Source organism: Lactuca saligna, chromosome 8 (genome assembly GCF_052625555.1).
Source record: "Lactuca saligna cultivar CGN05327 chromosome 8, ASM5262555v1, whole genome shotgun sequence".
NCBI lineage: Eukaryota > Viridiplantae > Streptophyta > Magnoliopsida > Asterales > Asteraceae > Lactuca > Lactuca saligna.
Window position 1 is genome coordinate 84,275,074 of NC_136424.1, and position 72,089 is coordinate 84,347,162.

The window sequence follows — 72,089 nt, forward strand, 5'->3', positions numbered from 1 at the left end:
GTCCATAAGGTCGAATGACTCTAACACTCCATCCTTTTGGAGTTTTTCTATGCGTTTCTTGTTGACGTGTCCAATATGACAATTACACAAGCATGTTTTATCCAAACCATTGGAAGAATCGATACACAATTCATCATTTCCTAAATTATCTACAATCATCACAGTTTCATATATTTCATTACAAGGGAATGCTTCAAAATAGAAAACACAATTAAGATAAGCATTAATAGAACCCTTTTCATTATCAAATGAATATCTAAATCCTTGTCTATATAAACCATGAAAATAAATGATGTTTCTTGCCATATCTGGCGAATATCAATAATTATTTAAATCTAGTCCTAATCCATTACTAAACACTAAAGACTAAACTCCATTCTTGGTGACAATTGATGATCTTTTGTTCTCCATGATCAAGTTTATCTTCCCATGCTCCACATTCCTATTTCTTATTAGGCCCTGTAAATCAGAACAAATCTGAAAACCACATACTGTATCAAGAACCCAAGAAATATGATGCGATTAATCATTAGATTTGATAGTGTAAATACCTGCGAAGGACAGCTTGATCTTTCCATCCTTGATATCTTGCGGGATACTTCGGGCAGCTTCATTTCCAATGCCCTATTTCATTACAGTAGTGGCACTCTGCCTGCTTGGGGTTGGAGTTGGGTTTAGCAGAACCAACCTTGGTTCCACTAGAAGAGGTACAATCATGGGACTTTCCCTCGCGGTTGCTCTTTGAGGGATCCTTCCTCTGCTTACCCTTTCCTTGCTCAATTGCCAAGACTAGGGTAACAGCAGGAGTAGGAGTTGATGCAATAGATTTATCTTTGAGGTTGCTCTCAGCAATCCTCATCAAGCCTTGAAGCTTGCTCAAAGTGACCTCCTCCTTGTTCATGTGGTAGGTCATGTAGAACAGGTTGTAGGAGGGAGGCAAGGAGTGAAGGATGATGTCAATTGTTAGCTCTTTATCAAAGTTAACATTTAACTTTAGCATGCGCTCAACATATCTCTGCATCTTTTGCAGATGAGCAGTAAGGGACTCTCCATTACCCATTTTGGTAGTGATCATCGAAGTGATGATCTCGTACCTTTATTGCCTAGCACTTTGGTGGTACTGGTACAGTAGATCTTGATGCATCTCATAGGGATACATGTCCTCATAGGACTTCTGGAGTTCTGCAGTCATAGTCGCCAGCATGATGCAATGGACTTTCTGCGCGGGCAAAGTTTCAAACCAAAAAGACTCTTTTCCCGGGGACTTCGGGTGCTCTGGGGCTTTCTTCTAGTGTTAGGGAGATTCCTTAAGCTTCGGGGAGGGGGGGAGAGTGGCTTTGAGAGAGTTTATATGGAGAAAGAAGTAGTAAAGTAGCAACCAAAACCGGGCAACCTCACATGTTATTTATAGGAGGGGTCTAGTCTTCGGTACGTTGGGCGTACGTGTGAGGGATGTTGCGTGTTTCGATACACAGGGTGTTCGGAGGAACGTGACGTTTGTTCGGTTTCGGGATTCGGACGTATCTGCTTATGCGATAATGGAGCGACATTGCCGACTCCGGACCAAGTTTCTGAGTACGCGGGGCGTACCCCTTCGGACATCCTCGAAATTTGTGCCTCGAACTTCAAAAATTCATAACTTTTGCATACGAGCTCTTTTTTTTTTGACAATGTTTATCTTCATGTGTCGGTGAGACCATACTCTACGACTTTCGTTTAGACTCTGTTAGCAAATTTTGAATTTATTTTTAAAGTTATATTTTTACGAGCCAACACAGGAAAAGTCCGTTAAAAATTCATAACTTCTTCGTCCGACGTCCGTTTTTGTCTATCTTTTTACCTTTGAACTACTATTGACAATATCTTCAATTCTCGTTTAGGTTGTGTCGGCTAAAAATCGCTCGATCTAAAATTCGAATTCCGGGTTGCACACTATTATGCCAAATCTTAGAAAATTCATAACTTCGTCATACGAAGTCAGATTTGGATGTTATTTTTATGCACGTTCTCGGTTTAACATATACTACGACTTTCATTTAGATCGTTAAGGTTAAAAAGTATTTTATTGTAAACTCACTTTTTACGACACATAGCGTCGTGCCGGTTATGTCGCGAAACTTTGATAGGCCATAACTTCTTTGTTATAGCTTAGATTTTGGCGTTATTTATATTTCCAGAATCCTTGTCATGACCACTATGACTTTCTTCTTAGATATTAGGTTTATCTAACATTTTATTTTAATTTTTTATATCTTTATTACTTTAAAATGAGTTACAAGTTGACTTGGACTATTACATTGATTTGAAATAACGGGTTGTTACATTATCTGTATTTGTTTATCTGATCTTCCTATTCCCAAGTAAATTCAGCTCCTCGCTTGGTGTTCTTGTGGACCTTCACTATTAGTATGCGACGTTGTTTTGTTTAATCTAATTATTTATGTAGGGATGGTAGGTTGTACTTAAGACGGGGAAAGGTGCGGGTTTTGTTTACTCGTCTACGTGTACTTGAATATTAGCATGTCCACTCGTAGTCTTGGGCAGCTTTGTCGTGAAGTTCATGGTAAAACTCATACCTGGTTCATCTATTATCACCTTGTGTATACAAGTCGTATATAATTAAGATTGAAAAGACTGACGGATGGGTGCCTCTGCCCCATTTTCAAAGCCAGACAAGGAACAGGAGGTAGGGCAGAATCACACATCCTAAGCCCGTAGAATCTTAATTATATACCACCCTCACATATACCCCTAGTAGTGATAGGTTTTCCGCATGGGTCCTTAGTCTCTATCTTTGAACTTGACTTGTTGTACGAGCGATATTCACGTAAGGTCTGCGGGGAATACTTCGGGAAGATTCCGTACTTCCGGAACATCCTGTGTGTTTTTCGCTTCAAGTTTCTTGTCTATGGAGTGAGCTAGGAAGGCGTGGTACCCCTCGCATGGGTACTTCTAATTTTTTAAGCGAAAGACAATAAGAAGGTTTGTGTCGGGTTTGTCGTTATAGATTTGAAAAGATTTCGTTAGACGGTCGGTTAAGGCAAATGGTCTTTCCGTAGCATAGGAAATTCGTATAGTGAGGACTAAGCCAATCCACGTCGAATAACGAATTCATAAGTACTTATGGTAACAGGTGTTAAGTTGATTTGGAAGGAGTGATTGTTTGGAGCGATGGTGTATTCTATGTATATGTCTTTAGTGATTTCTGTTTTATCCTTGTTATTACTACTGTGAATATTTGTACCGTACTTAGAGAGTATAGGCAGCAAGGGTGCTCTGATAATTAGTGATGAAATCTCATAATATGATCCCTACCAAGTCTCTCTATAATCGCTTAATGTATACAAATCGTATATAATTAAGATTGAAAAGACAGTCGACTGAGTAACTCCGCCCTAAATCCACAATCAAACAAGAAACAGAAATTAAAGCGGAATCACTCATTCTAAGCATGCTGAATCTTAACTATATATGACCTAATGTTTACACTAAGCCATCATAGATCACCTGTAAGGAGGCTTACTTTTTATATGAATGATGCGTTTTATTCGGATGAGGGAGCAATTTATAATTTGGATTTAATCGTCAAAGATTTTAGTGAAAATTCGATGCTTAATTAGTGTTATTTGGAAACATACCAAAAATCCCTCTAGGGTTCCTCGTTGCTCTTTATGTCTTGTCGTTAACTCCTCCCTCTCCTCCGTTATTCCTATCTGTTGCATAATTTCTCTTGAAATGTCTCGTTGCACTGCATGCATGGTATACTGGTCTTTCTCCGATATTGGTCATTAAAGTGATGTGTTGGGCTGGAGTCCTACAGAAGTGAACAGTGTGCCCATTCTTGTTGTAGTTTTTACAGTGTATCACCCGGAAAATTCCTTTGTGATGGAAGTTACACTTGTTACACTTCGGAAGTGTTCCAGAATATCGATTGGCCGGTATCGACATGGTAGATGTTGTGGCTGCAAGGGCTGCCACTGGTTGTTGTCTCTTGGTAGGACCTTGAGATAAATTGTGCTCCTTTTTGTTCCAGAACTTTCATTTCTTGCTCTTAGGTTTGTGATCTAGGGTGCCCTTGACGGCCGACACTCGTTGGTTTCCTTGGTTGTTACTACGGTTTGAATTGTCGACGTCGTTTCCTTGTCCGCTTGTGTTGTTAGCGCTGAGTTGTGCCATGATGACAGTTACTGCAGTTGTTACTGCGACTTGGAATGTAGCGAGATCTATTTGCAGAACCGGTGTTGCGCCGATATGCCAATTATTTCCATGTGAAGGCATGATTCGGTTACATGGTATGAAATGAGTTTGTAAGTAATTACAGTCATTGTTAATTGTATTCTATCTATTTATATATACACATATAAGTTTCGTGTTTTGCTGTACGATTTTCAATGTTTCGATTAACACTCCTATGATGTATTTTATGGTAGCAAATAGGAGTAGGTATTGTGTCAATGTTAAGTTTAACAAAATAGAACAAAGATGTCAAAATTTTAAGTTGATCTGATTTCATGGGTTTTGGAAAGGTGTATCTCTTTTGATTTTACGATTACTAGTTGTGACGAAAAGTGTGGTAAACCTAACACATAGTGCGAGTAGTGTAGACATTAACTCATTAGGTTATATTAGTTTATTAAAATGACACGTAGGGTGCTCCACCATCTCACACATCTCGTGAGTGTCCCCCTTCTGTTTCTCTTATTTGTTATGACTACTCTAGTTTTAGCTGCAATATTTGTTGTCTCACGGTGGGTATCTCTCCCTTAAAAGAGTGTAGGTAGTCTGTATTGTTTCCCTGATCTACTTGTAGGAATGGAATTCACATGGTGCTCTTTATTCTTCGTGGGTGGGTTATACTTGCATCGTCATGTTCCGTGCTTTGCTACTGATCTCCCTTATTTCATGTAACGCTCGTGTTTCTAGGCTAAGCATTAATATGACGATGTAATCGTTAGGGTCAACAATTATAACCTATTTGACATAATAAAGAAGGATTATATGAATATTATGTGTTTCATGATTATTATAATATAATAAAATAGGAAAAATCAGCCCAATCGTCCGTAAATCGTAAAAATAAGTGTGATAAAAACATATATATATATATATATATATATATATATATTAAATATTTAGAAAGTACACGTATTCTCGATCCCAAAAATATAAATTTAATAGAAATCTGACTCCGTATGAACTATATATAATTTTTATAACATATAAAAGTCAACCGCGCACAAAGATTGTGTGATGTAAAAAGTTACGAAGAGAACGGTTGACTTTTAGCTAATGCGACCAAAATGAAAATCGTAGTACTCCTTAAAATAGGACTTTTCAGAAAAAGAATGCCAAAAACGGAGTCCTTATGAGAGAGGTATGATTTTAGCAAAATCATTTAATTTTATAAAAATAGGGACAAAAATATAAATTCAAAAGTAGCCGACGGAGTCTAAACAAAGGTTGTAGATCTTGTCGAGAGCTACGCGTGGATATAAATATCGTCAAAAAAGGAGTTCGTATGAAAGAGTTATAATTTTTAATAGCATATTTACGTATTAAAATAAAGTATTAACTATATATACGTATATATATATATATATATATATATATATATATATATATATATATATATACATGTGTATATATCATTAGAAATGAATTGACGATGCGACCGTTATAAGACTAGTGTTGAGTAGTTTCAACATTAGTTTAGTACAAATATCATTAGATCTATTTAAAATAGTATTATAAAGGGGTGTTTAGTCATTTAAGTAAATATAGAGGGTAGTTTTTGAAAATTCAATTACTATAAATAATAGCCTCTAACCTCTCATCTTTCTTGCACCATTCTCTTGATTCAAGAGTCTTTCTCTTCTTATCCCTCGAGCATTTCGGTCCCTCGTGATTCGACTTCTATTTCTGTAGTTTTTAGTATAGTAAGGTGAGCACTGAAGCGTTGCAAGCATCTTTCTTAGAAAGACTTAGCGACGAAGCTCTGCCTCTGCAGAGTCCGACACCTAGCTAAAATTCCCTTGTAAGTAAGTTATGCTTACCCTATTTTAAATATAACTTATATTTAAAATTAGTATTGTTATTATGAACTTTTAATCAATATTTGGGCTATAATTATGACTTGTATAAGTGTCTTTATAATATCTTTTTATCCGATTACAAGTTCAAAGAAGGTAAGAAAAACTTTATCCGAGGTCCTATTCTATATCAAAATTGTTGGAGTTGGGCAAGTCCTACTTGCTGTCTGTCGTGCCTTTGGAGCTAGACTCTGCATCCGATTGTTTGACTCCCATTAAACGCCTCTCAAGAACCGTTTGTTGTTCCTTCATCTCTTTTATTTCCGCAAGTGCTGCCTCATTTGGCTTTGAAGTGTCCCTGTGTGGAGTTGGGAATCTTCGTGTAGTCCGTCCAGACGACGGATGTCTGCGGTGTTACCCTATGCAGCATCATTGATCTCACGATTTTGGCCGCTTGAATGTCCGACTGGTAGGTCTGGGTGGCTATTTTGCCAATAAGAACGGGAAGCCCTCGATCCGCTGATCCTCCCCCACTGACATTGTAGAACTCCCGGCACATACCAAAGGGAGGGCGTACACCTAGTTGACGGCTCCAATGGTAGAGATGGCTTCCCCAAATGGGAATGGGACCTTGGTAGCCCATTCTAACTTCGGGAGAACGAGGAGCGAGAGGGTTGATTACTTCCAGTTTAGAGTCTATTCCATCCGTACTTTCCTCTTCCGCCTCTATAGGCTCTTCTTCCTCTTCGACTTCCTCGTCGACTTCGAATTCCTTTTCGACTTCCTCTTCAATTTCCTCTGGGTCTTCTTCCAGATCTTCTTCTATCCATCCACCATTACCTTGGTTTGGGTAGTAGGGATCTCCCGATATATGGAATCCGGCCATTTTGTCTGTACTAGGATAGAGGTATAAGAATTTTATGAGAAAATATATTTCTATTTGACGGCATCCTAAGTTTAACCAAATCTTGAGGTGTGCATGATTTTTATTGTCCATATATTTTATAAAATACTCCTATAGTATTTCGAATTTGCAAGTTTAGTAATTTTATTTGGTAAGTTATTGACTTGTTGTCCACTACGACCATTCCTCGACGTACGTTGGTCAAATCAATGATAAATATAGTTGATGAGGCTATATTTATTCTCGATTTGATTACATACCCCGAGGCCCAGTCGTGGTGTCGCAACTTGCCTTAATACTTTTTAGAAAACTTTGTAATGATACGAACCAATGCATGCATGTAAAAATGTATATTTTAAAAAAATATATATATTGTTTATGAAAACGTTTCGTCAGAGGATTTTTGGTCCCTTTTGCATTTATAGTTTGTATATCTTATGTGGTTCGATATACTTAGTTCACTATAAACAATGCTCTGATACCAATCTGTCACACCCCAAATTAGAATGGCGGAAACATTCAGGGGTGGATGACTTCACGTAATACCATAACAATTGAATATCGTAAAGAAAGTAACACAACCATCATATATATAACAAAAACGTACATTGTTGCGTAATACATGTTTCCAAAGGAATATTACAAATATGATGATTTAAAATGTTTGAATATAGACGCCTTAGCGTTCCTTCTTCAAAAGCTGGTAGTTACCTGTACAACTGATTCCCTGAGAAATACAAGTAGTTTCGAAAAAGTGTCAACAATAAAGTTGGTGAGTTCAGAAGTGTTTTTGTGCTCAAAAAGTATGTATTTTTAGAAGAAAACAGATGAATGTGATTTCCAGAAAATCCAATATTTTCCATATATAGTTTGAAAAAGCTCCTGAAAGTTGGAGGGCGTTAGTATCTTTCGTACCTAAATGATAAAAATGAATGTATATTCAAAATAATGTAAATACTGAATGCATTCACGAGTCTCGTAAATCAAGCTTGTTTTTATACTTCTGTGTGAGTCTTATAACCATGCTATTGACACAGACTGCCTGTAACAACATTCTTCAGGTGTTGTAGTGTTATGACATTTGTCACCCCAAACCTGCTGGTCTAACTGTAGCTAACAGTTTAGGTGCGGGATCATCAATCCCGTATAGATCTATACACAAGTATCACGCTTTCCATCTAATAGATTATGGTTTATAATACAGGACTTGAAATGCATACTTGAGAGTACGTTGAAGTTGAATATCTCACAACACTTAGTATAAATAGATTTACGATAAGAAAGTCTTTATTTCACTTCAGATGAAAGTATTTCGTTTTTCAATATGTTTACGTAAGAATAACTCACAAACTATACCCATTATAGTTTTTCAGAAAGTGTGTTCCATTTGGTGAAAATAACTCGGTGAAATACTAACTTCATACGTAAAGTAAAATGTTGACACTAGTAGAAAAAAGGCCTTTTACAACGTGCAATACACGACACTTAGTGATCTATGTTACGCAAATGGAAGTGACCTTAAAATGGTGTCTACTCTTCAAAAATTTTAAGCATTTATATCACGCATTATCGCGCGCCCTTAGATTAGTTGTCTTAGAGAAAAAAAATCAAAAACACGGAGGATGCTTCTCATTAAACGTGTGTCGACTACAACCATCGCCTTTTAATTTTTATGAGGCGCGCTCTTGTTTCAAAAATCGAGGTATCTGCAAAAAATATCTAGGGTTTTTAAACAAAATCAAAACACTTTGATCATCACTCAATACTCTCTCTCTCTCTCTCTCTCTCTCTCTACAATCGATCGTCGACTCGCCTTGCAAACATCGACCCCTCCGACAACGTTAGGTTCCTTCTCTTCCGGCGACTTCCCCTCCGACAAAGTTAGGTTCCTTCTCTTCCGGATGACTTCGCATCGCTGACGAGCTTGGGCTCTCCTGCCATCGTTGGAGACTATTCAATCTTACATCTGTAATGCTAGGTAGTCTTTTGACACACATGTACATGTTTTTGCTAACTTTTAGTAATGTTACTTAAGGTAACTTGAAATGTAAGTAAGTTGTTTTACGTTTAGATGAAAATGAATGTTTGTGTATATTTGTCTTTTATTATGTGTATTCACAATGTAAATATGTGTCGTAAATGCACGTTGTAAAGGTGTATAGTCACCGAGTGCAACTGGAATTTATGACATGCAAATGCGAGTCATCTTTGTTTATGACAGTAGATTAAATGATACGCAATGCAAGTCGTAAAGGCACGTCGTAAAGTTACGACACGCAATGGCGAGTCGTGTTCCTTTATGACATGGGCTTTCTTGATACGCATTGCGTGTCATAAACAAGCGCGTCATAAGGTTACGACACGAAAATGCGTGTCGTCTTCTTTTATGACAGGGTCTTCCTTGATATGCATTACGTATCATATATGAGCGTCGTAAATGCGCGTCGTCTATAGACGACACGCAAAAGCGCATTGTCTTTCTTTATGACATGGCCTTCCTTGACACGCATTTGCGCGTCGTCTGAGCGTTTTACGACGCGCAATGAGCGTCGTAAAAGGCCTTTTTTCTAATGTCATGACATCGAATAAAAACAGGATATTAGTTGTATTTATATCTATATAAAACGATACGTTTTCTTGTATTTAACTTGTATTCCCCCCCCTAAATCATGAAAAGACGTGAAAAGTAGGGGTATGAACTCATTTGTTCGGTTTGAAGAGAGTGAGACTAGAATCGAGCAGAACTTCAACTGCGGAAAGCTGCGTCTTCGAGCTTCTCAGGGATCTCGGTAGCGTAGAAACTTCGTCGGGGGCTCGGGTATGGAACCAAGGGTGTCGGGATGGCCTCTGGAGTTCACAAGTGAGTGAAAGTGAGAAAGAGTTTGAGAAATGTGTGCCAAAACCCGGAGCTCATGCCCTCTATCAATAGGGTTGAAAGTGAGAGTACGTTGGGCGTACTACCGGAGTACGTTGGGCGTACTTCGGTTACGCTGGGCATAACTTTGTGTCATGGCTTACGACTCGAGTCTAGCCAAGCGTAGAGCCTACAGCTGATGGGACTCGACACTGCACCTGAGTACGCTGGGCGTACTCTTAAATTACATTGGGCGTAATTAAGGCTTCAATCTTCTAAATTCCGTAACTTTCACGTACGGGCTCTGTTTTTTGTGTTCTTTATATCCACACGTAGGGGAGACTATGCTCTACAATTTTAAATTAGACTTCGTCGGCTAGTTTTGACTTTATTTTTAATGTTATGTTATTAGTAGGTCGGGACTGCTAAAGTCCGTTAAAAATTCATAACGTCTTTATCCGACGCCTGATTTCGTCTGTCTTTTCACCATCTTACTCCTGTTGTGGAGACCTTCGATTCTCATTTTGGTTGTGTTAGCTAAGAATCGTTCGATCTTTCATTCGAGTTTTTAGCTCTCTACTGCTGTTACGAAACTTAGAAAATTTGTAACTTCTTCATACGAGGTCCAATTTGGGCGATCTTTTTATGCGCGTTCACTGTTTAACGTAATCTACGACTTTTGTTTAGATACCTAAGGCTAAAATGCATTTTATTGTAATTTCACTTTTAACGTTTAATAATGTTTTACCGGGTGTGTCGTGAATATTTGAGTGGTCATAATTTCTTCATTATAACCCGGTTTTGAACGTTCTTTATGTTTTTGGAAACCTTTGCACGATATCTAACATTTGATGCATCCCAAATTTAGATTTTTGAACACTTTATTTTTGAGGTTAATTTTGTTGATTCCAAATAGTTTCGTTGTATTTGACTTTTGAGTGTTACATTGCTTTGGAAAAATATAGGGTTGCCACATACTTGATGTGTGTGAAACTAACTAGTTTCATCCTACTTTTTTAATATAAATTGGACACACAATAGGCAGAATACCTATCAATTGATGGTATAGTTTAAGCAAGAAGGGTATCGAACACAGGGAACGACAATTATAAGACTAACTACTAGGGTTATCTAAATAAAAACAAGTAATAAAATGGGGGTTTTCTCTAGTTTTGCAAGACTAGAAACTTAAATACTTAACTAACACTTAAAGAAAACAATTAACAGCTAACCAAATAAAATGCAACTAAATTCAATGACAAAGAGGACTTCTGTTTAGGTTCGAATCATTTGATCCTATGGTTGATTTTATGGTAAATGCATTGGATTAATTTTTCTTTGGCTACCGATTAAGGTGATTAGGTTCACGTTCGATATTACTAATCCTTAGAAAACAGATTAATTCAAGCAGTGGCTAGTTGTCTAAATTAATGAATTTGTTTATTGGTTCGTGTTAAGTAATTCTTGTAATGGTTAATTAAATTGGTCGTTCAATTAACCTCTTGTTGATGGTTCGTTACACAAGCTCACACGTTAATTTATCTATTTTCTAGTTAACCCTAGTTTCACATTCGCTATTCCTAGGCATATAACAATGTTCTCACATAAATCATACGAAATTAGCAATTAAGAGATGTTCATGCAACTTAATATGTTGGTTAATTAACTGGAAATATTTGTAATTAACACATTAGGTTCTTTAACAAGCTTAACAAAACAATATCACCAAATTAAATTAATCCTAACCATAAAATCAATCCATATTCACAAAATCATCTACACTAAACAGAAGACAATGATTTTAGTTCATAATTACAGTAAAAATAAACTCAAAAACGAAATTCGTTGGTTTAAACATGATTCAATCAAAGGTTAAAGTAAGAATACACTTGAATTGCCTTCAATCTTCCCAAAATCGGATTCTTAGACTTGATCTTCGAGTTCCTAGGGTTCCAGCAACAACTTCATTCGCAGCTTAACCTCTAAGGATTTCCAAAGAGAGCCTCAATTCGGGGGTTTGACTTTTATTTATTGATTTCAGAAAACAGGGTTGACTCGCCGAGTCCTTCATTAAAAATTCGTGTACAGTAAGGACTTATATTGCTTCACGAATGTTCGACTCAACTCGTCGAGTAAGGGTGTTGACTCGTCGAGTGCATCAAAGTTTTTGACTTTTTCCTCTGTATTTACTTCCCGAGCTCCCGGTTGTTATTTCTGCTTCCTTTTGCTTCCAAGCACTTCTTCTAGGCTGAAAATACAATTTAAACGTGATTAAGCACCTTTTGTTCCATATTTGCAATAAAATAGTCAAAAAGTATTAACATTCTATACAAAATATATAACTAAATATGCACATATTAAAATACCCCACACTTGACTTTTATTTGCCCCCAAGCAAAACTGAATTTTAAAATATTAACATCACATAAGACAATCTCAATCAAACCCAACCATTATGCCAAGACCGCAATGCATGCATTTGTGTCTAAAATTTTTCCTAAGGCCCCCCTCAATTTTTAATACTAACAATCCTCATAAATACTCGCCCACTTTTTTTGAGCAATGCTCATTTTATGCATCCCTCCGATTCCATCCGCAAAAAACTTCCTAACCTCAAGGTATTTTTGGTTGAGCAACCAAGCATACGTAATCTAGAAAATTATAACTTTTTGATACCACTATGGAGCTTTTGGAATTCTTCATTTCTTTGATAGTTTGATCTTGATTTCTTTGATTTCAAAACCTTTTTAATTTTTGGTATCTTCAACTTTTGATTTTTTTTTAGAACTTAATCTTTTGATCTTCACTTGATTGCCTTAAAATTCTTTAAAACTTTTTCTTGTAATTCTCTCTCTCTTTTTTTCACATGTAACTCACTTTTTTCCCTTAAAACCCTACATGCTTAAGCAAAGGCACTCAACTTCAACCTTTACTGGTTAAAGATAAAAAATTTCCTGGATACATTTCTGTTACACGATGCTAAACATATTGCATCCCTTAAACTAAGCGAGGTTGTGTTTTTGTCGCATGATTTCACTAGAATAAAGGAGGCCACAAATGCATTATAACGTATATTGGCTCAACTAAACATTGGGTCCTCAAAAAATCATCAAACACAATACTAGCATGAAATCCTAATAGCTTTTACCATGATTTTCTAAACTAACCCTAGCAATTTTAATGCAAAAATTTCAAAATTTAACTAAAATTTCAACTAATGTAACCAACCCCTACCCCACACTTAATTCATGCAATGTCCCCCATTGCATGTTACACATTATAAAGAGAAATAAAGTAAAGAGGGAATTGGAACAAACTCCCCTGGATAGAAGTGGCGAGCTTGATTGTCTTTATTCAAAGCTCCATCTTTGATTGACTTTACAAATGGGAACAACTCATCCATGCCTCAGGCATCAAATCTATTGTGTGGTTGATAGCTCTAAAAATGCAGCAAAAAACTCTTGGAAAGCTTCATAAATTAATCTTCGAAAATGCAGTCAATTGTCGTGTGAAATGTCATCAAATCATGAGCTTGAGAGGTGAAATAAGGAGCAACTCATCGAGTTATTATGGTGACTCGCCGAGTTGTAGCGCGAAAATGACAGAAATCATGAAATTGTACTACGACTCGTCGAGTTCTTATGTGCACTTGGCGAGTCCATCGTTGTGTGAAAAAAAACATAATCTACTTAAAATCCTTTTTTTATTTGTGTGCTGAAGTAGCATTAAAATGAAACTCATTCCCTTCTTTTATTCAGTATTTACGTACTCTTTAATGTAACGCCCGTAGATCAGGTCTAGTCAATTTAGAGATAATGAGCATCAAAAATGACTTTTTGATGGAAGATTATTTAGAAAGATTAATCTTAACTAAGTTGTAGTATATGTCATGAGGTTTCCGAATATATAAAGAACGCCGAAATCAGAGTTATAACGAATAAGTTATAACCTGTCAAAGTTTCACGACAGAACCGACACGATGTTGAATGACGTAAAATATGAATTTAAGATAGAGCGATATCTAGCCTTAGTGATCTAAAAAAAGTTGTAGAATATGTTAAACCGAGAGCGTGCATAAAAAAACGCCCAAATCTGACTTTGTATGAGGAAGTTATGATTTTCCGAAGTTTCGACTTAGCAATATGCAGCCCGAATACTCGAATATGAGATTGAGTGATTTTTAGCCGAAACAATCTAAACGCGAAAGTACAATGGCAAAAATATGAAAAAGTTATGAATTTCTAATGGAGTTTTCCTGTCCCGGCCCACTAAAAATAATATAAAAGTAATATATTAATAATATATTAAAAATAAAATCAAAATTAGCCAACGGAGTCTAAACAAGAGTTGTAGAGAAATTCTCACCTACGCGTCGATATAAAGAACGTCAAAAACAGGGTTCGTATGCGAAAGTTATGACTTTCTGAAGTTCGGGGGGCGAACCCCAAAGCTGTGTCAGTGGCCACGACGTAGCATGTTTTCTGACGCCTTCTTGAGTCTGCCATACCCAACTTGCGGTGACGCATGCAGTGACAACCAAGCCCACGACGTGGAAAATGAGAAATTTGCCCTATAAATATATTTGAAGGGGCACCCGGCCAAGGTTGCTAGTTCACCCTTCTCTCACCCATATTACCTCGATTTATGTGCAAAGAAGTACCCCCGAAGCCCCGGTATCATCCCGAGACCCGAAGCAAGTCTCGAAGCCCGAAGATCTCGAGAAGAAAAGAGTTTTCGAGCTGAAGCTCTGCCTGCAAGAAGCCCGGTGTGTGAAGATAACCCAGTTTCACCGAAGAATACTACTCTTAGAGCTGTAGTGTTGTCCGATCATCTTATAATCAAGTGAGTGTGTAGTTACTTTCTTCTAACACATAGATATTAAGTATTTGCCATGAAATACGTGTTATGTGTTTATATATTGTTTGTTTATTTGCGTTGGATGTTGGATGAATGTTTTATACAGGTTTGTATATGATTTAAAATATATATGTAATTTATATCTACAAATATGTTGGGTAGAACACGGGTAGATAAAATAGTTAGTGTGTGGTGAAATAATGTGATAAGAAATAGGTTAGGATATAATGGTGATCATAGATAGGTAATGAATTACGAGTCCAGGCGATGTTGTAGCTGCATATTCATGCGATGATAGTCTAACCCTTATTATGAATTACGAGTTCAGGTGATGTTGTGGTTGCATATTCATGCGATGATAGTCTAACCCTTATTATGATTTACGAGTCCCGGCGATGTTGTGACTGCGTAATCATGTGATGATACCCTAACCCTTACTAGACACATATTGAGGGAGTGATCCCTAAATTAGTATTTTCTATGCAATGTAGGCAATGATCCTTAGGAAAAGTTCTTAGGAACAAACATATAAGGAAATAAGATGTAAGGAGATGAGAGGTAAATATGATATAGGAGATGACCCTGAGGATAATATCTTTAGGGAAGATTAAACGAAGATAATGAGGATGGGTAATTTGGTTGATTGTTTAATGATTAAATATAATAATTATATTATTGTGGGTTGAAAACCCTATATGCTCACCAGGCTCCCAAGCCTGACCCACTCAGTTTTCTTTGCATTACAGGTAATGACACAAGGGTATAAGTTGGTCGACTTGACGAGAGATTTCAGATTATAGATAAGTAGTAATAAATAACTGTTGTAAGGTCTATTTTATACTGTTTATGCTTTTGGTCTGTATCGGAACATGACATCCTGGATCTATGGTTTGTTGCCTAAAATGCTTTTATGTGCTAAATGTTTTGTGTTATAGCAAATAATGATGCTATTACTTGTTCGGATCTATGGTCTGTTGCCGACCGGATCTGGAAACCTTATGTGTATAGGGTTCTAAGCGTATGACTATGATATTAGATCTAGCATGTAAAAGTTTCGGAGTGATAAGGAGATTTATACGTCTATCGTACATAAAGCTTTCTTATCTTAAATTCTCGATCGGTACACCGAATGTATGCTTGGATGTACAAAACGTTATGCATAAGAATCTTAGAGAATTAAGTAAAAGGATGAAATGAATGGCTTGTGATAGTGAATGAAACCTATCAGAAGATATCTTAGGAGTGGTATCTTGCCTTTAGAATATGTCTGATAAAATAATGGAATGTTTAGAGGAGTACGGTACGTATGAAGTATACCTTCGATTGGCAGGATGATGGAACGATTGGTGCAATTCTTGAAGTTGTCCCATCGTCTGGAATTTTCATCACCGAACGAGTTGAAGTAGAATTGATGATTGAAGATATGCATGGAAGAAGTCCTAGTAGAGTCTTGGAAATTTTCTATGATTATTTGGACACATTCGTATCTGTTAAATTGTTTTGTGATTTTAGGACTTGGAGACTACGTGACAATACTTGGGACGAGTATAAGTAGGTGTGAATAGTAGTAGAGATCTATACTATTGGAAGCACAGGACTCACACTTGGATCAGGGAAAGTCGCAATGTTACCAAGAAGCTAGTGATTGGTCTCATTTATTCAAGTAAGTCACTACCATTGTTTCGGTAATGACTAGTGAGATGGTTGTTATTCCGACCCTAACGGTCATATCAAATTTAGTCTGACTACGATGAGTTGTTAAGTGGTTCCGAGAACCAAGTTCGAAGTAGCATCTGACTGAGGTCAGAAGATTGAAATCAATGCGACCGATAGCATCGCGCTCGTTGTTAAATAGGTTCGTAGTTAGAAATGCTACAAGTTAAGATGTGATTATATCACATTAGAATATGAAGGAAGGTATATTCCATTTCGGAATTTGACTCTAAGAGACCTGAGTCTAAGAGTTGTATTATATAATGAAAGGTCATTAGAACGTGACCCATCAGTCTGTTAAAATAGATAAAGGAAAGTATTTATCCTAAGAAGAAGAAGGAGTCCTCAAAAAGGAGTTGCTTTGTAACTCGAAAGTTAAGATTGAAAATTCAACATAGTACGAAGAGCAGGTGCAAGATTGAGCATCAAGGTTATTACTTAGAATGGAGAGGTAACGTATGGAGTCAAAATATGAGTCCTATTTCTTTGATGATTCCAAGACGTAATCATCCTAAGGGGGGAGATAATTGTAACGCCCGTAGATCAGGGCTAGTCAATTTAGAGATAATGATCATCAAAAATGACTTTTTGATGGAAGATTATGTCACACACCAAAACCAAGAATTATGGAAATGTTTAGGGGGAAGGTCGTCATGTATAGTATCACAACACAGAATAATCGTAAACAAGTAAACAACATCATCTATTACATTAAATATATAATTTTAATACAAGTGTGTTTTGTGGTTTATAAGACACCAAAATATGAATCAAAATAAAAGATGAGGCTTGTATGTGCTCCATCTTCTCAAAAGTTGGCCTCGGTACCTGTTTACTGATGACCTGAGAATACAATTCACTTTGAAAGAGTTTATCAGCATCAAAGTTGGTGAGTTCATAAGTATTTAGTGTCATAATTTGTATGAAAATGTTTGTAAGTGTTTGAGTGTAAAAGTATGTAAAATGTTTGTAACAATTGTTTGTATCTCTTAGAAAATCCTATATTTTCCATTAAAAGCAGCCTTCTACCAAGGCATCGAGTGTGCTGTATGTTTGTTCATTGTAAAAGTGAGCATTTTTCCCAAACGTGACTATCATTAGTGAAAATATAGTTTTTACATTACTCTTTATTGTGAGGAGATCACAAAGTAGATGTAAAGGGAAAATAATGAAGTACTGTAGTATAATAATATTATAACTACTATAGTACTAACTACCTTAAGCCAATAGTTAATTAAGGTATAATGTGATGTAATTGTAACCATAATTGATCGACCTAGTGAACCACAACGATGTAAGACGTCGAGATGTAATGACATTCATCACCCGAAGACCTGCAGGTCCCACTGTATCTAGCAGTAAGGTGTAGGACGGTCAGTCCAGTATAGATTTATACACAAATTCATGCTCTCCCTTTAGGAGACTCTGGATACAAGACAAGCCATGACAGAGATGCCATGCCCCGAAGTGATGCCTCACATTTATGTTATAGTGTGTATGTAGTGTATGAATTAGTGTAGTGTATGTCTCCCTTGATTCTCATCATAGTAAGTTCTCTGGTATAGTATATAGTGTGTATGAATAGTATATACTAGTGTATGGTCTCTATGTCTAGTGAGTAGTATGTTCTCTCTAACTTTCATTATAATGTGTTCAGTTGTATAGTGTAGTGTATGTATTGTTTACAGTATGTATTGACTCATCTATGAACTGACTCTTTGTATGTTTCATTGCACTAGAAATAGTAAGTAGTATAACTCTAAACTATACCTATAATAGTTTAATAGTAATGTTGAGTGTATATCCGAGTGTATTGAAATAAGATAACAAGATTTTACGTCTATACATATATACATGATGTATAACTAAGGATCAAACGACACTCGAACAAACAATAGGATACTCTAAGTCAACAACCAAACAAGGAACAGGAAATATAGTGTATTATCAATCCTAAGTCCTTCAAACCTTATTTATATAACTATATATGTATCGGACATGATTTGACAATATAAGAGTTTAAAGAATTGAAAGTAAAGATTTGGAAACTACAACTAAGTTTTATAAAGAGTTTAACATGTAAAAGTATTTGATAATCATTCTCAAGTAGTTTTGTTGACAAAAACGTTTAAAGTATAAAAAATCCATTTGTATGCTAGTTGTTAATCACATGTGATTGATATAATAACTAGTGTGATTCAACTTGTATCCCCCCCCCCCCCATAAAAGCATTTAAAAACATTTAAAAGGTTGATTAATAGGTATGAACTCACCTATAGTGAGTGGATTGTACGGAAATGTTAGACAAGGTGCTAGGTGTCAAGTGAAGACTTGAACACACACAATGATCCTAAATAACATATAATAGCACATATATGTATCCAATTAGTCATTTAACCACTAAGTAACCAAGTTAAGACACCCTAGGACATGGAAAACACTTTGATTTAAGTGCTATAGGTACCAAAGGGTTGCATCTAAAGGTTGTAAGGCATTGCATTTGATTTTATGGCCCAAGGACCACTCCTTAAGGAGTATACGGCATATGGTCATTTCCCCCATGAGTTTACGGTCGTAACCTCATGGTAATTAGTACCATTTGGTGTTTTGAGGTCTTATAAGTCAAGGTTAAGTATACTATGATCAACTCCAAGCCTTAGGAAGTAATAGTGGCACAATTTGCACCACCTTTTAGAGTTTACGGCCCATGGTCCATTCCCCATGAGTTTACGGCCGTAAACTCATGTGTGCTTGATTCTTTTGTTTGTTTAAGGTCCTATACTCCACAAGGAAGTGATCTAGACTTGTATCCCATGCTTAGGAAGGGGCTAGGGTTCATTTTAACTATGAATTAGGGTTTACGGCCCAAGGAGGTTCCTTGGCCGTAAACACCCTTTTAATCTAGTTTTCTTGATGTTTTCTAGGTGTAAACAAGTTCATTCAAGTACCTAACGAGCTAGGACAAGAGTACTTACAAGATAGAAGCTTGATTGGGTTTTTAAGGTCCAAGAACACTAGTGTGTGTTCTTGGTGTTTTGAAGAACACTTGAAGATCTAAGTAAAAATGAAGAATTCGTGGATGAAATGGTGCATAACAACTAGATGAAAGGTTATAACAACAAATCAAGTAAAGAAATACTTATGTTTTTGGAAGATTGGAAGAAGGGTGTGATGATACTTGCGAGAGAAAATGGGAGTTCTTGATTTAGGAAGTTGGAGAATGAAAGAATGAAGAGTAAACTCATGCCTTAAGCATGAGTTTGCGGACCTAAGGGAGTTCACCACCCAAAACCCCTTTGTTTGGACGTGAACACCTAACCAAGGTGTTGATTGATTTATTGTTACCCTGATATACTAGAAAATGCTTCCTTTTATTCGTTCGTTTGAAGAATAATTATTAAAAACACTCAAACAGATTTTAAACCGGCTAAAAATTAGCAGAAAAGTATTTAACTTTTATTTGAAGTGCTTGAATGTAGGATTTGTACGAATGAAAATTTCGGGTTGTCACAGATTATTTAGAAATATTAATCTTAACTAAGTTGTAGTATATGTCATGAGGTTTCCGAATATATAAAGAACGCCGAAATCTGAGTTATAACGAAGAAGTTATGACCTGTCGAAGTTTCGCGACAGAACCGGCATGACGCTGAATGATGTAAAATATGAATTTAAAATAGAGAGATAGCTAGCCTTAGTGATCTAAATGAAAGTCGTAGAATATGTTAAACCGAGAGCGTGCATAAAAAGAACGCCCAAATCAAACTTCATATAAGGAAGTTATGATTTTCCGAAGTTTCAACTTAGCGGTATCCAGCCCGAATACTTGAATATGAGATCGAGTGATTTTTAGCCGAAACAATCTAAACGAGAATCGAAGATCTCGTCGATAGTAGTCCAACGGTAAAAAGACAGATGAAAACGGACGTCGGATGAAGAAGTTATGAATTTTTAATGGAGTTTTTCTATCCCGGCCACTAAAAATAATATAAAAGTAATATATTTATAATATATTAAAAATAAAGTCCAAATTAGCCAATGGAGTCTAAACAATAGTTGTAGAACATATTCTCACCTACGCGTCGATATAAAGAACGTCGAAAACGGAGTTCGTATGCGAAAGTTATGACTTTCTGAAGTTCGGGGGGCGAACCCCAAAAAGGTGTCAGTGGCCACGACGTGGAAACAGTGCCCATGACGTGGCATGTTTTCTGACGCCTCTTGAGTCTGCTAGATCCAACTTGCGATGACACATGCAGTGACGACCAAGCCCACGATGTGGAAAATGAGAAATTTGCCCTATAAATAGATTTGAAGGGGCAGCCGGCCAAGGTTGCTAATTCACCCTTCTCTCACCCATATTACCTCGATTTACGTGCAAAGAAGTACCCCTGAAGCCCCGGTATTATCCCAAGACCCGCTCCCAAGAAGAGAATAGTTTCCGAGCCGAAGCTCTGTCTGCAAGAAGACAGGTGTGTGAAGATAACCCAGTTTCACCGAAGAATACTACTCTTAGAGCTGTAGTGTTGTCCGATCATCTTCTGATCAAGTGAGTGTGTAGTTACTTTCTTCTAACACATAGATATTAAGTATTTGCTATGAAATACATGTTATGTGTTTATATATTGTTTGTTTATATGAGATGGATGTTGGATGAATGTTTTATACAGGTTTGTATATGATTTAAAATATATATGTAATTTATATCTACAAATATGTTGGGTAGAACATGGGTAGATGAAATAGTTAGTGTGTGATGAAATAATGTGATAAGAGATAGGTGAGGATATAATGGTGATGATAGATAGGTAATGAATTATGAGTCCAGGCGATGTTGTGGCTACATATTCATGCGATGATAATCTAACTTTTATTATGAATTACGAGTCCAAGCGAGTTGTGGTTGCGTATTCATGCGATGATAATCTAACCCTTATTATGAATTACGAGTCCAGGCAATGTTGTGGCTGCATATTCATGCGATGATAGTCTAACCCTTATTATGATTTACGAGTCTGGGCGATGTTGTGACTGCGTAATCATGCGATGATACCCTAACCCTTACTAGACACGTATTGAGGGAGTGATCCCTGGATTAGTATTGTCTATGCGATGTAGGCGATGATCCTTAGGAAAAGTTCTTAGGAACAAACATATAAGGAAATAAGATGTAACGAGATGAGAGGTAAATATGATATAGGAGATGACCCTTAGGATAATATCTTTAGGGAAGATTAAACGAAGATAATGAGGATGGGTAATTTGGTTGATTGTTTGACGATTAAATATGATAATTATATTATTGTGGATTGAAAACCCTATATGCTCACCAGACTCCCAAGCCTGACCCACTCAGTTTTCTTTGCATTACAGGTAATGTCACAAGGGTATAAGTTGGTGGACTTGACGAGAGATTTTGGATTATAGATAAGCAGTTATAAATAATTGTTGTAAGATCTATTTTATACTGTTTATGCTTTTGATCTGTATCGGAACATGACATCCTGAGATTTTCTTATTTAATGAAATTACATTTCTTTAAGAAATGCTTTGATAAATTTTATTTTATCATATTTTATTTTGGGAACAAATTCCGCAACTCTTTTAATCAAAGGATTACTCTGATTTTATAAAACAAAGCATAAACAAATCGGTCTTTTCTGGCCGTGAAATTAGGGATGTCACATTTAACCCTCTTTATAATCAGACTCAATACTCAGACTCAAAACTTCATTCTCTCTCGCCTATACTCGATTTTTTCCACCATTCGATAATCCTCTAGACCCTTTTCATGCAGACCCTCATTAAAATTCTGAAAAGAACAACACACAAGTAACAAAAAGGAAAACATCCTAATGATACTCCTAAAAACTAGTTGTCCAAAAGCTAACCAAACAAAATAAAAATAGTTCCCACACAACCAAACAAGATAAAAATAAAAAGGATAGGCTAGTCTTCATCTTCATCTTCCTCATCATCATCATCTCATCTTCCACTTCCTCCCGCTCCACTACTATGGGCATTGAGTCTCTCCTCCCACGTGCGTGCATGCGGATAATTTCCCCCATCTATGCGTTGAATGTGAAAATGTTCAAACAATTGGACATATGACTGGTTGCCAAAATTCACCCCCCTTGCCAAATCATCTTGGAATTATCGCATCTCCACATTGTACCAATCCATTGGTACTTCATCATCAAACGGAATTACCGGTGGGTCATCATGGGATCTTCCTTGTCTTTGTCTAACTCTTCTTCTTGGCTCTTCGGGTCCTATAACCGCATCATCATGAGGAATAGCAAAGGTCCCTCCACCAAAATCTTCAATTATTATTGCCCTCCTAAAAATCATAATGCTAAAAGGAGGAGTTGGGACCATATTTCCCTCCTAAAAATCTTCAACATATTCCATGCTCCTCTCTCCATCAACCCATACGATTTCACCAGGCGGGTCACAAACATCCCACCATTGAGTATTGAAGTTTTTCTTTCCTTGACCGCTCCCTCGGCTAAATAAGATGCTAACAGTACGGGAGGTTGCAAAAAGTGTTTGGAGTAATAATACTCCACAAATAAAAGACATCAAGATTATAAACCTTGTCGTCATCCTTCCGTATATTGATCGTATAGCAATGAGGCGGTGAATCAATTGATGAGTAGGTGATCTAATGCTCCTTTCTTAAGCGGCCTTGGGGATATAGACTTTGGTTGCAATAGTGTTCCACCATGTGGAATCCACAACGCCCTCTGGAAATGTCTTGTGAGCATGTTCCAAGAAAGTACCAAAACCTCCAGTGCTGACCAATTGTTGGTCATATATACCTAATCTCCAAGCAAACTCCACCATGCTACATTGGCAGAACTTTCCACCAAGGCAAAAGGCAATGACTCCCAGATTATTGTAATAATTTACTCCACGAAAATTGATGGTTGAGAAGAACTCCCAACAAAACTCCTAAAACACCGGTTCCATCCATCACAAGTGATGGATACCCCGTTACGCATAAATGTTTTGACCAAAAATAGGGCCAATTCTTCCTCATATCGAACCTGTCCCAACCACTCCCAATTGATTGCATTAGGTACATAGATTTCTTTCTTCCTAATCTCCACCAATTTCTTTTTCCATCGGGACATTATTGATTTAGATTGAATTCTTGGAAAGTTTAACCAAGGGAAATCCCCTTAGCTACCTTGAGAACTTTGCCCCCACCTGGAAAACATATTTTGCAACACATGAAAACAAACACAAACCAAAAAGCATAAAAACGTTAAAAATAAAAATCCAGACTGCATTCAGGGACTGACTCGTCGAGTCCATGATAGACTCGGCGAGTCATATGAACCCTTCGAGTCGTATGACTGATTTTGACCAACTTATCCAACAAAACTCAAAAATTATTTGAAGGGTTTATCTGGGGATGCATATCAAGTATTATCTCATAGTAACTTTCATCTAGAACACTCTATTTAAACAAAAATTCGAAACCCTAGAATCTAAATCAAGTCAAAATCGGGTTTTCAACCTAATAAGGCCATTATTCTGCCAAAAATTAGAGCTTTAATAAGATCAAAAGTAAAATATGTTACCTTGTTGGAAGAAAGTAGAAGAAATCAAGAGAATCAAGATGGTTTCTTTGAGAGAATTTGGCACGTCAAGTGGGTGTATGGTTGTGTCAAAAGAAAGTATTTTCCAATTAGGGTAAAAACCCTAATTTTACAGAATTGTAAAATTATAATTTTTTTAGTAAATTAAATCGACTCGTCGAGTCAGGTCGCGATTACAACTTCCTGGTTCGTAAGGACTTGCCGAGTCATTTATTTGAAAAAAAAAATCATTATTTTACATGTTATTCACCACACCCCACACTCAGACCTTACTTGTCCTCAATAAATCATTTTAGACAATTAACAAGATTTGAATAGACAAATCCTAAGAAATGAAAAAAAATGCAAAATAAAACAAAAAAGAAAGGTAAAAGAAAGCAAGCTCTATTGTCGGGTTGTCTCCCATTAAGCGCTTCCTTTTTAAGGAGTCTTTAGCTAGACTCCTTCCTGCTCTACGTGATAGAGGTTGCCTCCAAGTCCAGCCCTTCTTCAAGTCTTTCATCATGTAGCATTCCCTCTTCGTATTTCTTAACCCGATGCCCATTGACTTTAAAGCTTGACCCATTTCTACTCCATAACTCAACCACTCCATAAGGATAGACATGCTTTACTGAAAACGGCACGGTCCAACGAGTGCGTAATTTTCTGGGAAAGAGCTTAGTCCTTGAATTGTATAATAGAACTTTTTGTCCTTCCTCAAACTCTTTATTACCCTTCAACCTTGCATCATGCCATCTTTTGGTCTTATATTTATAAATTAATGAGTTAGTATAAGACTCATTCCTAAATTCTTCCAAGGCATTCATTTGCAAAAGTCGATTTGCACGCAACTCATGTGGCTCAAAATTGCATGTTTTCAAGGCCCATTAGGCTTTGTGTTCAAGCTCCACGGGTAAATAGCAATTTTTACCATACACTAGTCTATAAGGTGTGGTGCCAATGGGTGTTTTGAATGCAGTTCTAATTGCCCAAAGTGCATCATCCAATTTGTCTGCCCAACCTTTCTATTGTGCCCCACTGATCTCTCCAATATTCTTTTTAGTGCCCTATTTGTAATTTATGTCTGCCCATTTGATTGTGGATGGTAAGGTGTTGAAAATCTATGGCGTACCCCGTATTTTTGCAACACTTTTGCTAGCTGATCATTAGCAAAGTGAGTTCCCCTATCACTAATTAATGCTTTTGGCACTCCAAATCTTGAGAATAATTTTCTTAAAATTTTAACCGCAACTCTTGCATCATTAGTTTGTAGTGCTTTCGCTTCCGCCCACTATGACACATAGTCCACCGCCACGAGTATGTATTTGTTTCCTTTGGATGAAGGAAATGGTCCCATGAAATCTATACCCCACACATCAAAGATTTCACAAACTTGAATATTCATTTGGGGCATTTCATTCCTTGCCGATATATTACCCGTCCTTTGGCAAGTATAGCATCCCTTCACGAATGTAGCAGCATCCTTGAAAATAGTAGGGCAATAAAAACCAATATCAAACACTTTTCAGCAGTGTATTATACCCCCATGATGTCCTCCTACAGTTTCATTGTGGCAATGCTATTATATGTCCCGACTTTCCTTGCCAAAAACACATCTTCTTATGATTTCATCCGTATAACTCCTAAAAAGATAAGGCTCATCCCAAATACAATATTTTATTTCAGAAAAGAGCTTCTTCTATTGTTGATGGGTAAGTAGGGATGTCAAAAACCCCCGTGGAACCCCGCTCTCGTGGGATCCCGATCCCGTATGGGACTAAATTTTTAAAAAAACCGGGAGCGGGAGCGGGAGCGGGGGCAAAATTAAACCCCGCTTATTTTCGGGACCGGGAGCGGGAGTTGGTATTCCCGTCCCGTACTCCCGCGGGGCCCCAGTTGTACATTTATGTAAAAAATATATATTTAATATAAAATACATATACAAACTAGATTTTCTAATTTAAATGTAGGTTAGGTTTCACTTTCCCGTTTTCAATTAATAGATATTGAAGAGGTAGTGAATTGATCATATATTTTTGGATATGTAAGTATTTTATATTTGTAATATTGGATTTGTCATATTTTATATTTTTAAGATTGATGGAATTGTCGTTTTGTAATATTGAATTCATAATGTTGAATTTTTAATTGTTTAGTTTCTAAAAGATTATGTTTTAAACTTTTAAAGTTATTAAAAACAAGCTTTTTAGCCTAACACAAAGTAGTCGTTTAGCAAAAAAAACGAATTTTAAGCGGGGGAACGGGGGCGGGACCGGGGGTGATGGAGTTAACCGGGAGCGGGACCGGGGGCTATGTAAACGGGGGAGCCGGGGGCGGGACCGGGAGCGGGGGGAACAATTGATTTCGGGGGCGGGAGCGGGGGCAGCTATTCCCGCTCCCGTTTGGTCCCGTTGACATCCCTATGGGTAAGACCCTTTCGAAGGTAATTACCAGCCAAGTAATTTGCAATGTCTGCGTACCACGGTTCCTCATCCACAAAGACCATCAAGTATTTTTCCCGGAAGTCATCTTCAATACCCAAAGTATCTATCTCGTCCCTTTCTGGATTTACTAGCCTAGAGAGAAGGTCAACAGCTACATTCTCCATCCCCTATTTATCCTTGATCTCTATGTCAAATTCTTGTAATAGAAGCACACATTGGATTAGTCTTGGAATTGCATCCTGCTTGGCAAACAAGTACTTAATAGCAGAGTGGTCAGTAAAAACAATTGTTTCAGATAAAATAAGATAAGGGCGTAATTTGTCAAAAGCATACACCACGGTTAGTAATTCTTTTTCAGTAGTGGTGTAGTTTTCTTGGGCCGGATTTAAAGTCTTGCTTGCATAATGAATGGGTCGAAAGTGCTTATCAACCCTTTGGCCAAGTACAACTCCTAATGCAAAGTCGCTTGCATCACACATTATTTCAAAAGGCAAGTTCCAATTTGGGGCAATAATGATCGGGGCATTAGCTAATTTATCTTTCACAAATTCAAAAGCCGCTAGACATGTTTAGAAAAATTAAAAGGTGCATCTTTTAAAAGTAATTGAGTCAGAAGTCTATTTTAGAAAAATCTTTTATAAAACGGCGGTAAAAACCCGCGTGGCCTAAAAAAGTCCAAATGCCCTTCACATTAGTTGGTGGAGGAAATTTAGCAATTGTATCAGTTTATGCCCGATCCACCTCAATCCCCGCCTTGGATACTTTGTGACCTAATAATATGCCCTCTTTTACCATAAAGTAACATTTCTCCCAATTTAGAACTAGATTGGTCTTTTCGCACCTAGCAAGCATCAAGTCAAGGTTAGCAAGACAATCATGAAAGGAAGATCCAAAAACAGAAAAGTCGTCAATAAATACTTCCATAAACGTTTCCACCATGTCGTTGAATATTGTCGTAATGCATCTTTGAAAGGTCGGGGGTGCATTGCATAACCCAAAACGCATGCGGCAATAAGCAAAAGTCCCACTAGGGCAAGTGAAAGTAGTCTTTTCTTGGTCAATTGGGTCTATGGGTATTTGGAAGTAACCCGAAAATCCATCCAAGAAATAGTAATAACTATGGCCAGATAATCTTTCAAGCATTTGATCAACAAAAGGTAAGGGAAAATGGTCTTTACGAGTGGTATCGTTTAGCTTTCGATAATCGATGCACACTCGCCAATCGGTTACCATTCGAGTCGGAATGAGCTCGTTCTTCTCGTTTGTCATTACCGTCATCCCTCCTTTCTTGGGCACCACTTGAACGAGAATAAGACATGGACTATCGGAAATAGAATAAATGATCCCTGCATCCAAAAGTTTGACTACCTCCTTCTTGAACACTTCTTGCATGTTTGGGTTCAACTGCCTTTGATGTTGCACTACTGGCTTTTCTCCTTCTTCCAGGTTGATCTTGTGAGAGCAATAAGAAGGCCTTATTCCTTTTATATCGGTGATATTCCATGCAATGGCACGCTTCCTTTTCTTTAAGGCATGAATTAACTCTTCTTTTTTGGATTTGGAGAGATCAGAAGCTATAATAACAGGTTTTAGAACACCATCCTCAAGAAATGCATACTCCAAATGATATGGTAAAGTTTTAAGGTTTGATTTCGTATTTTGTACACTGAACACGTCGAGTACAGGTAGGTGGCTCATCGATTCCATGCTAAAATCCCCATGTGATCGCGATTTTTCATGCGGACTCTTCAAGTCAGTGTATTAGATTCGACGAGCCGAGTTTTCTGCACCTCTGAGTATTTCATTGTATTCAGCTTCTTCAAGTAGTCTCTCTATTTCCCTTATGTCCCTTTCAGCATCAAAATCGTCTTTGAAGGCATTGGAAAAATTGTTTGACTTGTCTTCCTTCCCTTCTTCCATTAATTCTTCCAACATATCTACCGAAATGTCATGTCATCACTAAACCTTGTGTGCTTCATGGCTTGATCAACTCCAAATGTAACTGATTCGTCCCCCAACCGAAGGGTAAGCTTACAATCTCGCATATCTGCTATAGCACTCGCGGAATTAAGGAAAGGTCTTCTAAGTATGATCGGGACTAGAGGATCCACCTCCATGTCTAGAACTATGAAGAGGATCCGCTTCCATGTCTAGAACTATGAAGTCCGCAGGGAACATAAATTTATCAACTTTTACCAATAGGTCCTCGCATATCCCCCTTGGAAAAGTCACAGTTTTATAAGCTAAGTGAATTGCCAATCGAATTGGCCTTGGCTCCAGAAGGTCTAGTTTCTTAAAAAATGAATATGGCAAGAGATTTACACTTACCCCTGAGTCAGCCAAGGCATTTATAGTTGCTAAATTTCCGAACTGACAGGGCAAGGTCAAACTACCCGGATTACCTTTCTTCTTAGGCAGTTTGTTTAGCATGGCAGCTGAGCAATCTTCATTGAGAACTACCTCATTCATTTCTTCCATCCTCTTTCTATTCGTAAGAAGCTCCTTTAAAAATTTTGCATACTTGGACATTTGTGCAACTGCTTCAATGAAGGGCATACTAATTTGAAGGGCTTTGATGTGTTCCAAGAACTTTGGATGATCTATATCATGCTTGTCTTGTCTAGCTCGACCTGGAAACGGTAATGAAGGCTGATAGGGTTTAACAGGAGACTCTCTTTTTTGTTCCAGTGGGGGACTCGTTGAGTCTGTGTCTTCGACTTGGCGAGTCGAGTCGGGTTTCAACGATTTTTTGCTTTTCTGCTTCCTTCTCCTATACCAGTTACGGATCTTCTTGCTGAATAAGGCTTAGAGGAGTAATAATCTTCCCACTCCTAGTTGTCATAATATTTATATGTGTGCCTCTCGGATTATTTTCAATATTACTAGGAAGTCCAACCGGTTGTCTCTCGTATATTTTTAGTGCAATTTGGCCTAGTTGTTTTTCAATGTTCAAAATAGATGCTTGCTGATTCCTAAGTAGAGCTTGTTGATCCATCATCATTGTGTGGTGTTCTTTAATCATGCCTTGGTGATCCCTTAATATATTTCGTTGCTCTTTCGTTGCAGCATCGGTGTCATTATGTCTCTTCTCGGACACAGCTACAAATCTTGAGAGCATGTCCTCTAAATCAGATTTCTTTTCTTTCACCGGCTCCTCTTTTTGATAAAAACCCATTGCTTTCTACTTATACTTTTCCTCCTTTGCCTTTTTGTATTCGTCATATGGTAGCCATGGTGTTAGCGGGTTCACCTTCAAAGTCGCTTTCTTCTTTGGATTCGGAATCGGAATCGAAATCGGTTTCTTTTGGAATTGGATTTTCTTCAAAATGTTCTAACTTGCTTTCCTCGGTCTTTTGACTGGCGGTTTCAACTGTTTTCTTGCTCTTCTTCTTCTTCCCAAAAACTGACTTCAGGTCTTTGAAAGGTGATTTCCTTGACGAGTTAATGTCTTCTACGGCCTTGTCTTTGTTCTTCCTAAGAGCGAATTCCGGGTCTTCAAATGGAGGAACCAGAGGTGTGTTGGATCCTCAGATCATGTAAAACCTGAAATCAAAACAAAAAAAACGCATAAAAAGAACAAAAAATGAAATAAAAACGAAACTGAAAATCAGTCGTGGACTCGCCGAGTAGCTTTGGTTGCACTCGACGAGTTCAAGGCTAAAACAGAAAAAAAAAATTACAAAAATTCTAAAAACAGAAAAACCTAGAACTTAACCTAATAACTAAATCACTAAAGCGGTAACTTTGTGCAAGATAATCTCACACAAAGGATCGATAACACTAGAAATTAGAATTAATTATTGAACCATTCCCCGACAACGGTGCCAAAAACTTGATGTGTGTGAAACTAACTATTTTTATCCTACTTTTTTAATATAATTTGGACACACAATAGGCAGTGTACCTGTTAATTGGTGGTATAGTTTAAGCAAGCAGAGTATCAAACACAGTGAACGTCAATTATAAGACTAACTACTAGGATTATCTAAATAAAAACAAGTAATAAAAAGTGGGTTTTCTCTAGTTTTGCAAGACTAGGAACTTAAATACTCAACTAACACTTAAAGAAAACAGTTAACAACTAAGCAAATAAAAAGCAACTAAATTCAATGACAAAGAGGACTTCTGTTTAGGTTCGAATTATTTGATCCTATCATTGATTTTATGCAAAATGAATTGGATTAACTTTTCTTTGGCTATCGATTAAGGTGATTAGGTTCACGTTCGCTATTACTAATCCTTAGAAAACAGATTAATTCAACAGTGGCCAGTTGCCTAAATTAATTAATTTCCTAGTTTATTGGTTCGGGTTAAGTAAGACTTGTAATTGTTAATTAAATTGGTCATTCAATTAACCTCTTGTTGATGGTTCGTCACACAAGCTCACGCGTTAATTTATCTATTTTCTGGTTAACCCTAGTTTCACATTCTCTATTCCTAGGCATATAACAATGTTCTCACATAAATCATACGAAATTAGCAATTAAGAGATGCTCATGCAACTTAATATGATGGTTAATTAACTGAAAATAGTTGTAATTAACACATAAGGTTCTTTAACAAGCTTAACAAAACAATGTCACCAAATTAAATAAATCCTAACCATAAAATCAATCCATATTCACAAAATCATCTACCCTAAATAGAAGACAAGGATTTTAGTTCATAATTACATTAAAAACAAACTCAAAAATGAAATCCATTGGTTTAAACATGACTCAATCAAAGGTTAAAGTAAGAATACACTTGAATTGCCTTCAATCTTCCCAAAATCGGATGCTTAGACTCGATCTTCGAGTTCTTAGGGTTCCAGCAGCAACTTCATTCGTAGCTTAACCTCCAAGGGTTTTCAAAGAGCCTCAGTTCGGGAGTTTGACTTTTATTTATAGATTTCAAAAAACAGGGTTGATTCGTCGAGTCCAGGTATCGACTCGTTGAGTCCTTCATTAAAAATCCGTGTACAGCAAGGACTTATATTGCTTCGCGAATGTTCAACTCGACTTGTCGAGTCGGAGTATTGACTCGTTGAGTGCCTCGAAGTTTTTGACTTTTTCCTCTTTATTTACTTCTCGAGCTCCCGATTGTTATTTCTGCTTCCTTTTGCTTCTGAGCACTTCTTCTAGACTGAAAATATTATTTAAACGTGATTAAGCACCTTTTGTTCTATATTTGCAATAAAATAACCAAACGTATTAATATTCTATACAAAATATATGACTAAATATGCACATATCAGTACTCCATCCCCTATGGTTGCCTTACGGACATTTATTGTTAAGGAACCCCCTTAGTAGTAGTGTCCATCCCGATGATGATCCTTAGGCTAGGTCCCTTATGATAGATAGGTGTTTTAGGGACGTAAAGTGAGGATAACGGGAACAGTCAATTGGGTTGATTGATGTGATAAAACAAATAAACTATTTATTGTGGGTTGAAGATCCTACGTGCTCACCAGACTCCCAAGCCTAACCCACTCAGTTTCTTGTATTACGGGTAGTGACACAAGAGCATAGTTGGATAACTTGATGAGAGATTATGGATTATGGGCCAATACATATAAATAAATGTTGTAAGGATTATAATGTTCTGTTTATGCTTTTGATCTGTATCGAACATGACATCCTGAGGTTTTAATATAATGAAATATATTTCTTCGGAAATGCTTTGATAAATGTTTATCATATTTTATTTTGGGAGAAAATTCCGCAACGCTTTTCTTTAAAATGTTACTCTGATTTTCAAACAAAGCATAAACAAATCGGTCTTTTCTGACCATGAAAATGGGGATGTCACAGTTGGTATCAGAGCGTTAGTTTAAGCGAACTAGGAATTTCTAGGATTTCTAGACTTAAACTTAGAATGCTAAGAGATGATTGTAAGATGAGTGTCTACTATCTTTTAGACACAAGTTGTAAAATCCAGAATCCCATGTATGTTAATTATGTGTTTATTTTGAGATTAAATGAGAGACTCAACGAGTTGAGAGTCTAACTCGTCGAGTAGGTCCGAGTTGACCACATGGGATTAGTGGTCTACTCGACGAGTCCGAGAGTCGACACGTTGAGTAGACGCTGAGTGGTGAAACCCTAAATCCCCAGGATTGGGACCTATTTAAGGGCACTTATAGCCTCATTTGCGGCCCACTTTCACTGAGAGTAAAGCCTAACATCCTTTTGAGCTAGAGAGTGTGAAAGGAGCTAATTTGGGGTCTTTTGGTACAATCTTTTGAAGAGGAAGGGAAGGATTCTTCAAGGAACAAGAAGGGGGCCAGTGGATCAGTGTTATTTCGTCTAAAAGCTTCTAGAGAAGGTAAAAAGTTCTCACCTTTCTCCTTGTGGTTATAGATCTCATGTTTTTGATGAATAGGGATTTCTATCACCTTTTTGTTGAGATACGCGTACATGGAGTCCCTTTCTAGGTCTAGATTTCAGATCTAGACCTTGTGAGGTCCATAAGGTCCAAAGGCTCAAGCTTTGTTCAGTCACTTAAAGAGTTATTGTGTTTTGGTGCCCTTGTTTGAGTTATGATGGCATTTAGAGCAATATATGCTATGCTTGGTCATAAAGATCAAAACTTTACGTGACTTTTGGACCTTAGGAGGCTAGATCTAGGGTTTGGAGTAATGGATCTGACTTTGAACGTCTGAATGGGAAATTTGATTGAGTCAGTTCGAGTCCATCTCGGTGTTCGCAGCCAAGCGATAACTCGTTGAGTTGGGGGTCAACTCAACGAGCTGAGTGGAACCTTTACGAGACTTCTGAGGATACGAGTGGACTCGACGAGTTGCACGAGTGCACTCGATGAGTCGGGTCAAACAAGGACTGTTGACTCGAGTCTAAATTATGTTTACTTTAGGGTTGGGTCAATCGTGAGTAGTGGAGACCATGGAGGGATAAAATGGTCTTTTACCCACTTCCCGAGTAGAGAGAGAAATATTAACCTTTTGTTTACTTAGAGTTGAGAATTTGAGTATTGATTAGATATACTTACCTTATGTGTTAGGTGGTGGCTAGTTCGAGATTCGAGTATTAGGATAACTACTTGCTTGCTTCGAGGTGAGTCTTCTCACTATACATACCTTGAGTAGGTAATCTATGTGTGACCAGAGGGTCTTATATGCTTATATTGTGTATTGTGATATCCTGCATTGTTTCTTTGTGATTTATGTTGTGTATTATGCTGAGTTTATTGAGTTACAATGGAGTGTCCACTCGAGTATGGGACCGGAGGGTCCTACTGAGACACATTGACCGGAGTGTCTTACAGTGATATAGCCTCGAGTGGCTAATGAGTTGTGTATGTGGTAGTTTGAGGAACTCACTACGCTTCGTGCTTACCGTGTTGTGTGTTATGTATTTCAGGTTTTCTCAGGACCACGGAAAGGCACCAGCTTGATTGTACACACCAGATATAGAGTTATGTTTCGGGGATTCTTGGTTTTAATCAAACAATTATGAAGTCGTGATTTGTAGATTAAATAAACAAGATTTTTGTGAAATGTTTTATGAGAATATTATGATTTTAATTTTTATTCGAAAATTTACAGTGTTACACAAGCACTAGTTTATTTTAGGAAAGATGTCTAAAATGCTTTTATGTGCTAAATGCCTTATATGCTATTATTTGTTCGGATCTATGGTCTATTGCCGACCAGATCTGGAAACTTTATTTTTTTGGATTTCTATACGTTCGACTACGATATTAGAACTGGCATGTAACCTTTCGGAATGATAAGTTTAAACGTTTATCATAAATAAAGCTTTCCCTATCTTAATATTCTCGTCTCAAACTTCTACTTGGAGCCTACTCAACTCTCAAAGGTAGAGAGGTTTGATAATGGATTGTCAGCAGACTTTGGCCCAATGGTCAAAATGGCAACTACTTTGAAGACAATCATTAGAGCAACCAAAAATGTAGCGACCCAGTTAAAGGGAGAAAGGTCTGGAGAGATCTGAGGTAGGAGAGAATAGGAAGTTTGATGGATCTTCAAGTTCCAACAAGAAAAGAAAATTATCAAGTTCTAGTTCTAAGAAACTCGGAGGAGGAGGAGGAGGTGAAGCGAAGCGAAGTGGTGCAAAAAGTGAAAGAAGAAGCACCATGGGAAATGTGACGGAGAGGTCACTTGTTTTAAGTGTGGAAAGCCTGGGCACTATGCCAATGAATGCACCCTCAGCAAGAAAGTATGTTATGGGTGTAATGAAGAAGGGCATATTTCGCGGGACTGCCTGAAAAAGAAGGAGGTAGAAAGGCCCAAGGTTCCATCGAGGCCAAAAGTCAGAGCATTCCAGATGACCCTGGAAGCCACAAAGGATGCAGCAGATGTCGCTTTAGGTACCTTTCTTGTAAATGGATTGTCTGCCAATGTACTGTTTGATTCGGGAGCAAACTACTCCTTTGTATCGCATAAATTTGGTGGGAAACTAGCATTGCCTGTAGAAAAACTTGATAATTCCCTAGTTGTGGAAGTTACCAGTGGCAACTTCGTACCATTTAGTGACCGTATTAAGAACATCGTCATCAACCTAAATGGAAACGAATTCCACGAAGAGTTGTTACCTATAGAGTTGAACGGTTTCGACATCCATCTGGAAATGGATTGGCTTAGCGCCAACGACGCTAAGATACTTTGCAGGAAGTGGTGGAGCCCGGGTCAAAGTAAAGGGGTATCCCGAATTTTTTTTGGGTGGCCTAAATTTTTTTCCGAGGTGCTTGGGTTTCCCCGGTTCGGTTTTATTAGCTAACCTCAAGTCTTGTTATATAAACATGAAATTTAAGTATATTTTGTTACTTGAATCGATGTAGGAATAAAAGTAGATATTAAGTGAAGTATGAGGATATCAGGTTAATATAATAGATGAAAATGTTTGAAAGTACATGTGTTTGGCGATGTGGGATAGAATAGCTAGAAAAATAAAAATAAAAGGTAAACAAAGAACATGTAAGGAGGGAGATTTGATCCTAAGACCTCTACTTCAATATATTAGCACCTTATCCAACTAACCACATGTTTGTTTGTGTTTATAGGTGAAGCAAAATGTATATATACACTATATAAAACGAAATTTTCCTAGAAAAATTACACTACCGAAATTTTTTTCGAGGGGTATCTCGGGTTACTCCGGGCTCTACATTGTATCCGCCTACGTTTGCAGGAAGAAGATAGTAAGGGTAAACCAACCCGGCAAGGAGTCATTTATGGTATACGAGGACAAATGCAGAGTAAATTCTGGATTCATCTCCATCATGAAAGCCAGAAAATGTTTGTCCAAGGGATGCACATCATACTTGGCATTCGTGATCGATGCTAAAAATGAGAAAAAGGAGATGCAAAGTATACCATTGGTGTGTGACTATCCAGAGGTCTTTCCCGAAGATCTTCATTGATTACTGCCTGATAAACAAGTTGAGTTCCGAATAGACTTGTTACCATGAATGACACCAATAGCAAAAGCACCGTACCGATTATCACCGACAAAGATGAAGGAGCTTATGACATAACTTTAGGAGTTGTTGGACAATGGTTTCATTCGACCTAGTTCATCACCCTAGGGAGCTCTGGTGTTATTCGTGAAAAATAAGGATGGAAGCATGAGAATGTATATAGACTACCGAGAGCTAAACAAGGCAACGGTGAAGAACAAGTATCCATTGCCAATGATTGATGACCTATTCGATCAGCTCCAAGGTTCGAGCTATTTCTCAAAAATCAATCTTAAGTCAGTCAATCATCAATTAAAGGTAAGAGAGCAGGATATTGAGAAAACTGCATTCAGAACAAGATATGGACACTATGAGTTTTGGTTATGTTATTTGGACTAACCAATGCTCCAACAGCATTCATTGACACCCTCGAAATTTGTGCCTCGAACTTCAAAATTTCATAAATTTCGTACACGAACTCCGTTATTGACGTTCTTTATATCAACGTGTAGGTGAGACCGTACTCTACAACTTTCATTTAGACTCCGTTGGCAAATTTTGAATTTATTTTTAAAGTTATATTTTTAACAGGCTGGAATTGGAAGAGTTCGTTAAAAATTTATAACTTCTTCATATGACGTCCGTTTTCATCTGTCTTTTACCTTTGAACTACTATTGACAAGATCTTCAATTCTCGTTTAGGTTGTGTCGGCTAAAAATCGCTCAATCTAAAATTTGAATGATGGTTGCACACTGCTATGTCAAATCTTAGAAAATTCATAACTTCGTCATACGAATTCAAATTTGGACGTTATTTTTATGTGCATTCTCAGTTTAACGTATACTACGATTTTCATTTAGATTGCTAAGGCTAAAAAATATTTTATTGTAAACTCACTTTTTACGACACACAGCGTCGTGCTTGTTCTATCGCGAAACTTTGATATGTCGTAACTTCTTCATTATAGCTCAGATTTTGGTGTTCTTTATATTAACAGAATCCTTGTCATGACCACTACGACTTTCTTCTTAGATATTAGGTTTATCTAAAATTTTATTTTAATTTATTATATCTTTATTACTTTAAAACGAGTTACAAGTTGACCTAGACTATTACATTGATTTGAAATAACGGGTTGTTACATTATCCGTATTTGTTGATTACGTGTTTATGTTTATCTGTTACATATGTCGACATATTGGGTTAGGTTGATGTTGTACTGCTTTGTGTTGTAGCCAACAAACCTGTGAACATTCCAGATATGAACTTAGGGCCCGAATGGCATGCCAAACTCATACTGTGGGCTCGAGATTAATCTAGTCTTTCTAGTTATGGACCCGATATATGTTGTTATATGTGTGTGCGCTGGTACTTTGGGGGAACTCACTAAGCTTTGGTTTACAGTTTTTAGTTTATCATTGTAGGTACTTCATACACAACTTCCTGTTTATGTCACTCGATCTTGGAGAAAACTCTGAATTGAAATAATACTTTTGAAACAATGATGTAACACACAGTTCAGATATTAATTACATTTTTGGTCCCTTATATATTGATTTTCTGCTTTTGGACCTTGTTATTATGGAATTTGGAAGAAGGAGAGACCATTTATGCCAACTTTGGATTTTGGAGGCGGAGCCCAAACGTGGGGCGTTCCCCTGAGGAATGCACTGTGTTCCCGAGCTGAACGCAAACCCTAATTTTTAAGGTTTAGGACCTATATAAACAACATTATGACTCAAACCTTGGCCTCCTTACCAGCCTATCAACCTCAGAAAACCCTAGATAGCCTCCTTTTCTCATTCTTGTATATGTTTGGCCCTACGAAGTTTGTTTTGGAGCTTATAAGTTTGGAAGAAGGAAGGAGAAGCTAGCGAAGAGGAACTTGAGTATCTTGAGCTCATAGATCCGAGATAACATCATCATTTGGGACTCATTGAAGGTATAAAGTTCACAACTTTCCTCAAGTATACTTAGATCTAGTGTAATGATGTTTTGGACCTTTTTAGTCCCCAAGAATGGATCTTTATGACTCAAACGCCTTGCGTAGGTCTTGGGAACGCGTTGCGTTCCCACTGGGGCTCGCAATCTGAACTAAAGAGGAACGTCCATCGTTCCACAAGTGAACACCCTGCGTTCATTGCAAAAGTGGGCCTATTTGGGCCATTTCCTTGGACTAGTTGATTATGAGCCTTAATGGATTATTCTATTGGGTTGTTAATGGACTTTATTGTATATTGGATTTGAGGGAAGGCCCATTTGGGAAGTTGGGCCATAAGTGGGCTTGATGGATTTGGGCTTTCATGTTATGGATTTGGGCCTAGGTCATGGGTTTATTTAGATTAGGGGTAAAATAGTCATTTTACCCTAAGAAGAATTGTTTGGATTTTGACTAAGTGTTATTTGGTAATGATAGCCAAAGAGTCGCAGAAGCAGCCGATAGAGATTCCTTACCGAGAGATTCAGCAACTAGCTTTGTGAGGAGTTTTCCTCCGGTAGGAACGGGTCAAAGGCACTAATATCATCCTGTTTATGTGTGTTAGCGTATGCCGGACTTCGTTCTGATGTCGGGTTAGGCCGATATAGATTATATGTTTCCGTACTTCAGTCTGATGCCAAGGCAAGCCTGAGGAATGTTTGTATGTTTAAAATCTTCGTAATTCTTGCATGTGTATATTATATGTTCTGGGCTTCGCTCCGATGTTGAGGCAAGCCCGATGAATGTTTAGCTTATATGTTTATGTTATATGCTTGTTGATATGTTATGCGTATACCGGACTTCGGTCCGATGTCGGGTGGGGTCTAATGTAGTGAGCAAGGCCCAATGTATGCTACTATGTGATTATGTGTCACACCCCCAAACCAAGGATGGTGGAAACATCCGGGGGTGGAGGACTTCATGTAGAGTATCACAACAACGAGTATAATAGTGCTCAAAGTAAATACAACCATCACAAATATAATTGAAAACGTTACATCGAAGTATATGTTTACATGATTCACATCAATTACATTATGATACAAAATGAACAGTTTGACGAATTATCGTCCCATTCTCAAAACGTTGTTGATTTCCTGTTTCACTGAATTCCTGAGAATACAAGTAGTTTTGAAAAAGTTTCAACACAAAGGTTGGTGAGTTCATAAGAGATTTCGTTAGAGAAGTAAACTGTTTTCCTTGTAAAAGCGTTAGAATATGTATCCAGAAAATCCGATATTTTCTTTAAAATCTGTGTAATGTAGTCTTATAACCGAAGACCAAAATGTATAAGTAACCTCTCTTACTATTAGAAAATGATATGTTTTTAAATCGACATAAGTGCGCTTGAATTAAATGAAATTCCTGTAAATTCTTATATTTGTTAATACTTTATGTATATGTAGTCCTAAATCCCAGGACCGAGAAATAACAATAATTTGGCCATACTTCAAGATATAAATGTGGTTTCAAATGATGTGTAGTCATAATTACCAAAACCGAAAGTGTACAGTAATATTTGTACTTATTGAGATAAAAAGTGATTTTAAATCGACATAAAACTCATTTAGGTTTTATAAAAATCCCGTAAACTTTATGTATTGTTATATCCCTATGTGAGTCGCTATAATCATACTATAACTGAATGAACCTGCCACGACGTTTCTCAGGCGTCGCAAAACTGAAATGACATTTGTCACCCGTAGACCTGCAGGTCCCACTGTAGCTAGCAGCAAGGTGTGGGGTGTCAAACCCAATATAGATCTATACACAACTATCACGTTCTCCCTCCAGGAGACTCTGATTATAACTACCAGGAATTATATCCCGACCTCGGACGTACGAAAGAGATTGTCTCACAATTTAGGTTAACAAGTTTACGTGTAGTGTGCGTGAGTGTAAAACCTTTCTGTATGAATGTACCCTTTATGTACGAGTGTGTTATGTGATGTATCATAAACTATACCTATTATAGTTTATTCAAAACGTTTGTAATATATAAGAACTCTTTTATGGTAATGCATTAGTGTTATGAATCCATTAAACTATGATTAGTATAGCTTAATATACGTGTTCTAAATGAATGAATAATCTTATCATGAATGACTTAGTTTCAGTTTACGATGATAAACTAACAAGGAAACACATTCAATAATTAGAACTTATGATTATACGCTTTGCTCAACATAATACAAAGTGTTATGAAATTTATATGTTGTTAACTAACTTTAATCTTTTTACGTTGTTTTAAAAACGTCATAGAAAAATCATACGAAGTCGAAAACTAAATCTGTAAATTCTGAGAGTTCCCAAAATGTGTCTAGTTTACTCATAATTTTTATCATAATTTTTAATGACTTCCAACTTGGGTGAAAATGTCCATAATGACAGACTGGTCCGGATTGGTGTTTTAAATGATAGGCAGTTTTGTAAAAATCACCATAAATTGTAGAAAAATCGTATGGAGATGTGCAAGTAGTCATTTAAAATCTAAGAACTTGAACTACTTGCACCTTGTATAGTTTTGAAAACAAAAATGTTTAAGTTTCCCAAAACAGTCCGTGAATGGAGTTTAACTTTTCTGATGAAGGCTGTTAGAAAAGTTTAGTTATGTTCTTGGTGTTTTAACTTGTATTCCCCCCTGAAAACTTGAGAAAACATGAAAATGTAGGGGTATGAACTCACCTTGAGTGATTTCAGTAGATGAGTGTTGAAGAAGAGAAGTGTTCAACTCAAGAACACTTGAAGAATCACTTGAAGATTCGAAGATCTAACAAGAATGTGATGATGTTTGTGTAAGCAATTTATGATTTTGAGTAGGAGGATGTGTAATAATCATAAGAAAGATGACGATACTTACTAAATGAAGGAGTAAAGTCTTGGAGTATGTCTTGAAGTTCTCGAATTTGAGAGAGAAACATGAGAGAGTTTGGAGTGTGGTTCTTGGTGGAAAAGGGAGAGAATGAATGAAGTGTGAGGAGAGAGGAGACTTTTCTAGCCTTTGACCAATTGTGAGGTTGGAAAAAGGTGGGAAAAGTACAATGAAGTGACTAGGTAAAGGCTGATGGTGAATAGTGACATGGAGTGGGTATGGGAGTGGTTGCTTATGTCATAAGATAAAGCAAAGTCAACACTCCACCTTAATTATTCACCCACTAGATTTTATTATTTAATTAAGGATTTTCATGAAAATATGATTAAATTATGATTATTTAGGGTTTATTATATTAAAATATGAGTTTGTGAGAAAATCCCGCGTTAAAATCTCGAGAAACGGGCTCAAAATGTGTAAAATATTGAAAATGGGCCAAAAGAAGGACCGAGAGAAGGAAGGGAAGGACCGAGAGAGGGCAAGGAACTGAGAGGAGAGAAAGAAGACCGAGAGGAGAAGAGAATGACCGAGAGGATAAGGGAAGGACCGAGAGGATAAGGGAACCGAGAGTGAGGTTTGGCCCGAGAGACCTCGCCCCATTCCAGTTTCGCCCCGAGAGGCTTCGCCTCTTCCTAGATTCGGTTCGAGAGGCTTCCAGGTCTCGGTTTCGGTCTCGGCTACATAGGTTTTCGGCTGCTCCGGGCTTCGGCTTCTTAGGGTTTCGGTTCCATGAGAGGTTTTGGTTCCTTGAGAGGGGTTTCGGCTCCTCAAGTCCGTTTTTCTCGTTTTTACCCCGTTTTAAGCTGTTTTTGACCCGGTTAAGGGTCGGGATGGCACGAAAGACTATAAAAAGTTTAAGGAACTTTTGAGAGAGATTTAGGAGAGATTTGTGAGAGATTTCACATTCTTTGAGAGATTTCTTATACAAAGAGAGAGTTGGGAGAGATTTCACATTCTTGGAGAGATTTCTCATACAAAGAGAGTTTTGGGAGATATTTCACATACTTAGAGAGATTTCACATTATTGGAGAGATTTCTCATACAAAGAGAGATTTGGGAGAGATTTCACATTCTTGGAGAGATTTCTCATACAAAGAGAGTTTTGGGAGAGATTTCACATTCTTGGAGATATTTCTCATACAAAGAGAGATTTGGGAGAGATTTCACATTCTCGGAGAGATTTCACATACAAAGAGAGTTTTGGGAGAGATTTCACATTCTTGGAGAGATTTCTCATACAAAGTGAGAGATAGAGTGAAAACGATTGAGAGAGGTTTCGTGTGTGGCATTTGTGAGTGTCCGGCTTCGCCACGCAAAGTCCGTAACCCTGTTAAGCCTTGTTTAAGGATCTTACACACTCCCGATGCGTATGCAACATTGTTTTATCGGTTTGGCTCTCCATGTACCAAAGTTTTAAGTTAAGGAGATCTAGATGTTCGCACTTTTTGATTTATGATCTCTCATTAGAATAGCGAGTTTTTTAGTATTTACCTAACATAAACTCTAGTACCCACGTGCAAAATGAGTCGAACGGTTTGACTTGTTTACTTCGGTTGACTTTGACTTGACCGGAAATTGACGGTTGTCACATTATGTGTATGGTATCTGGTAGTTTGGGGAAACTCACTAAGCTTTGTGCTTACAGTTCTTAGTTTTGGTTTTAGGTATTTCCGCTAGCAAGGGGAATAACTCAGAATGACTGCAAGGCACACACCACAACTTTTAGCCTGGGATGATTTACTCTGATGTTTTGTCACATGATTTTGATATATTGATAGTTATGGTTTTTATTCGATGAATGACAATTATGGTTGAGATACACGACTTATGATTTTATTCGATGAATGAAAATTATGGTTTTTATTTATATTATAAAACGGAACTTTTGGATCGTATTTTTGGGAAGTTTCAAATGACTATTTTTGTAAACAATGATGATGAATGGTTGGTTTCAAAAATTTTAAATTATTGTGATTTTTGAGTGTTACAAGAATCAAAGGGTTTTAATGATTGTCGTGTTTCAGTTAATCTACCTTGTGATGATCATAACTTTCTTGGAAAAACAGGTGTTTTGGTAGGCTATTAGTTTCATCAACGAATAGGAGATGGAGAAGACAAGGATAGTCAACATCTTTGTAATATTTGATGGTTTTGGCAAGTCTAACAAATAGGGAAATAGCTAATATATATATATATAAGGATAAAGTGAATATACCTAACAACCTTATATAAGCTTAGGTACCTAACTCCATAATACTACATCGGTTTGTATCATATTTACATTGTAATTGCCTAAGGTTTTTTAACTTCAACCCCATAACTTGATTACTTCCAAAATATTTGGACTTTCAACAATATCTTTCTTTTACATCATGTCTTTCTATCGAATACCAACCGCTACAAATGAAAGGATGTAGGAGAAATATAATGATGAATTTCCAAAATATTTTGAAGTAAATCAAGTTTAGGGATGAAGTTTAAGAACCTTGGATGATTGCAATGAAAATTTAATGCAAAATGACGTAGTTTGATGAGGTTAGGTATCTGAGCTTATATAAGGTTGTTAGGTATATTCACTTTACCATATATATATATATATATATATATATATATATATATATATATATATATATATATATATATATATATATATATATATATATATATATATATATATATATATGAAGGAAAACAAAGAAATTGTAAATATAAAATTAATTGGCCAGCATAAGGAGACATTCTAACGCAACCCAGATGGGCTTAGTAGACATTTATCGTATTTGTAAGAGAAATCTCCAGAAAAGTCCTAAAAGTTTACCCTAATTTACGAAAAAATCCCAAACTAAATTTTGTTTACGAAAAAGCATGAATTACCGGTAAAAATGGCAATTTAACCCCTTTTTTCCGGTTTACTGGTTACTTATCTGTTTCACTAAAGTCGCATTATTTTACCCTAATTTGCAAATAAGTCCCAAAATAAAATTTACTGATGATTTGGCCCTTTTCACTATGTAACATACATTTTACCGGTTTCATTGCTAACCCGGATGCCTAGTTATTAAATGAGATGATGAGATGAATATGTTGATTTTATAATGCTATGTTTAGCATAAAATTTGATATCCTGATATATTGTATATCTTTTTGGAAAAAAAATGCATCCAACGAAGACTACAATAATTACATAAACTAACAACAATTGCATTATTTTGGATGTTTATAAGAAATATCAAATTCATAATCTAATCTTATGTAACCCAATATATCCATCTCATCAGACATCAACTCATTTTCTGGCCATTTTTCTTAGAAACACACATTTTATTGGTTTTATTGCTGACGTAGATACATAGTCATAAATGAGCTGATGAGATGTGTATCAAGTTTTATAGTAATTGTGACATTATATAACCCCTTGTACTCATCTTATCAACTAATTTAATAACTAGGTGTCTAATTCAGCAATGAAACCAATAAAATATATGTTCAATGAAGAAAATGGTCAAATCATCAGTAAATTTTATTTTGGGACTTATTCACAAATTATGGTAAAATAATGGGACTTTAGTGAAACATGTAAGTAATAAAACCGGTAACCAGAAAAAATGGGTCGAATCGCCATTTTTACCGGTAATTCATGCTTTTTCATAAACAAATTTTAGTTTGATATTTTCGTAAATTAGGGCAAAATTTTAGGACTTTTCTTGAGATTTCCCTATCTGTAAATCCCAAGATCCTTCGTACCTGAAAACCCTTAACTACATAATATACATCTAGGCCAATGTTTAGCTTGTTGATCTATAAGGAGAAGGAATGTGAAATGGTGTGGAGATGGGTAATGATAAAAAACACTATTTGTTACATGACAAATTTTTCTGATAGGAAAGCATAATCACTATGTATGGTTAACCCGTCACAAATGGTACACTGATAGAACACTCTTTTATATATGTTCTTGTTGATGAAGGTGTATCTTTGTGTTTCTTATAACCTTATTATATATGGACAAAGTTGAATTTGTGTTTAAATCTCAATTTAAATCTTGTTTTAATGGCATATGAAGTTGCTCTGTTAAATTAGCTAGTTATTTTAATCTTCAACTTGTATGGTTAATTTTGGCATGTAATATTTAATTATTGCAAATTTAATCTTTTGAGTAAATATCGAAATTATGGTTGGAGTAACTATTTAAAACTATTGGCAGAAGATTGTGCAAATACTCGCAGTAATGCTAGCATAATATTTAATAAAATCATCCCATCAAGAGTTATATTCTTATCATAATAACCTTAAATTTAAATGATAGCAATATATGTTCATTTATGAAGTGCTCCCAAGTTATCTAACACACCTCTAAATATTCAGAAATCAGAGAGTTTAAAAGACTACATGCAAAAGTAGACGCACTACTCTTAATTATTCGAAATCGTATACATTTTAGATTACAGAAAAAATATTATACAATTTGCAAATGTATTCGATTTCCATTTCAATATAATAAACAATAAAGAAAATAAATGGTAAACTAGTGTGATTAAGTTATTAATAAATAGATATTTGACTTACAAGGGATGAGCAGAGCAAAACGATTGCAAAAATGGATACGCTCACATCAGATCATAGGGATGAGCTAAACTATTGTCAAAAAGAAAACGCTCACAACAGATGTGATCAAATGCAAGTTTACACTCAAGGCATTTAAAGATCATTTTATATTGTACTCGCTCATGACATATACAACAGTAGCCATCCAACACAATACCTTGAGCAAATGAGAGAGGGTGTGGGTGACTATCAGTCTTATAAATGCCTCCAAACTTTATATTCACGAAAACATGAGTACTTCTCTTAGACCTGTTATAGGCCTCTGTCTCGCATTGAAGAATTAACGGAGCACAATTAGTATGTACAGACAATGCACAATCTTTACAATGATAGAAAGATGCATGGGGGTTCAAATCCTCCTCACAAATTTCACAGAAGTATTCACTCTTGTGGTTCTCAATCGGGAGGTAACTTAGCTTCATGGGATGGTTCTTGTCATACTTGTGCCTGATTGTCTCGGCTAATAACAAAGCACAATCGGGATGTATATACATATTGCATGTGTTGCAATGGAATGAATGGTGACCTTTAGTAGGATATTTAAGACATATAAGACAAGAAGTATACCCATCTTCTACTTGAACTATTGAAAGAAGGTGATTTGGGTGAGCTTTGTGTGTGATTTCTCTAGGTATAATCCCACAAGTAACATCAACAAAATATTCGCATTTGAAACAGCCATACGCAAATCCATTGCAAAGCAGGTCACAAAAGTTACACCTGAACAAACCGAAAAGGCAACCAGGGATATTTGAGCAGATGAAATGAAGGGTATGTTGTGGGTGGCCTGGGTGGTTTTCTATTATTGGGGGGAGTAGTGGAGAGCAAATTTATTGCAAACCCCGTGAATCTGAATCTGAATCTCATCATCATTAGCATTAGCATTAGCATTAGCATTAGCACAAATGTAAAAAGGCATGGTGGACATGATTGGTCTGAGACATCCATTGCATAACAGTTGGGTCTTTTTCATCGGGTCGTGACAAATTGATGATGAAAGATTAAACTTTGAGGAGGTTTTGCCTTTGGTATCAATTTGTGTCTCACCATCAACTAGAATCAGAGGGTGTTGATGACTGTCATGTGTTAGGTGATCATTCACCTTAATCTTATGATGACGATGATCAGTACTTGATTGTTGGAAAAACAAATAGTGTTTTGGTAGGCTGTATGTTTCATCGGGGAACGGGAGATGGAGAAGACCAGGATGGTCAACATCTTCATAATTTTTAATGGTTTTCTCAAAGCCTGGTCATAAATGGGAATTAGCAGGTATATATATCATTCAAAACAATTTAATTATTAGATGTAATTGATTAAGGAAAGCAAAGCAAAAGGATTGTAAAGGTAAAAATGATTTAATTACCAGCAGGAGGCGGCAAACTAATTGCACAATCCAGATGGACATAGTACAGACATTTATCGCATTTGTAAATCCAATGATCCTCCTTACCTACAAAATCATGTCTACACACTCTGCATCTAGGATCATGTTTAGCTTTTGATCTATCTGTGGGAATGAATATGCAATGGTGAGTGCATGAGGATGATAAAAAGCATCATGTGTTCTTTCTTGGATTAGCAAACTTTCTGGTAGGAAAGCACATTTACTGTGTATGGCGAAGTTAGTACAAATGGTACATTGATAGAAGATGCCTTTATGTTCCTTCCCACAAGCACTACACTCACATGAAATTGGCTTAAGGATAGCGGACATTAGCAGGTGAGGGTGGCAAGGATGATGGATGACATTTTTTCCTACTTCTAACGCACACTTGAGATCAATGCAGAAATAACATTTATTACATCGGTAAAACAGTGCTCCAGGTTCGTGCTCTCTCTTACAAAGTTTGCATATCAAATCATAATATGCATATCTATATAAATATGAAAATGAATTTGAATATGGATACAGGTAAAGAGTATGTTGTGGGTGTGATGCGTGGTCTAACCTTATGGGGAGCTCAGCACAAAATTTGTGAAGTGAGAAGACCTTCTTATCATCACATGATGATGAACAACATGTGTAGTAATACCTGTGGTACACATGGATTTCTTCCTCACACCTTCTACATGTGACACCATGAAAGCCATCTTTCATAATGGGATAACCATCCTCATCTTCTTCTTCTTCCTCTTCTTCATATTGTAGCTGCAAATCAATGAGTTTTAACGGATGTTTATGTTCAGGTACTTCAAGTACTGACTCCATTATAATTATATATTTCTCTCTTTACAATAATCATGTTTTATACACCCTATCTTGTTAATTTATAGCAAAGAAAAAGAATGTATGTGTACCAAATTCACGAAACTTAGCAGGATTCCTTTTTATTTTATGTACGTTTGTTTATCTTTTAGATTTTTAATTTTTCATCACTTTTTGTAATTCAGAGTAATTCAGAGAAGAAATTAGTGAACTTTTTAACTTTGGTTTCTCATAATATTTTAATTTTCCAACAAAGTTCCCTATTTGTCCCTTGTAATATGAAATTGTTTTATATCAACAAGATACATAATTGAAGAAATTTTATGAATGTTTTAAACATCGGTTAATAAAAATTACCTATGATATTGTAATGTGGACATTGTTTTCTCAAAGTCCTGATTATTCAAGATTTGGTTCCATGTCTTGTTCTTTTTTTAGTTTAATATGTACGTAAGGAATAATCACACAAAACAAAACCATAGCACATTTCTTTTCTTTTTTCTTTATCTTTAGTACCACCTCTCCTCTCTAATAAGTAAGGAATAATTTAAGTCCCAACTTTAAGTTGTACATTAGACATTAGTCTTGTTTTATTATTTGGTATAGAGGTGGTTAAAGTTGATTCATATGGCTTAATTGAGTTTAAAACAAACCAAAGTCAACCGCTGGAGATGACTATTTTCCTCTTATCTGTAAACAAAATATACAGTGGGTTGAATAAATCAAATTACAAATGATTTGCATATATAACATACAGATATTAAGAAAGTTGTGGCATTATTTATTTTTAGGTCCTATAAACAGACGTGCTATAGATATAGCTAGAGTCATCATGACAATTGTTGATGAGGTTAATCTAATTTAAAAATACCCTAGAATATATAGTAATTAGTTGATATTAATAAAACATGTAAAGTAGAAACAAAGGGAAATTGAGTAATCTAACCAAATGTTTAGACAATTTGAACAAACTAACAAACTTTTTTTTGGAAAATAATCACGTACTCTGGAATAGACGTGGGCAAAAAACCGGCTCAGGATCCGAACCGGTGTCTGAACCAAAAACCGGTTCACCACTGAACCGATCCAGCCTCAAACCGAACCGGCGCAATACCAAACCAACAGATCATACCAATCCAAGTTTTCGACCGTCTGGACCGATTTCGGCTGAATCGGTTTTGGATATGGCCATTTTTTGTTTTTTCCTATCGGCTATATAGCCATTTGAGGGTGTGTAAGGCCGATTTTGGCTCCTATTTGTCCATATTAACCATTCCTTATAGTGTATATATATATATATATATATATATATATATATATATATATATATATATATATATATATATATTAGATTTTTAGATCTCAAGTTTAGCTTAACCAAACCTCAAAAAACTTCTCTTTGATCAAAGAAACACTCTCAAGTTAAGTAATGGATTCGGCTTCCGCTGATGTTGGAGATTCATCAAACAATGTTACGGCTGTTAGCATCAAAAAAACAAATAGAAATCCGGCTATTTGGTGCAATTTTGATTTTTTGTGTAATGTCGAGCGGTCCAAGAAAAGCGCGATGCAAAAAATGTGGTGCTTTTTCAATGAAGATGAGAATTCGGTATTGAAACCTCATATGAATAAGAGATGCCCCGCGGTGAAATTTGGGCCGGATCATAATCAAATAACAATGATGAAAGATACTACATTGTGGAATTACGAAGCGGCTAAAGTTTGGGATAGGAAGGCGAAGTTCGTGATTCAAGAATGTTTACCTTTTGACCACTTCGATAACAAACGATTGATTTCACACATCCAAGATACTCTTCGACCGTGATACTGTCATGTGAGTTGTACTTCCCTTAGACGCGATTGTATTGAAATGTGGAAACTTGCAAAAAAATGAAATGATTTTAGGATTTGAAGCTTTAGAAACCGGTGTAAATTTAACTTGTGATGTTTGGAGGGCACCTCACAGTTCACCAGATTCGTTCCTTTGTGTTACCGTTCATTGGATAAATCCAAATAATTGATTCATGATGAAACGTACGATTGTGTTTGAATTGTTTGAGGTGCTGCATACCGGTATAAATTTATTTAAAATGTTAGATTTTGTCATCAAAACTTATAAACTTGAAGAAAATGTTTTTTCTATATCTTTTGATAATTCATCGAACAACATCGTCGCGGTTGGACAACTAAAATTAAAATATAAACCAATTTATGACTGTGTTTTCTTCTGCAGTCGATGTGTTGCATATATCATTAATTTGGTTGTGCAAGATGGACTAACTAGCATTGAACTTATAAAAGATGGTTTCAAACAAATGCTAAAAGATATTTATAGTTCTAGTAATGCTCGATATCATAATTATATGAAGTTTTGTGTCGATGCGAATGCCCATTGTTTAGGTCCGAATTGGGAAATGCCTACCCAATGGAACTCCACTTGCAACATGTTTGAATATGCATTATATCAAAAAGATACTTTAAAAATGTTTGATGACCACCTTGCGGAACGTAATCGAGTTACGACTTATAAGGAATCAAGTTGGGATACTATCAAATTTGTTACAAAAATGCTTGGAGTTTTTAAAAAAGAAACTATTTTTTATCAGGGGTTTATTATCCTACAAGTTGTTTAGTTTTAAACCAAATATTTTTAATGTGAGCAAAAATAAATGAGATGTACAATGTTTGCTAATATGATTATCCGATGAAAGCAAAGTTGAAAAAATATTTTGAAAATATGCCCCCCCCCCCCCCCCCCCCCCCGGCGGGGTTATAACTTGTTTCGTCGCTTTGAGTTCGACTCTAAATGTTGGGGGTTGAGACTTTACTTGAAAATATTTGTTACGATTTTGGTTTATTGGATGATGACATAAAGTATGCATCAAGGGAGATTTCAAAATTTAACAAAGTTTGTTTGAAGTTTATTTAACAAAGTATGGTTAAACAAACATTCTTGACATGATGCGAGGTACAGGGGCATCCGGATCCACTTCTCACCAAAATAACGAAACAATTCAGCTCTTTAATACTTTTAGGAATGAAAATTCCAAACAAGCTCGATCTAACACCTCTAGTAGCGAGTTCGGAAGGTACATTGGTTCCGATTTTTTGGTACCAATGAGTGTGCAAGAGTTTGATATTTTGGCTTGATGGAAAGAAAAGGAAACCCAATTTCCGATTCTAGCCGCCATGGCCCGTGATCTATTAAGCGCCCAAGCTTCTACAATAGCTTCGGAATCGGCTTTTTCTGTTAGTGGTAGGGTTATATCACCAAAAAGAACAAAATTCGCCCCTTTGTCGGTGGAAGTATGCATCTGCTTGAAATTCTACCTCGATGGCGTAGAATGGATATAAGACGTTGAACTACTAGAGGGCAAAGCATTTCATGATGAAGAAGTAGCTATGGGATTGTGAGTGTCACTCACCGTACAAGAGCTCGAGTACGAGAGAACATTGCACAATGACATGGCAGATGATGAATAAATCCAAATAATAATAATAAAACAATTTGGATGTTTTGTGTTTATGTTTGAAGATGTATTAGTATGACAGTTTGAATGTTTTGTGTTTTAATGTTTAAAGTTGTATTATATATATATATATATATATATATATATATATATATATATATATATATATATATATATATATATATATATATATATATATATATATATATATATATATATATATATATATATATATATATATCTGAAAATTGCTCCAAAGAAATGTGTTAATTCTAAGTTTCTCAATTTGTGCATACATACACACAAACATGCCACTGTCCTTTTTTCTAAGTGGGAATGCACTCATTTTGAGTTAATTCAACCAAAAAAAAATACCCCTTCCTTATAATACATTCTTTACAAACACACACACAAAAAAATAAAAAAAAAAATAAAATAATTGGAGACGTGGGTTTTTTTGAAGCCATATGCATCTCAGTTCAATCCCATGGCCATATATGCATCAAATGTGGGATATGCCCACATTTTTTTTTTGTGTGTGTGAAACACCAAAACTAAAGCATATTGACAAAAAAAATAATTAAAAAAAAAAATCCTATATTAGACTCTTTAACCCAAAAGCAAAGCCAAAACACGGGTGGCCCATCGGACCGGTTTGAAGAACCGGTTTATGAAAAAATGAACCGATTTATATAGGTTCGGATGAACCGGTTTTGACTATAGTGATTAGAACCGAACCGGTTTTCTGAACCAGTTCTGTTTGAATAAAAACCGGTTCGTGCAGGTCTACTCTGGAAAAGACCATTTGGCCCAGCCCATTTCGTATTGGGTTCCAGGCTTAACAGTCAGTACATAAGCCATTTGGGAATGTATGTCAAAAAATCTTGGCTCTGTTAGATATGTGTCTGACCGAGTCAGGTCAGACATTTTTGGCTGACTCAGTCAGCTGAAGCTGTTCGATAAACAAAATTTAGGTGTCTAACTCGATCAGTGGAAAAGAGGATGATGGGAGTCGAACCCATCACCTCACACTCATAAACCATCATATTTACCATTAAATTAGAAGTTTTTTTTGTTATAGTTGCTCAAACATTTTATATATTTTATATATTATTATTATTATTATTATTATTATTATTATTATTATTATTTCATAGAAATGTATAGAGCATCAAGATCAAATGGTTATATTGCATCAATTAGCACATTCAGTCAGATGTACAATCAAACAACATGGTTTCTTACTCAGTCAGAATTTCTTACTCGGACATATATTTCTCAATCAGCACTTTCTCAGTCAACAACTATCAAACGGGACCGGAGTTTTATAAGTTTGTTCTTCACTCATTTACTTGTATTTGTTAAATTTTTAATTATAACTTTAAAACTATAATTCTGGAACACATAGAACTTGTCTAGAACAAGCAAAACAATTCCGGAATGTGTAAATAATTGATAGCATGTGCCTTAGGTAGAAAGTTATTCAGTCTTGCTAAGGACGCATAAGATTAGAACAATAAATTTGCCTTAAGGTAAATCCAAAATAAATTTGCCTTAATGTGTAAATAATGGTTAACAATAACATTTGCCTTAAATAAATCCAAAATAAATGTATTCCATAACACGGAAAATAAGTTTGGAATGTTTAGAACAGTGTGTAACTAGTTTGAAACTAACTTTTTTTTTTTGTTTTTCAGCATGACCGCATTTTTTATTCTTATCTTACAATGTGGTGCAAACTTGTCATTGTTGTGGATATTCTTGTTAAAACCAAAATCTAACCGTCACGCAAGGCTATATTCCAACAAACATGTTTTGGTAAGTGGTTAGATATTCATGTTATGATAGAAAGTGATGCTTTGCTTTTACATTACATATTCTACAAAAGAAGTAGTCACAAAGCCTCGAGGAATTGGTTTTTGAGATCAGAGAGTATGAGTTGACCTTTGGAAAGAGGGAATTATGTCTTGTCACTGGCTTCCAGTTTGTTGATTTTTTACGGCTTCAGATTTTAATAAGCCTTCCGATTACATGTGTTTCCCACAGTCAAGACGAATTAGTTGGAACATGTTATAATTTATAAATGTATTTGAAAAATCTCATAGTGTATTTCTTTGCTCTTATACCATATCAAATTTAAGTAAGAATTTCACTCATTGATTATTGATTAAAACGAGTGTATACATGGAAAAATTATATAGAAAACAGAAGGTGAGGGACGATAATGCATGAATCTCAACATCTAACTGAACAAAAATAAAGTTAATAGTATAGCCATATTATTATGATGATATTGAAGTATGGAAACTCCATGGGTTCTACAATTAACAATTGGCCCAAAAACTTGTTCTCCCTTCAACGATTTTGACAACATTGTATATTACATAACATAGGGATGCTGAATTAAATCCAAAATATTAAATACTTTAAACATCATATAAATAAGAGGCATATATTGTGCAAGCAACAAGTTTAAACGTATCAAAATTGTATCACAAAAATGCTGGCATCTAGGAAAGTGAAGAGAAAAAACTTACTTGTTTGCTTTGATAAACTCCCTATATTCTTTCTTCATTTTGACCCCGGATACACTCCTGCATAATAATATATCATAATATCTCAATTCCATTGTTAGAGTGAAAAGAGTTTCTAAAATAGGAAATTAAGAAGGAAAAGAATTAAAAGATTTAGTAACCTACCTGATCATTTCTTTATGCTTGAAGAACTGGACACATGGCGTACCCATGATGTTTGCTGCTTCAGCAACTTCCTGATCTTCTTCTATATCAATCTCAACATAATGGACATTCTCCTCAAATTCATCTATCACCTGTTTCATTTTCATTCATCAACCAATTATTAATGGAATTTAGCCAAAGTTTCTTTCTTAATTTCAAGTTAAAAAGATGAAATAACATTAATTTGAATGAATGAATGACCTTGCTGAGGATTGGCTTCAATGTCCTACATGGACCACATGAGGGTGCTGTGTATAACACACAAATCAACCTCGGACTTTCATGGTACAATTTACGCACTGCATACTGTTATTTAAAAAAATAATAAGAAGAAAAAATATCTTGTCAAAAAATAAGGGTATAAATGTCAAATACCTGTCCCTTGTGCTTTGTAAGTGTAATGTCAAATCCTTCTTTTTCATCACTTGTTGTGAGCTCTTGTTCACCTTCTTCACCATGGTGCTGTGAGTAAATTGCAAGCTTATGTCGCATTTTATGCATATATATAATAGGAATGTGAAGAAAAAAAAAAAAAAAAATACCTGATGAAATTCAACAAGAAGATTATTGCTGACAAGATATCTCTCCACTGACAAAGCAGCAATGCACCCTGATCCAGCTGCAGTTATGGCTTGCCTCCATTCATGATCCTATATGTATAAAAAAAATATTGGATATAAATCATCATATAATATAAAAAATAAAATATAAGGTTGAATTGGTCTTTAGTAAATTCAATTTACCTGAACATCTCCTGCAACAAACACTCCTTCAGTTGAAGTCTTTGCAGTGCCTTCTTCAACCAAAATATATCCAGTATCATCAAGTTTGACTTGACCTTCCAGCAATTGACTATTTGGAGAATGACCAATTCCATAAAACAATCCTTTGACCTCTAATACTGATTCCTCTCCTGTATCAAGTCTTTTGGTCAAAACACCAGACATCTGCCCTTTACTATTGCTCACAACATCAACTGTCTCTGTGTTGAAATGCACCGTGATATTTGGATTATCAAAAACTCTGAAACATTCGCCATAATCAACCTGTTATACAAAGAAGAAAGAATCCCAGTCTTTTAACTACTTCCATGAAGACATGGATATGATATGATCATATATTTTCTAACCTGTCCTGCATAGCTCGTGATGCCTTTAACTGATCCCTGCGTACAAGTAAATGTACATGTCTTGCATATTTAGTCAAATAGATTGCTTCCTCGGTTGCTGTATCACCTCCTCCAACAACAGCAAGAACTTGACCCTTAAAAATTGGTGAAGCTCCATCACAGATTGCACAGGCACTGATTCCCCTACTCCAGAACTCATCTTCACGAGGTAATTTAAGCCTTTTGGCAGTCGCCCCTGTGGCCACTATGATACTGTTACACTTTACTATGCGATCACTACTTTGTACAGTGAAAGGACTGGTGTTCACATCAACAAATTCAACATCTTCTTGAAAAAGCTCTGCTCCCCAACGCTCGGCTTGACTTCGCATCCTATCCATCAGGTCTGGACCAGTGATACCTTCTGGAAACCCTGGAAAGTTCTCGACTTCTGTGGTGGTCATCAATTGTCCACCTGGAACACCGCCTACTTGATATCCCTCAAACACTACAGGCTTCAAATTGGCACGACCTGCGTAGATTGCTGCTGTGTAACCAGCAGGTCCTGAACCTATAATCACCAAATTTTCAACACCTGAAAGCATTCCATGGAATACTGGTTAGACGCTCAAAGTTTCCTTCAGATCAATGCAAAGCACATCCTCTTTCTACTTCGATTTGTTTGGTTTTGAGGTTTAAACATACACATGGATACATACGTAAATGATTTTAAAAATAATAAGTAGAAACCTGGAGAAGTAGGTTGATCAGCAGAGTAAGCCTTAACGGTTACTGATAACGACGGTGGCTGAGAACGGTGGTAATTTGGGAACCGGCCACCGATGGCAGCGACCGAATCATACCGAAGAGAGCTAGCGCGTTGGCTGTTCAATCCGAAAAAGATTCCGTTAGCGATTGTTGAGGGACTGGACCTAGTAGAGGTCGGTCGGCTACCGAGACTATTTTTTCCGACGTCAATGCCGATTCCGATTCCGATTCCGACGCTGTTGGCCACCTGCGCAGTTGTAGCCATCAGGTTCGAATCGGACGATACCCCAACTAACCCAAATGTCAATTGACGGACACCTGAACGTTTTGACAAGCCATAACGGAAATATGTTGGGTTTGGGACAAACGGACAAAGAACAATGTTAACAAAGCTTTGGAATTTTGATAGTTTGTTAATTAGGAATATTGGGCTAAGGTTGAAATTAGGCAATGAATTATTGAATTTGTGTTTATTTACATATTAAACTCATTTAAGTTATAAATACTCATTGAATTTATTAATTTTTATTCAAAATGGTCAATATATTATCATCGGTCATAAAGACTAGTTGAATCAATAACAAAATATTACTAATATTTTACAACTTAAAAAATTTAGTTATTATATGAAGATAAATTTTCTATTTAGTGTCTAGTATCAACGTTAACTCTCTTATTTTTTGTTTGTATTGTTTTAGAGTTTTTTATACATTGCAAATCACATTGTAAAGAAGCAGGCATGTATATTTAACAATGATAAACATAAGTACACAATATATTAACAATTTAATTGTTGAGATGTGAAATTAAGGTTTAAAAATGTGCGGCAGTGTGAATAATGAATTATTTTGTGTAGGTTGGCTATGGCATAATTGATGATGAATCATTAATACTAATTTTAGAATTATGGTTTGTCACAAGTCAGACTTCCATTTCAATTAGACGGTTAAAAAGCAAAACAAATCTATAATTTTTTAGGTTCAATTAAGTAATTAACTAAATGGGATAGCAGTAAGAAGTGATCTTCTCATACGAGAGGTCATGAATTTAAATAGGGATGAGCATAGTCGGGTACCCGCCTCATTTGGCGAGAACCAGAACCGGCAGTTTCGAGAAAGTTAGAACCGGAATCGGAACCGCTCTAGGTAGTTCTTAAATTTTTGGAACCGGTCCTGGAACCGGCGGTTCCGATTCCGGGAGTGGGTAACCCGGTTACATTAATTTTGTTAATTTTTGTCGATAAAACCACAACTTAGTTCGATCCAAATCGTATCAATTCGGATCAAAGAGGGACAGAATCGAACCAATATATTGTAAACCGGTCTAAGTAACACACATATTTATATGAAACCGATTTCGGCGGGTACCCAGCAGGTAGCGGTTCCGAAAAAATAAGAATTGGAACCGGAACCGCCTTAAGCGATTCCATAACTTTAGGAACCGGAACCGCTTAAGGCAGTTCCAGTTCCAGAAAACGGCAGTTCCGAGGCGGTTCCGATTCCAAAAAAGGGTACCGGGTTCCGATGCTCATTCCTAGGTTCAAGTCTCGGTGGAAACATATGTGCTTATTTAGAAGTAAATTAAATATCTTCCTACATTTTAAATATCTTCCTACATTTTATTTTTACTTTTCTTTCTATCTATTTAAGATGATGATAATTGTATAAATTTAACATATCAATCAATTTTAAATTAAATTAAATGACACTTGTCACTAAGGATGTTATTTGGGCCAGAACCGAACTGAACCAACCCGAATTTGAATAAACCGAGAACCGAATAAGGGTAATTGTATGAACTGAAAACCGAACCAAATAAGCAATACGGGTTCGGTTCGGTTCGATTCCGATCCGAATAACCCAAATAAACATGTACAAGATGATTAAGGATCTATTATAACCGAAAAGAATCGAATAAACCGTATTATAATTGTATAATCTGAATAACCCGAAGAACCCAAATAATATTTACAATGCGATTATAAATATTTTATTTTGTATGACTTTTGTAGCTTATGATTTCATAACAAATCTTTTAAATAAACAAATTTGTTAATTAAAAATAATACAAAGTATATATAATTGTTTCAAAGGTGCAAAAGGAGTTAGAATTTGTGTTTGTACACATCACATATTTCTCCAAAAAACGATGTGGCATCGGTTTTATTGACGTCGATACTATGTCGGTTTTCACCTTGAATTTCTCGAGAAATCCAACCATAGCTCTACAAATATTAAAATCTTCTTTTGCGGGAGTCAAACCATCTCGTACGATCTATTATAATAAAGTAAATGTTACTATTTAAAAAAAAAACAGATTGAATACCCTTTATTTAGGAGTTTGTATCTCATTTAATATACAACCAAATAATGCATTTAAATAGTATAAAACGTAGTTTAAATTGTAAACTACAAGATAGAAAAAAAATCGGTCTATTGGACAAATACGAAGACGTTATGACACTTCAAAGTTGGCTAAAAATTTGCTAACATGCTGAAACAGAAAAACCTAGCTTTAATACCCCATGTTTAGATACCTGTATCTCACTGAATATACAACCAAATAACGTGTTTAAATAGTGTAAATTGTAGTTTAAATTGTGAACTATAAGCATGAAAAAAATCAGGCTAATCAGACAAATAACGAAGACATTATAACACTTCATAGTTGGCTAAAAATTTGTAAAGATGCTGAAACAAAATAAAAATTGTGACTTTTCAAATTTGGTCATTTTGGCCCGAATAAGCCCTTATTCTGGTAATCCGAACCGAATAACCCGAAAACCAAATAATTTTCATATAGATACCCAAAAACCGAATCGAATTGTTTATTCGGGCCTAATTTGGTTCAGTTCAGTTCGGATTTTCGGGTCAAATGCACATCCCTACTTATCACCATCTAAAATAGATAGAAAGATAGTATACACAAAAAGTAAAGGGTTATTTAATTTATCTTCGATGATATATTGTTTAAACTTATCTTATTTTGAACGTACTTTCTTAGCAATATATTGTATTTATTTATGAGAAATTAAATATTCTTCTAAAATTTCTTCGTACCATTATTCTATCCATGTCAAATAATGATATTTGTCATATTTAATTTTTCTTAATAATGTTTTAATCCAATTGTTACCATCTAACATTGGTAGAAAGATAAACAGAAGAAAATTATAGAAGAACTCTAATTATTGATGTATATTTGATCGTATATCCTTCCCAAAAAATATCCGGATCTCGTTGTATATATCTTGGCATTGTTGGATGAAAGAAATCCAGAGGAATTAATCAACCTTTAGAATATATCTTCCGCGTTTTTTCTTTTTAAAAAAACAAACAAAAAAAAAAAAAAAAATCAAAGAAGTAAAACCTTTTGGAGCAATAGTGTTGTGAACGTTTAGCTTTGACGTTGACAAGGGGTGGTTCCTGATTGGGTAGGGTCTCGACATGGAACCAAAGTTCGAAACTATTACTTAATTTTCTCTATTTTTGTTAAAAAGAAAAAAAGACAAGTTTGTATAGTTGTTATAGTTATGAAGCTACTATGTTTATTACCTTTTGAAAAAAAAAAAAAAAATCAAATCAAAATTAAAAATAAAAAATAAAAAATAAAATTTTCATTTAAGTTTTGTTTGTAAGTTTTATAATAATTTTTTATTTGATAAAACTATAAAAGTAATTTATTTTAGTTTGTGAACTAACTAATAAGTTAGTTTTTGATAAATTATTTTGAGATAGTTTTTGATAACATTAAAAACCTTTTTACAAAAATATTTTAAATATGTCTTTAATTATATTTAGTATTCTTTTAGTTATATATCTAAATTTTTTAGTTATATATCTAAATATTTTTCAGCTAGTCTCACAAATAGTTCACAAATAGGAAGAGTCTTGCAATAAGTGCAATATCCTAAAAGAGTATTGAAAACTTCTAAAACTTAAGATCAAAATTATATATATTCAACAATGTAATTTTCAACAATAAACACTTTGTATACATGTAATTAGATTCTAGACCTTGCTTGTACACAAATTGTGGGCCTTGGCAGTAAGACTCATAGCTATATTATTTACCAATTACCATCATAGAAGAGAAGACTTCTGGTTACCATCTTTTTAAATTATAATAAATATACAAATCGTATATATTCAACAAAGTGACAAAAAACCGACATTAAAATAATGCATATGTCCATATTTCAATTATTTAAGTGTAGCATTAATGCATTATAGCAAATAATCAACTTTGTATGCCAACATCCTCAATCATAAGTATACGAATAAATATCATCTTTAAGCGTCATTATCAATCGGTCCATGACTAATAGTTTTAAAACAAAACAGTTCCTTAATCATAACTAGATAAAAATGCTAGGAAAAATATCAAATCATAATACACAATCCACCCAAAATAAATAAATAAATAAATAGTTATTTGTCGTGTTTCATCATATATCCAAATTAAATTTTCTGTTTTGTGTTTCTAATAAATTCTCAATATATATAAAAATGATTTTCCATTAATTGTTTATAAGATATTCAACATCTATCACATTTGTAAATTAAGATGACATCATTAATCCTTTGACACCTTAATCTAATCACTAACTTCTAGTTCGAGAACATCGTTTGCTTATTATTGAATCTTGCAATGTCAATTTATTTATTGTCAATATAATTAATAAGTTGTTTAAAAAAATCTATGATAAGTTATCAAGATTTTTTGATGGAATTCTACTCACCCACCGACGATGCATCACGAGACCTGTACCCTTAGCACACGTATTTGTACAATTTTACCTCTCTATTATTATTCATTTATCATTTATTATTCACAGTCAAACGGTAAACCGAAAGGACCCGAAAGGCCAAAAGGCCCAAAACCCATACAGAAATTAATCTTCAAATATTTTTTATATAATCACCCACGTGAAAACACATATTAACCTTCACACCCTGCTATTTTCACTTTTTCTTTAATAAGCTCTCTTTTTTCCCCTTTCTCCAAAACCGATACAAAAAATAAAATAAAACAGAAAATAAAAAGTAGTAATTTTATTATATATTCAAATATAACAACTTTTAAATTAATGTATTCAATACATGTAAAATATCAAGTTTTATTTTCCAAAAATAATGATAAATCTCTAAAGATCAATTCTAAATTGAGATTATATTTCGGATTTTAAACAAGTTATGATAAATATCATCAACTCATAAGTCATTGAATCATAGTCTTAATATTTCATAAATAAAGTGCATATATATATATATATATATATATATATATATATATATATATATATATATATATATATATATATATATATATATATATATATATATATATATATATCCAAAGTAGGAAATTTTCCATTATGGTGTTGCATAACTAATGGCCATCTCTAGAACCCCAAATGCACCGGCTCGCCATTACCCTTAAGGTCACTACAAGCCATGTTAAATCTCTTGGTTGCATAGAAATTGAATTTGTTGAGTCTACGACTTAGTGAGTTCATGTTTGATTATGCATAATGATTTTTGTCGTATGTATAATACAAGTTAGACATACGTTTTCATATAAACCAAGTGGTACAAAACTATATTGGCGTAACTATAAAAGAGTTGGCATTCGTTTCACGTCCTAACTCTACTTATTTTATTTTTGTATAGTGTTGTGCCAGCACATTTTATTTAAATGGAATGAAGATGTTATCCGACCTTGTTTTAAAACAATGTGAGTGGATGTACCCATACCTCGTGCGAATCAAGTAGTCATTGACAATCAATGTCTCGAAAGAGTGTTCAACTTCCCTCGATGATGGCTAAAGCTTATAATGATTGCATCTCAACAAACATTTGGCTCACTAATGGACATGTATAGAGAGCCAACAATTTTACCTCTTATATGGGTTTGGTGGGTTGTCCTAAGGTGGTGGACTGGATGAGGATATGGTGCCAAGATGTTAAGATGTAACTGGGAGACAAAGACTTTATTCAAGTTTTCTAGTAGATTTTTCTCACATTTTTTTAGTTTTTTATTATTTTATTGGCTTATGTTTTTACTACTATTGTTTGATATATTTAATTTTTTATGGATCTTATCTTAATCAATTTCGTATCACACTGTTATAGAAAGAAGCTTGTTTTCTTTTCCTTTAAAAATTTCCCATACAATTTGCTTTTAGAGGGTATTGAATTTTATTATAGAATATTCACATTGAACTTTTGTTTTTACTTTGTGTGCTTTATAATTGTGCTTGGCCATTCAATCGGATCGTTAGCACGTCACAAATGAAACTAAAATCATATTAGTTGCTATATATTTTAGATATAGGAGTTGTTATTAAGCATAAAATCTCAACTTTTCCTTGTCACATTCATTGTTTTATTTTTATTATAAAAAAAAGTGATATATAATGATAACAAAAAAGTTGTGTAACAACTATTCACATGTTTTTACATAAAAGTACTAAATAAACTTTAATGTGCATTGCATCTTTTGCCCGCTCTCAACACATTGTCAATAACTCCCCGTGCAACAGTTGGACCTACGACCCGTTGTTTAATGGAAATTGAATTTTAGTATTTTACCTTGTACTAAATTTGGTAAGTTGACACTTACTATCCTTTGTCGGTATTTCATGCCAAAATGAGAAAAGAATCATGAAGATAACACAAACTCTATTCCACAGAAACCAACACATTCAAATCACATAAAGACACACGGAGGGGATCAGAAAGAACTACCCAATTCTACAAAACAGAGGAGTATCGGAATCTAGAGAAAATGGTATTGACCGGAAAAATCAAGAAGAAAAATGACGGCGGCGGCGTCGGTGGTGGTGGTGGTGGTGGTGAGGGATGGGGAATGGATATATTCCTGGTTTTCTTCCCTGAAGAACATCAACAAGATTTAAGCTCCTCCACACCTTCATCGTCATTATCACCATTCAGATTTCCCACAGTTAACACCCTTTTCAAACGCATGAATTCCAGTCAAATTCTCAGAAGAGCTCAATCCACCATCTCCATTTGTGCTCTGCTCATCTTCTTGATGCTCCTCCTCTTCACTCTCTCAACTTTCGAACCCAACAACAACTTCATATCATCTCGTCTTCCCAACTCTCACACTACACTCCGATCAAATTCGCGTGCATTACAAGGATTGGGCACTCTGTATACACGCGGAACAATCGCCATGAACAACCTCCTACTCTGCCACGTTACAGAGTCTGTGACAACGAAAGATCTTAAATTGTTCTTGAGAGCATTTCACAGGTCTGGTTTAGCTTCAAATTCCGACCTTGTATTTATATTCCCATCGATTTCAACACCACAGTCTTTTGACAATGTGATTCTGGAAGAGAACGACTTCTTCCTGAAAATCATCGGAAGGTACAAAGCAGAAATGTGCAAAGGAAGTAAAGTTTTGGATTTTCCGGCGAGCTTCGACCTGACTCAGTTCGTGAAATCCGGCAAGAAGGTAAGGGAGAAAGGAGAGCCAATCTGGGGTGGAAAAGTGAAGACGAATAATTCAAGTTTACATGATTGTGGTGAAACTGATCATATCGAGTCAACTCGGATAAGTTATGGATCGGTTGTAGGCTTTGGTGTCGGCGAGCTTGATCCGGAAAACTCGTTATCCGGGTTCGTAGACCACGTTCCGATGAGTCTCCGAAGATGGGCGTCTTATCCAATGATATTGGGGCGGGTTCGCCGGAGTTATAAGCACGTGATGCTGGTTGACGTAAAGAAAGCTTTACTACTCGGAGACCCGCTCAGCCGAGTCAAAAATCAGAGTCCCGAGTCAGTCTTCTTGCAATCAACACCGCCACCATTACCACCTCTTTCAGCCAGACACCGCCCTAAGAACTCAGAGAATACCCATCAAAAAACAAATACAATCAACACCGCCGTCATAATGGGTGGAGTTCGTGGAGTCCGACGGTTGTCCGCCGCAATGCTGACGGAGATTGTCAGAGCTACCACAAACAAGCCACACAATAAAAGAAAGAACTCAGTCACCGAGTCAGGTATGCTCAGTCGTCTCGCCATGAACGAGTTTATCCTCAAGACAATTCGTCTGGTGACGTCATCCGAGTCAATACGGGAAGCTAGGTCACTCACTGAGTCGGCAATGACAAATCGGACGATTTTATGGCGTGAAAATAACGACACGGATATAATTGAGTCAGTTATTATGAAGCACATTTGTTCATTTCCCATAGATTCCACTGTCTACACGGATTGTTGACTATTTTGGTGAATAGAGACTATATGAAAAGGTACAAATTATTTTTTTTCTAACATTTAGCATATAAATATACATTAAAAATGTTATATATTAATATAATATGTAATATATATAATAAGAGAAATCTTATTCTTGGCCCGTGAAATAATGATTTTGCCAGCAAAACATTAACGTCCTCTTGCATTGATTGGCTGGTTGCTCGTTGGTGCATGCTTTGTTACGCCTCCTGTAAATCACTAAATTGTAATACTCCTCCATTTTCACAAATTTGATAGAATATTACCATTTAATATTATTTTACTCTTTATCATATTCACATCCATTTATAAGATTGTTAAATATTCATCATAAATGTAAAAAGTAATTTTAACAAAATCGTGTGTCAAAAAGGTAAAATTGTTATTTCCGACTTTGTATTTTGGAGTAAGTTTGTATAAGTTTAGTGTTATTCTATTGAAAGTTGTATATGGTTTTAAAATTCATTTATATATAAATGATCTTAGTAAGATGAATAAATATTTATTTTAAATAATAAACATAGAACAAAATGTGCATTGACATATAACTAAATAAAGGGGCTAATATCATAAATTACTAAAAGATTATTTTTCTAGTAAAGACAAATGTTGTAAAATTCATTTATATAATACCTTAAATTTTAAATCAAAATTTCATTTTTAAATTACCGAAAATATTGTTCATAAACCAAGTCATTGAAAAACATAAGTGTCAAATACAAATCATCATCACAAAATATCAGAGTATCACAGAATGCATCAGTAACAAATCTTCCAATGAGTGTGTACAATCAGACAGTTGCCTTTCTGCGATCCTCAGAAGTACCTGAAACACATATAATCAATAACTGTAAGCACGAAGTTTAGTGAGTTCCCCAATATACCACATACAACACATCATAATTAATCAGTTATGGATTATCAGCAACCCTGTGAACTATCAGTAGTCCCAGTGGGCAAACTGCACGTTCGATAGGTTATCAGCAACCCTGGAGACTATATGCAGTCTCAGTCACACATAAACAGCATAACACAATAATAACAGTTAGATCCAGTTGATCATCACAAATATAACTATTCTACCACATAGGTAAGATTAAATGAGGAGACTCACCTGATATTGATGATAGATTAATCCTACACCCGAACTGTCAGAACTAGACTTCGTATAATAACACAACAATTAACCCTAATTAATAATTAAGGTCCTCAACCCAACTTACAAGTCCAAATTCCACAACTAATCCCTTTAAGGGGAAAAAAAAAGACCATTTTCCCCGTCAATTGTCCAAACCTTAAATTTTGACCATAAGTCAAAAGTCAGCAAAATTCAACTATCCAGCGAGTACGGTGGGCGTAATCCTTCTTACGTGGGGCATATAACTGAAATCAGTGACCAACGGGAACGGGCCTGACTACGCAGGGAGTAGCCAGGAGTACGCCCCACGTACTCTGCCTGGTCCATACTTAACAAGTTTTATGTCTTAATCCATTAAGATACCTATCCCAACTTTATATCTGACCATTATAGAATGCCTTAACCCATAAAGTCACTGACTTTAATCCTTTGCATGGCTAGAAAGGGATCAATACATAAAACTCTAACTTCCATCACACTCTAAGTCACTTAACTCATGCATAGGCCAAGGGAAATGATCAAGCAACCATTTTTATGACTTTAAGTACCTTAACATGTCTAAAAGGATAGCCAATATGCTCTGGGGTACTTCATACTCACAAAGGTCCAAGTTTTGGGACAAAAGTTCATAAAAACTCATCTATGGAGATCTAGAAAGAACCACATCAAGGTATAAACTTTATACCTTCAAAAGATGCACAAAGTGAGGTAGTTTCTTGATCTACAAGCTTGCAAACAACACCACCTTATTCAATAGCCGTCTTCTTCAACAAAAAAACACCAAAATCACTAACAAACTTCAAAATCCTCACACACAAGGATTAGGCTCGAGATTAGGGTTTTGAAAGGAGAGGAACCCGATAAGGAATGTCCAAGGGAGGTATAAGGTGGATTAAATAGGGAGCAAACCCTTAAAATTAGGGTTTAGAGGCTAAGCTAGTACGCCCCACGTACGCCCAACGTACTAACATGGCTTTTGTGATCCAGGTCTCTCACAAGTACATTGCGCGTACCTCATGTACGTCCAACGTAGGGGCTGAAGTGCAAATCTTTTAGAAACAAGGGACCAATAGTGCAAACTTAAAATAGGTCAAGGGCTAAAATGAAAATACCTGAAATCGGATGTTACAGGTAAACTGTTAAAAATATCATTATTTAAATCAAATAAACTCCACAAAGCTAGAAAAAAATAAACTTAATAAAGTGAATGAATTTAAATAACTTTTATTATTAATGTACATATATGATTGTGGGTGAATGGAATATATATGTAAAGTTATTTAACTTGATTCCGAAATAAATGATATGAATGAGTAGAAGCACGTGGAACAACTTTCTTTTCTTGTTGGGGTTGTGCTTCTGCTTCCGCTTCTGCATTAAGTTTAATTTTAGCCTTTCTCGTGCTTCTATGAAGCTGCCTCTTTCTCGCTTTTACGTGTACATTTTTTGAACTACAATTTAATATTAGAGAAACTAAATTTTTATCGCTAAATCTTATAAAATGAACATTAGCTATATTTTTTTCCAATAATAAGCAAAGTGGTAATATGTTGTTGCAGACATAAATTTACGAATGAAGTAAAGAGATATAAACAATTTCTTTTAACAAATAACAAACCAAATATTTGGCACCATTCCCACAAACAAGACATAGTTTTTATAAATATATATAGTATCATATGTGAACTAAACACCGAAGACGATATGTATTAAATTATAATATGTATCACTTACTATAATGAAATAAAATGAGTTGATTTGGAGATTAGAATTTTATGGTGTACACCTTATTTGCGTTTTGTGGTTTTTATTGTTTCATCTATCTAAAAAAAATACAATTATTCAAATTCTAAATTGTTTTAGAAAATTGGAAAGGTTTAAGAGTCCACTATAGAGAAGTTTCCTACGTGGTCCACTACAAAGGAATAGTCAAAAGAGTGCATGCGTAAATCGTAATACCACAAAAGAAACTGTTCCCATTTTCTTTTTTTTATCATCAAGCGTAGAAAAATAAAACTGTTACACAATAATAAAAACTTTAATTATAGTCAAAAGGTTTTAAAAAATTCCTTTAATTTTATACATTTTGATTTGCCATTTTGTTCCTTTGTAAGTTAAAGTTTTCATCATGTTGCTGATTTGATGAAAATTTCGGATTTAGTCATTTCATGGAATTTGAATGTTTTCCTGTCTCTTGAAGTGTTTTTTTTTAACACCTACTATTTAAAAAATACGTTAATTTTTTTTGTAAAAATGACGGTTTTACCATCTATTTTTAATTTTAAAAGCTTGGGCTTTGTATAGTGGTGAAGGGGCCATGGCCCATGGGTGGGATGCGACTTACCTAATGATTAATGAATTCAAAGTTATCAAAATTTAACTTTTATGCAATGTAATACCTTTCTCATTGTCGATTTTATTTACAGGTTTTTGTGCCTTTTGGTTTTTCCCACAAAGGTTTCCATCCATATTCTCTGTGTTTTGGTTTATGATTTCATGCTTGTAGTGATCGTCATGATTAATTATATAACAACTTAACATTCCTTATAATGCAATTTTACATAAAACACATCAAGATTGATGAGATAAAAACATATGGTCTCAAATCATATGAAAATATGAGTTAGGTTTTATGTGATAGTAATGGATGTGACTTGTGAGGTTTTGTTTTTGCATATGTTATGAAGTAATGGGTCGGTGGTACTTTAGACACCAACATGATGTTCTCCTAGGTGGGTTAGACAACGACAGTTTTATTCTAAAATTTCAACAAACAATATTCATCGGTTTCAACAGTGGAAAAAATAATAATAAATAGGTACATGGTAGATGTCATAATAAATGTCCATATTAAATGTTAACCCATTATTATGTTTGCCAAGTCTAAAAAACAGATTCATGTGTAAATCCTGTTATTAAATTGTGTCAAAATGCCAAAAGTACACAGGACAAATAGAAAGGACATACATGATATGATAAATATCAAACAACAAACTTTTTTAACCCTTAATATCTGAATTCAAAATACAAACAATCACAGCACATGACATGACAACACATTTACAGTCTTACTTTTTCTCCAACAATAAATATTAAATAGCAAGTAATCCCACAAACAAACTCAAACCCAGATTACATTACATACCCAATCAAATCTAACAACCAGCAATCAAACCATATATCATAACATCAAAAGAGAGGCAAAAAAATCACTCTTTACTCAAGGCCATTATATCACTAACTCCTCCTATAACCACCAGCATCATAACTGATAACTGATAACAACACCAACACAACCAAAAACTAAGAATTGAAAGAATCATATCATATTCATCATCTCCCCACCAATGTTTTCAATTCCTAGAACAAATCCACCTTCTTCTTCAGCATATCCTGCTTCCATTTTGGTATCTTGTAGAACGCCTCTTTTGCCATTCCAAACACACCCTCAAACTCTTCACCTGACAGATAAGCCTAAACCAAACAACCAATAACCAACCAATAATGTTACTTATTCCCGTAACAGACTTTACAGTTGTGTGAAATTACAAAACTAACCTCTCTTCTCTTAAAGTCGATACCAGTCACCGGGTTCTCGGATTTAGCCCTCAATTGTTCATAACTGAAAGTGCTTTGACTGTCTACACTCTCGCATTCGTTTTCATCATTCTTTGGTGCTGAATCTTCTCCTCCATTGGTTTCTTGAACTTGAACTGGTTCGGATGTTTCCATTGTAACTTCTGAACCTTCATTACTCTCCAAACCATCAGAACCTTCTTCAGCCTTGGTGGCTGAGCCGCCTTCAGATGGTGGACTTCTGGTGGGCCGGACAGGTGAACCATCAGATGCACCCTTCTTTTCAGCTGTAAGAACAGAGGATAAAGCAGCAACAGCAGCTGCTCTCTGTGAACCCCGACTCGGTACCTTTGGTGAAGCTGATGATGATTTGGCGCTTGTTGGAGATGATTTGAAAGCAGAGTTTAATGCTGCTAATGCTGAAGCTCTTTGAGTGGGCCCACTTTGACCCCCGTTTGACCTATCTTGACCCTGTGATAGATAAAATATCAAAAACAATACCTTAAACAAAACCATAAACAACAACTAGGATGAGTTTGATTCATTTACCTCAGAAGCAGAAGCATGGCCTCCCCCAAATCCAAACAGTAGCAAAACCTTCTTCTGGAAGGAGTTCCCATGAGTCTAGGGAGAAGGCAAGACAGCATCCAAATTAATTGTTTATTAAATAGAAAATATTATATTACAATGGAAAAATAGCAAGACGAACATTAGCTTTTGCAGAGTCCCATGAGAAGAATGTTGTGAAGAAGGTAGGTTCGTTTCCTTCTGTAACTCTGTATAAGGGTACACATGGAGATAATCCATCAAGAGATGCAGCCAAGTCGATGTATTTCTGCCCAATTTCAAACGCATTTTGCTTTTCTTTGGAGTCAACGGATTGACCAACCCATATGAACACCTCGGAGTGTGTGTCTAAGATGAGCACATCTTCTGTCAACAGATCGTCTTGTGAGAAATTGTAGATCTCCTCAATCTGGAAGAGAGAAAGAAAGAAACCGCGATTTAGATCTTCATTTCGAAACGAGTGTTGTATATGAAATGAAATGAACAGTTGAGAATTCACCTCAAACTTTCCTTTATGGAAAGAGAATGAAAACAAATGGGGATCTCTGACGGATTCCTGCGCTGCTTTTTTACTGGTGTAGCCTTGTTTCCCTCCAAGGGCAAACCAGAAAGTTGAGTTTTCAGTTCCTTCTTTAGCAAATTTTACAGTGGCGCCAGGCTGGACAAGACGACAAAATAAAGTTCAAAGTCAACCAAAAACAAGATACGATACGATTCAAACTTATCAATATCATACCTTCAAAAATTCAGCGATTTTTGCAGCTATGCTGTGCTGCTCGACACTGCTCTGGTTTCCATGCCAGGTGAACAATGAAGAACCAGATTGAAGAAGAAAGCATTCATAGGTATTCAATGAGGTCGCCACCTGAAACAAACAAATTTCATCAGCCCTAATTTTTAACAAGTCGCACGCAATTCCAAAAGGGGCTCATAATCATACCGCATCTACTTGAACGGCTTTATTATTATGGGGTGAAGTTCCCGATATCTGAATTAGGGCTACACCATCTGAAGTGTAGGTTTCATCATTCAATCCTTTGTCTGCAATGGAGTTCTTGTATCCAGAGCTCAATCCACCCTAACAGCACAACATTTTCCATCTGAATCTAAATATCACGACAAAATATTTGAAAAAGCTAAAAATGTACCTACCTTTAACACAACCATAGGCTGAAAGATGGCGACAAACTGTGGAGGCTCTTTCCCTTGAAATACACGACCCTGAACTGGTCTTCCCTTGAGTGAATTAAACATTGTGGTAGCCAATCGAGCAGCAATGTTTTGGTCCTCCTGATGTTACAACATTTGCTTGTATCAACACTTTAACACAAGTACACAGAAAGAAGAAGAAGAAGAAATGAATTGAATTGAATGTTTTCAAGGGATACCTCGATGCTATCTTTGCCAATCCAACAGCACAAATAGTAATCTTCTTTCTTTTCATTAGAATGGTAAGTGTAAAGAACAATGTAGCAATCTCCACTGTAGAATTTACCAATGTCTTCTTTGGGTACTGTGGTTTTAGCATTGCCATTAATCCTCCACACCTCAATTTTCCCATTTTCTTCAAGCAAAGGTGGGACTTCTTCGGTTGCAGTAGAACTTTTAGCCAACCCTTTCAGCCCAACTCCTTGTTGCTTTAACAAAGCTAGTAATATACAAAAATAACACCATAACTACAACTAGTGTTATAACAGATTGTGAACAAAGAATATGCTTATTTTATTTACCTGCTACTTTTCCTCTACTTTCTTCAGGAGCAGAAGGTGCTGAACCAGATGGCCATGAGTCAAAGTTTGACTTGAACGAATGTGTCTCGTACCCTTGAATAAGTCGAGTTACACGGGTTGCTTTGGGCCGATTTTGGCTCACAATAAACTCCTAAAAATGTTTCAAATAATGTGATATATAAATTTAAAAAACAAAAAGTAATTGAATTTAAAGATTTAGATTTACCTCAGCAGCTTGCATGGCAGTTTTTCTTTCCTCCACTTGTGTTACTCTTCCAACCCACACAAACACCTCTGCACCACAATCCAGCAGATAACATTTGTTGTTTTCCAATAATGATTTGGAAAGTTCACCATCTACATCCTTAGTTTGACCTTCACTTATGCTGCAAAAAAGACGATTAAAAAAACAAGCATAATGTATGCCATTTAATCCATTAATCATATATATTATAATTATACCAATAAAGTTTTGGAGAAGTCTTTTCTGGAATTATATCATCTTCACTTGCAACCTTTTTGCCAATTGGAGCAAACCCACCAAAAATAACCCAAAATTCACCAGAGTCCCCTTCTGCTTGTAGCTTTCCATCATCTAAAAATGTTATTAATTTATCAATAACATATGACATAAAATGAATATATGTTAATTTAATAACCATTTAATGTTGACTTACCAACAATTGCAACCTCACATGTCCCTTCATGATATTTATCTTTCAAAAACTGAATAACTTCCAATGCTTTTGCCCTTTCTTGTATATTCGAATTCGCCCCATTGAATTGAAAGATTTTATCTTTAGTGTCCAAGATAAACACATCATCATGGTTCAATGTGGATCGAGAGAAAGGAACCTGAATAAACAACCATCATCAAAATCAAATTCAATGATAATATCAAATACATACAAGGGTAGTTTGGTAATTTTACAGACCTGTTTCAATCTGACAACACGTTTTCCTTTACAAGTGTACAATCGTGTCTGAAACTCTTCTTCTTCAACCTCTTTAAAACCAGATGCAACACCTCCCTCAAGTGGTATAATACATGGTTTAAAATATGATAAAAATTTATCAGATTCATGACCTTGAAGCTCCCTATATTGAACTGCACGACCACCTAGACATGCATCAAGTTCAACCGTTTTTATTGCTGCAGTTCCAGCTTCATCCTGATTTATTTATTTCATAAATTAACACCAATTAACAAAACATTATATCATTCAAAAAATAGCAGGTGTACTTATAA

General features: G+C 35.7%; 5 protein-coding genes across 5 annotated transcripts in view; 1 reads left to right on the top strand and 4 right to left on the bottom strand.

The window, feature by feature from the left end:
• Positions 1–26,554: 26,554 nt before the first annotated feature.
• LOC145009827 (uncharacterized) lies at positions 26,555–28,094 on the bottom strand. Its single transcript, XM_078968455.1, has 3 exons — positions 27,618–28,094; positions 27,150–27,228; positions 26,555–26,946 (listed from the first exon to the last, which is right to left on the bottom strand). Exons 1-3 carry the CDS (start codon positions 28,092–28,094, stop codon positions 26,555–26,557), a joined length of 948 nt encoding a protein of 315 aa, XP_078824581.1.
• A 17,457-nt stretch (positions 28,095–45,551) lies between these two features.
• Positions 45,552–47,506, bottom strand: LOC145008225 (uncharacterized). The gene is made up of 2 exons (XM_078966849.1): positions 46,630–47,506; positions 45,552–46,511 (listed from the first exon to the last, which is right to left on the bottom strand). The coding sequence occupies exon 1, from the start codon at positions 47,473–47,475 to the stop codon at positions 46,717–46,719; it is 759 nt and encodes a 252-aa protein (XP_078822975.1). The 5' UTR covers positions 47,476–47,506; the 3' UTR covers positions 45,552–46,511; positions 46,630–46,716.
• A 5,693-nt stretch (positions 47,507–53,199) lies between these two features.
• On the bottom strand, positions 53,200–55,914 carry LOC145011566 (thioredoxin reductase NTRC-like). Its single transcript, XM_078970309.1, has 8 exons — positions 55,539–55,914; positions 54,810–55,383; positions 54,424–54,703; positions 54,223–54,330; positions 54,056–54,142; positions 53,882–53,986; positions 53,642–53,772; positions 53,200–53,536 (listed from the first exon to the last, which is right to left on the bottom strand). Exons 1-8 carry the CDS (start codon positions 55,819–55,821, stop codon positions 53,476–53,478), a joined length of 1,629 nt encoding a protein of 542 aa, XP_078826435.1. The 5' UTR covers positions 55,822–55,914; the 3' UTR covers positions 53,200–53,475.
• Positions 55,915–62,115: 6,201 nt separating this feature from the next.
• On the top strand, positions 62,116–64,079 carry LOC145012109 (uncharacterized). The gene is made up of 2 exons (XM_078970891.1): positions 62,116–63,843; positions 63,973–64,079. Exon 1 carries the CDS (start codon positions 62,346–62,348, stop codon positions 63,810–63,812), a length of 1,467 nt encoding a protein of 488 aa, XP_078827017.1. The 5' UTR covers positions 62,116–62,345; the 3' UTR covers positions 63,813–63,843; positions 63,973–64,079.
• Positions 64,080–67,947: 3,868 nt separating this feature from the next.
• The window catches only part of VLN3 (villin 3), a 6,601-nt gene continuing 2,459 nt past the window's right edge, over positions 67,948–72,089 (bottom strand). Inside the window, exons 5-18 of the mRNA XM_078971533.1 lie at positions 71,776–72,012; positions 71,518–71,695; positions 71,303–71,435; positions 71,067–71,226; positions 70,841–70,991; positions 70,499–70,758; positions 70,263–70,400; positions 70,051–70,188; positions 69,847–69,975; positions 69,610–69,768; positions 69,253–69,519; positions 69,093–69,167; positions 68,526–69,014; positions 67,948–68,441 (exon numbers count right to left, since the gene is read on the bottom strand). Coding sequence (XP_078827659.1) covers positions 68,328–68,441; positions 68,526–69,014; positions 69,093–69,167; positions 69,253–69,519; positions 69,610–69,768; positions 69,847–69,975; positions 70,051–70,188; positions 70,263–70,400; positions 70,499–70,758; positions 70,841–70,991; positions 71,067–71,226; positions 71,303–71,435; positions 71,518–71,695; positions 71,776–72,012 — 2,628 coding nt within the window. The 3' untranslated portion in view covers positions 67,948–68,327. The remainder of the gene's footprint in view (positions 68,442–68,525; positions 69,015–69,092; positions 69,168–69,252; positions 69,520–69,609; positions 69,769–69,846; positions 69,976–70,050; positions 70,189–70,262; positions 70,401–70,498; positions 70,759–70,840; positions 70,992–71,066; positions 71,227–71,302; positions 71,436–71,517; positions 71,696–71,775; positions 72,013–72,089) is intronic.

Coding starts and splice junctions, on each gene's coding strand:
- LOC145008225 (XM_078966849.1), bottom strand. CDS start 47,475: ATGGAGTCAGTACTTGAAGTACCTGAACATAAACATCCGTTAAAACTC.
- LOC145009827 (XM_078968455.1), bottom strand. CDS start 28,094: ATGGAATCGATGAGCCACCTACCTGTACTCGACGTGTTCAGTGTACAA. Junction 27,229..27,617: donor AGCTCATTCCGACTCGAATG/GTAACCGATTGG, acceptor GATGCTTGCTAG/GTGCGAAAAGACCAATCTAG. Junction 26,947..27,149: donor GCATATTATTAGGTCACAAA/GTATCCAAGGCG, acceptor AAACATGTCTAG/CGGCTTTTGAATTTGTGAAA.
- LOC145012109 (XM_078970891.1), top strand. CDS start 62,346: ATGGTATTGACCGGAAAAATCAAGAAGAAAAATGACGGCGGCGGCGTC.
- LOC145011566 (XM_078970309.1), bottom strand. CDS start 55,821: ATGGCTACAACTGCGCAGGTGGCCAACAGCGTCGGAATCGGAATCGGA. Junction 54,143..54,222: donor TTCTTGTTGAATTTCATCAG/GTATTTTTTTTT, acceptor ATTTACTCACAG/CACCATGGTGAAGAAGGTGA. Junction 53,773..53,881: donor TGAAGCCAATCCTCAGCAAG/GTCATTCATTCA, acceptor AAAATGAAACAG/GTGATAGATGAATTTGAGGA.